The following is a 64,350-nucleotide window of genomic DNA, read 5'->3' as shown; positions in this document are numbered from 1 at the left end:
ATCGCAGTGCAGATGCTGCCCCCCTCCCTCAACCCCGAGTAGAATTATGGCTTTTCATCAGCAGATACATTTCACTGGTGATTAATTGCCACGCTCGCCGACGCACAAAAGCATCTTTGTAAAATTCCCCCCGCCCGAAAAGAAATGCAAATGGGTGTCGTCCTTGGCACCAAACATATGCTGCCACAATGCCAACAGGCCTGCCCCTCCACCCTCAACCCGACAACCCCAGCTGGGGGCTTGTAAGACTCGCTCTTGGCAAAAGAGCCCCGCAAATGATCGCCAATTAATACCAAACCGCATCCAATTCTGACTTTGCACCTGCTAGGACTGCTGAGAGCGTCTTGTGAAGACGCCGGATGACACTTTGCTCTTTCTTCGCCTTTCTTTTCGATACAGTTCGGCCACGTCGGGAGAACTGTCGAGATGACAGCCAGAAAGCTTGACTCCTATGTTTCATGGTACGTTCAGGGAACGGGCCTGTACAAGATTTAGATTGTATCGTTACCATTACCCTTTATTGACCAAGTACCATACAGTCCGCTTGGAATAATTTTGGCCATAAAATAGTCAAAAATCATGTTATTAGTCAATAATTTGGGTATTTATTTCCCCAAAACAACTCAAACCTCCAATATAAGGCAATATCTACAATAGATATGTGTCTGTCGGGTTGTGTCACGAGGTGGAAGGGGTGACCGGACCAGAACGGAGGCAGGAAGGGAGAACTCAATTGCGTACGATCAAAGCTTTTCTTTAACAAAATAAAAGTTGTCCAAAAACTCCGGGACAAAACAGAACAAAAACATATTTACACTCAGAATGGTCAGGTACAGGTTTCCTCCGACTTAAACTAAACAGGACAAGGCATAACAGAACAGAAAAGGTGTAATGAGCCAACACCCGCAATACCCACCACCCAACCTTAAATAGCCACGCAATTAGCTGACCTGCTTCAGCTGGTGCCCAGGGGCGGGGCAGACCGGTCGCCACGGCGACCATGACAGGTTGACAGACCGAAATCTTGACTACAATGTTTAATGGTACCTTCAGGCAATGGGCCTGTACAAGATAGAGATTGTATCATTACTATTACCCTTTATTGACCAAGTATCATACAGTGCGCTTGGATTTTTTTTGTTATTTCGGACATTAAAGAGTAAAATATCATGTTATTAGTCTTTACTTTTGACATTTTTCCCCCAAACAACTCAAACGTCCAATATTCGGCAATATCTACAATATATATGTGTCTGTTGGTATGACAGTCCAAAAGCTTGACTACTACGTTTAATGGTACGTTCAGGGAATGGGCCTGTACAAGATTCAGATTGTATCGTTACCATAACCCATTATTGACCCTCATACAGTTCGCTTGGAATTATTCTGGCCATAAAATAGTCAAAAATCATGTTATTAGTCAATAATTTGGGTATTTATTTCCCCAAAACAACTCAAGCTTTTAATATAAGGCAATATCTACAATAGATATGTGTCTGTCGGAATGACAGCCTAAAATCCTGGCTACTACGTTTAATGGTACCTTCAGGGAATCGGCCTCTACAAGATTTAGATTGTATCAAGTCAAGTCATGTTTATCTGTGACGCCCTTAATCACAAAGAGTCTCAAAGGGCTGCACAGTTCAAAGACTATTGCAAACTACAGACTATTATGACACCATCCTCTGATCTAAAACCTACATGAGGGCAAATAATACACAGATATTGTCAAAATAAAATATAGGTTGTTGATATGCTATGGAATAGTAGTGTGTTTTAAGCTTGGATTTAAACATTTCCACAGAGGTTGCAGATCGAATCTCAGGAGGAAGAGCATTCTACAACACCTGGGCCTGAATGGAGAACACTCTCAAACCTGCGGCTATCTTCTTGGCTCTTGGGATCACTAGTAGACCACCATTTTCAGAGCGAAGGCTCCGGACCGGAACAGAGGGGGAAATTAAATCCGAAAGATATGAGAGAGCAAGTCCATGCATGATTTTGTATGATACCAACAGAACAATAAAAATCACATCTTCAGCTAACAGGGAGCCAATGCAGGTTAGCTAAAATCAGGGTCACGTGATCAAACTTTCCTGTCTTAGTTAAAAGCCTCGCTGCGGTGTTTTGTACTAGCTGAAGGCTCTTGATTTTGGAATTCGGGGGACCGGAAAGTAGTGCATCACAGTAATCGAGACAAGAGGTAACAAACACATGACTGAGACAGCATAGGGCGAATTTTAGCAATATTGCGAAGATGGAAAAAAGCTGTTCTAGTAATATTCTTAACGTGTGTTTGAAAGGACAGTTCGGGGTCAAATATGACACCTAAATTTTCGACTGAGTCACTCTGGGTGATATTACATTTGTCAATTTTCAGAGCTTTCCTCCGGGCACTCCGGTTTCCTCCCACATTCCAAAAACATGCATTTCAGGTGAATTGGCCGGTCCAAATTGTCCCTAGGTGTGAATGAGCGAATGAGTTGTCTGTCCCTGTGTGCCCTGCGATTGGCTGGCAACCAGTTCAGGGTGTCCCCTGCCCACTGCCCAATGATTGCTGGGATGGGCTCCAGCCCCGCCGCGACCCTACTGAGGATAAGCGGTACGGCTAATGAGATGAGATGAGAATTTTCAGAGCAGTTTGAGAGAACAAGTCACGGCATTTAGAAGGACCAATAACTAGCATTTCGGTCTTTTCAGAGTATCATTACCATAACCCTTTATTGACCAAATACCATGCCGTCTGCTTGGAATAATTTCGTTGTTTTGGACATTAAAGAGTCAAAAATCATGTTATCAGTCATTACTTTTGATATTTCTTTCCCCCAAACAACTCTAACACCCAATATACGGCAATATCTACAATATATATGTGTCTGTCGGTATGACAGCCCAAAAGCTTGACTACTACGTTTAATAGTACGTTCAGGGAATGGGCCTGTACAAGATTGAGATTGTATCATTATCGTAACCCTTTATTGACCAAGTATCATACAGTCCGCTTGGAATTATTTTGGCCATCACATAGCCAAAAATCATTTTATTAGTCATTAGGTTGGGTATTTTTCCCCCAAAACAACTCAGACTTCCAATATTCAGTAATATCTACAATAGATATGTGTCTGTCGGGATGACAGCCTGAAATCTTGACCATTATGTTTAATGGTACCTTCAGGCAATGGTCCAGTACAAGATTCAGATTGTATCGTTGCCCTAACCCTTTATTGACCAAGTATCATGGATTTTTTTTCTTATTTTGGCCATTAAAGTGTTATGATTACCGATATGCATCACCTGTGCCCGCTCCTTTGGCACCAACTGCCTCGGACTCTGATTGGCTCTCTGTGACTATTTAAACCCACTCCTATCCGTCCCCTTTTGTCAGACCATCTGCGAACCTCAGTTAACTCCGGGCAAGCTCTTTTCTAACCCTGACTCCCACCTGTTTTTGCTCCTGTCTTTCCCCTGGCTTCGACCTGTTTTTTGATCCTGACCACGTCTGCTCCCCCGTCCCGGCTTCCGACCTCTTTTTTCTCCGACCACGTCTACTCTGCTTTCCTGGCTTACGACTCGCTTCCAACCCCGACCATGTTTTTGCTCTCCTGTCCCGGCTTCTGACCCATTTTTCCGTCCCCGACACCGCCATCGCTCGTCACGGAAGATACACTTCCGCGTTCGGAGCCACCTGCTTCCCGCGTCCAGCAACCACCGGATCGTGGGTGCAACCCTTTCTCTTTCTTCCAATAAAACTGAGAAACGCAACGCAAGTGGGTCCTGTCTCCGTTCTGATCTTGACATAAAGAGTCAGAAATCATGTTATTAGTCATTACTTTTGACATTTTTTCCCCCAAACTAAAACTTTTAATATACGGCAATATCTACGATAGATATGTGTTTGTCGGGATGACAGTCTAAAATCTTGACTACTACGTTTAATGGTACGTTCAGTGAATCGGCCTCTACAATATTCAGATTCTATCGTTACCATAACCCTTTAATGACCAAGTATCATACAGTCCGCTTGGAATTATTTCGTTATTTTGGACATTAAAGAGTCAAAAATCATGTTGTTAGTCGTTACTTTTAGCATTTTATTTCCCAAAACAACTCAAGCTTTCAATATACGGCAATACCTACAATAAATATGTGTAATAACAATGTAATAACAGTTTAAAATGAAAAGCAAAACAAAAACAGACTTGGATTTTTCAGGATTATAATGAAAAAGAGACTGGAACCGAACATGACCAGATTGTTAGACAACGTAAACTGGAAATATAATCTGTTTAAATAAATACAAAACAAGTTTTAAGTCTTACTTGCTCAGTTGTCCAGATATTGTCAATTTATTTTCCCCATGACCAGGTGATTTATGGTAAATGGTGAAGTAATTTCTGGAGACACACTTCATACATGACCCATCAGTACCCCAATTTGTCCCTTTGACAATCAAAGCTTTTAAAGTAATGTTCAAAGGATTCAAACGTTTTTATTGGTTACCGATAACAAAAAAATATTTACAAAATGCCTTTCGCATTATGCTCCGTCCGTGTCGTTTCTTGCCTGTGATCGGTCCGTTGCCACACGTGGGTGCCTGTGAGATTGTGCGAAGTTGCTGCGACCTTGTGAGTGTTTTGGAGAACTAATAAGATTTAATTTGAGATAATTTAAAGTTCAACTAATACATAGCCGCAAAGCCCATCTTCTCTTCCTTCGGGAACTGTTTGACTTTTCTCTTGAGCCCAATGGTCGTGGATTTACGGTAATTTAAATAGTGTTAAACAGGGCGCCGGCGCCCCCATGGTAGTAAGAGGGTTAAGTTAAAATACGTCCATCACTTTTTTCACATTTTAGCAGAGAATTTATGACAACTGAGTAAACATAAAACATGAAGATATAGAACAGGGGTAGGGAACCTATGGCTCGGGAGCCATATATGGCTCTTTTCATGAGTATAGTAAGTATGGCTCCGAAATGAAATGAAACTATTGCACATCTCTCTGTGGCGTTCCAAAGTCAAGTGATTTCATCCCGATTTTGGTCCATACAAAGCCGAAGCAACTTAATGCAGAAGTTTGAAAAGAAACCATTTAAACTGATAAATAAAAACGTTAGCTAACAACTTTGATTGGGTGAGCAATACAGGTGGGCGGATCCCTGCACACAGCGCAAGGCACTTCCTTCTCTCTCTCTCTCGCTCACTGCAGTCTACATTGAAAGTGAATATGACGATAAGCTTATTGTTTGCAGTATTTTGTGACATTTTTACAAAAGAACTTTGCATGCACATTGTTTTGAAACCGTTATTAAGGACACATTTCAGGGAAAAAAAATTGCCTCAACACTCTTAACTGAAGGTGGAAGACAAATTGTAAATGGCATATTTTCATTGATTTGGGACACAGCATTTGGCATTATTATCATTTCATACATTTGATTAAATCATCAAATGACACACAGTGAAATAAAATGCGCTGAAGAATTAGCTTTTGTCTAGAGAGCGTGTTTGGTAGTTTTTTCAATTTTGTCTGAAAATATATGATGTGGCTCTCTCAATTTATTTTTAAAACATTTTTTGCTTTTATGGCTCTTTGGGTCAAAAAGGTTCCTGACCCCTGATATATAACATGGGTCATTGGTTAGATTTTATGTATGACGGTTCTATGACAATAGAATTAAATAGTCAAGTCAAGTCATGTTTCTTTGTATAGCCCTTAATCACAGGAAGTCTCAAACGGCTGCACAGACCACAGAAGATTGCAAACCACAGACTATTATTACACCATGATCTAAAACTTACATGAGGGCAAGGAAAAACTCAAAAACCTCAACATCAGGAAAATGAAGAAACTGTCACGAAACGGGCCAGGAAGCAGGAAGTGTGAACTCAAATGCGTAGACGATCCGTCACTTTAATTTAGGAAAGAAAAGTTGTCCAACACAAACAGACCAAAAACAAAATAAAACAGGCTTCAAGGCAATCAAAATTACAAACAAGGCATTTACTCAGAACAAACAGGCATGAACAGGTTTTCCTCAAAGTTAAGCAATGGTCTGGCAACGGGCAGTCCCAAAAGGAGCGCTTAAGTATCCCACACGCAATCAAGTCAATGTGTCTCAGCCGGTGTCAAGGGGCGGGACCAGCTGGGTGCCATGACGACCGTGCAGGACATGACAGAAACCTTGAGGAGGGAATAGCGATACCGTCCCTGAGCTTTTGCCTCCGTCCTTGTGATCTCATCGGCACAGAAACCGAAGTTAAACAATCGTTACTAACGGCTCATTAGCGCTGTTCCGAAGTTGCCGATTGTCGTATAACCCGTGATGGATACAGAGCCTTAACAAACCTTTCTCGGGCAATTAAGTCATCAAGGACCCCCACGGAGCTCTGCCGGATCTTGACAAACTGTGGCCCATCAGGAGCCTAATCAAAGCTAGGACAGGCTCGCCGCTCGCATGATATTGTTGTTTTGACGGCGACTCTTTCAAACTTGGCAACTTTGCCTGAACATTTCTGAACTGGCACTAGAAGGAAAAGTATAGACAGAAACTCAGACAAAGGGACTTCCTGATGGAGTCACTTCCTGGGGCAGCTAGCAACAAAACAGGAAGGGAACAAGTGAAGATGTTACAATCAATTGATGGACAAAGGTTGGCTCTTTTTGAATATTTGTGTTGAAGAAATTAACAAATAACTGCTGCTCATTGACATAAATTATTGATTGAGTAAAGAATAGAAGATTTTATATAAGATACAGTAAAATTCGGGTACTCCGAATCGGTTTATCCGGATCTTCGCAAAGTCCGGATAAAAAGTTTAGTCCTGATGATTTCTAATGTAATTCTTACGAAAAATCTATGCATATTCTGGATTTTATAATCCGGATCTTCGGCTATTCCGGCTAAAAAACTGAATCTTTCTGATCCATTCCTATGCTTTTTGCCATGTCTATTACAGAGTTGTATTCCAAGTCGACATTCCGTCTTTGACGTCTTCTTCCCGGAAGATGCTGGATGATGCAACTTTTCCGGAATGTGTATGCCATCCCTTTGTCCATAGAGAAACTAAATTCTCTATCTGTTTGTCTTCTTGGGTCGTCTTCCCGGTTCATAATAATTCCCCCACAGAACACTGTTGCTGAGATGAGCGTTCCAGTGGGACAGGTAAGTAAGTTTCGCTGTCCCTTCTTTCCGGTTAGTGAGATAGCAACGTGCTAGTGTTGTTGTGCTTTGTTTTGAAGAGCTATGTCAATAAAGCTACTGTTTGCTCCAACATGTATTACTCCGCGAAACGGTGGTCCCAGCTCTTTTCAGGTCATTGACTAACTCCTGTTGTGTGGTTCCGGGCTGATTCCTCACCTTTCTTAGAATCATTGAGACTCCACAAGGTGATATCTTGCATGGGGCTCCATTCCGATTGAGATTGATCGTCATGTTTAGCTTCTTCCATTTTTTAATGATTGCTCCAACAGTGGACCTTTTATCACTAACCTGTTTGGCAATTGCTTCGTAGCCCTTTCCAGCCTTGAGGAGGTAGACAAGTTTGTCTCTGGTGTTTTTGGGCACCTCTTTGGTCTTCACCATGTTCCAGCAAATGGGGTGTACAGGTGTCTTTATACAGCTAGTGCCTTCAAATCAGTACATCTGATTCAAGATGATACATGGAGTGCTGGTGAGCTTCTAATGGGCGGACTAACAGGTCTTTCAAGGTCAGAGTTCTAGATGATACACTGGTGTTGAAATACTTATTTGGAGCTGTATCACACAAATAAATTGTTAAAAAGTCATGCATTGTGATTTCTGGATTTTTCTTTTTAGTTAATCTCTCTTACAGTGGACATGCACCTGCGACGAAAATGTCAGACCCCTCCATGTCATGATTACTGATGCGGGGCACACGAGTCTGCTCCGTTGACGGCAACAGTCACGGACACTGATTGGCTGCTTCCTCTTTTTTAAACAGGGGCGGCAGTAGCACAGGAGGTAGAGCACTCATCTTGGGATCAAGAGATCGCAGTTTGAATCCTCCGTATTACATGTCGAAGTGTCCTTGGGTAAGACACTGAACCGCTAATGCCCCCAATAAGCAGATTGGCGCCTTGCATGGCTGCACGGCTGCTATTGGTGTGAGTGTGTGTGTGTGTGAATGGGTAAATGTGAAGCACATTGTAAAGTACTTTGGGAAGTCTCAATTGACTTGAAAAGTGCTATATAAATGCAGATCTAAACCCCTGCTGTCCTGTCAACATTTGTCAGATCGTTTGTGAACCTACGCTACACGCTAGGCAAACTTTTGTGACTCCTGACTCTATCCTGCCCCGTTTCCTGCCTGATACCTGTTGCTGACCTCTTTTCTGGACCCGTTTATGTTTTTGCTCCTCTGCTCCGGCCATCGATCTGTTTGTTCTCGCTGTCAACGACTACCTTCGCTCGACACGGAAGTGCCACTTCCACGTTCCTGCTATCTGCCACTTGTGACCGACGATCATCGGATCGTGGATGCAAGTCCTGTTCTCCTTCTTAATAAAAACTGAGTAAAACGAACGCAATTGGGTCCCGTCTCGTTCCTGGTCTGTGACACTGCATAATTTCTAAGTGGGAGAAACACCAAAATAGCAGGGTGGTTAAATGCGTATTTTCTTCACTGTACACATACATATACAAATGATACAGTTACAGATTAAATTAACATGGCAACACATTCAGGCTTGAATCTCATTGGACGAGAATTTTAACAACCACATAATGATACAAAAAAAAAACACTTTGAATGTCAAGTCAATTTTTGGAAGTATTATTCTGCGGGGATGAATAAAGTATCTATGAAATGAAATGAAATGATCTGCATTTCTATAGCGCTTTTCAAGTCAAGACTTCCCAAAGCGCTTTACAATGTGCTTCACATTTCCCAATAGCGGCCGTGCAACCATGTAAGGCGCTAACCTGCTTATTGGGGGAATTAGGGGTTCAGTGTCTTACCCAAGGACACTTCGACATGTAACACGGAGGAGCCGGGAATCGAACCTGCGATCTCTTGATCCCAAGACGAGCTCTCTACCTCCTGAGCCACTGCCGCTCATCTATCTATCTATCTATCTATCTATCTATCTATCTATCTATCTATCTATCTATCTATCTATCTATCTATCTATCTATCTATCTATCTATCTATCTATCTATCTATCTATCTATCTATCTATCTATCTATCTATCTATCTATCTATGTATCTATCTATCATCTATCTATCTATCTATCTATCTATCTATCTATCTATCTATCTATCTATCTATCTATCTATCTATCTATCCGTCCGTCCATCTAGACATCTATCTAGACATCTATCTATCTATCTATCTATCTATCTATCTATCTATCTATCTATCTATCTATCTATCTATCTATCTATCTATCTATCTATCTATCTATCCATCCATCCATCCATCCATCCATCCATCCGTCCGTCCATCTAGACATCTATCTAGACATCTGTCTGTCTGTCTGTCTGTCTGTCTGTCTGTCTATCTAACTATCTAGACATCTATCCATCTATCTATCTATCTATCTATCTATCTATCTATCTATCTATCTATCTATCTATCTATCTATCTATCTATCTATCTATCTATCTATCTATCTATCTATCTATCTATCTATCTATCTATCTATCTATCTATCTATCTATCTATCTATCTATCTATGTATCTATCTAACATCTATCTATCTATCTATCTATCTATCTATCTATCTATCTATCTATCTATCTATCTATCTATCTATCTATCTATCCGTCCGTCCATCTAGACATCTATCTAGACATCTATCTATCTATCTATCTATCTATCTATCTATCTATCTATCTATCTATCTATCTATCTATCTATCTATCCATCCATCCATCCATCCATCCATCCGTCCGTCCATCTAGACATCTATCTAGACATCTGTCTGTCTGTCTGTCTGTCTGTCTGTCTGTCTATCTAACTATCTAGACATCTATCCATCTATCTATCTATCTATCTATCTATCTATCTATCTATCTATCTATCTATCTATCTATCTATCTATCTATCTATCTATCTATCTATCTATCTATCTATCTATCTATCTATCTATCTATCTATCTATCTATCTATCTATCTATCTATCTATCTATCTATCCATCCATCCGTCCGTCCGTCCATCTAGACATCTATCTAGACATCTATCTATCTATCTATCTATCTGTCTGTCTGTCTGTCTGTCTGTCTGTCTGTCTGTCTGTCTGTCTGTCTGTCTGTCTGTCTGTCTGTCTGTCTGTCTGTCTGTCTGTCTGTCTGTCTGTCTATCTATCTATCTATCTATCTATCTATTTTAACATCACACAGGACTTGTTGCACCCTTTGTGTATCAGTTGCACAAACAAACAAAGCGTCTGCACGAGGTAGTGTTAATCATGGAGTTTGGAGGTGCTGTGAGCTGCTTACTCGTCTAATTGACACCTCGACTGTTTCCAAAAGAATGCATTGTGGGTAGAAAAAAAAACGCTTGGAACAACAATTCTGTAGAAGAAAGAAAAGCTCCACTTCTCAGCTCACCTGGAGGCGTCAGTGCTGGTAAGCTGCACATTCGCACCCCCGACACCTTCGTGCAACCCCCCAAAAGCATGTGGGGGAACCTCAGGGCGGCGTCACACCTTGAATAATTCTGCAGTCGCTCATATGTTTAGGGCTTTGCATGTGAAAACTGCACGTTGCTAATCAAATATGTTGCTTATTAATAGGCAGACTTTGGAGAATGCTACTTGGAGAATCCCTGCAGGGTCAGAGGGAGGAAGATGAAGGGATTGTGGAACGCTCCACTAGGGAAAACAGCCTGGGACTTATGCCAAGGTTAAAACTGGAGATTGTATTAAGATGAAGAAAAGAACGGACTCAGAGTCCGAGATTTAGTTTTTTGATAGCCTATGTTCCCTCTAAACTGCACGCGTGCGCAATCGCGCACTGCCCGCACATTCTCAGCGCACAAGAAAATCTAGCCGGCGCAATGTTCCCTCTAGGGTGCGTGTGTGCGCAATTGCGCACTACCCAGAGCCTTTCCGCGCACAAGAAAATCTAGCCAGCTCACAAAATTCAGGGCTCAAATTTGCTAATTAAGAAGCAAATTAAGTTACAGTGCATGAAGGTAAAAATACACGGGTTCCCTTAACGCTTCTAAATGCGGTATTTTGAAGTCAAGGTCGAAGTAGAACGAAGTTGAGTAAAGTCGAGTAAAGTTTTTCGAGAACCGGCTTCTTCGGCTCGGCTCACTAAAAAGAACCAGCTCTTTCGGGTCCTAAACAGCTCTTCAGGTTGTTTTGGCTTCTTTCATCCCTACACAACCAAATATTGTGTAAAATTATGCACAATATGACTTAAAAGGGGCAGCACGGCGGCGCAGTGGTTAGCGCTTGTGTGGCACAGTTCATGTCATGGGAACCTGTCGTGGGTTCAAATCCAGCTCCAGACTTCCTGTGCGGAGTTTGTATGTTCTCCCCGTGCTTGCGTGGGTTTCTTCCGGGCACTCCGGTTTCCTCCCACGTTCCAAAAACATGCATTTCAGGTGAATTGGCCGGTCCAAAATTGTCCCTAGGTGTGAATGAGCGAATGAGTTGTCTGTCCCTGTGTGCCCTGCGATTGGCTGGCAACCAGTTCAGGGTGTCCCCTGCCCACTGCCCGGAGATGGCTGGGATGGGCTCCAGCCCCCCCGCGACCCTAATGAGGATAAGCGGTACGGCTAATGAGATGAGATGACTTAAAAGGAAGAGGAATAAAATAAAAAAGGAAAAAAATACAAAAATGAAAAAGTAGTGAAAAGCTGAGAAAAAAAGAAACAAAGGGAAGAGAAAAAATAAGGAAAAATTCAGAAAAAAAGAAAAGAAAGAAACAAAGGAAAAAAAAATAAAGAGGGAACAAAAAGAAAAAAAGTAACAGCTAGGAAAAAATAAAGCCAATGAGGTTTTTTATAAAGGGATTTAAAAATGGAACAAAAATCAGGGAAAAAGAAGAAAAAGTTTGTGTTGCATTCAAATTATACCAAGTCAATTTTGTTGCCAACGTTGTACTTCCACTAAAAGAATGTGATTAAATACAGTTGTGTATCGTGCAACCGACTAAATAATCCCCCAAAAATGTTAGTATAAGGCGACAAAAAATACCAGGAAAAAAACGAAATGGAAATCTTGTGAAAGAATTGTTGTTTGTAGGCCGTACAACCTTTGCAATAATACGTTAGTCAATTCATTCAAAAGTGAAAACTTTTTTGCATTGCCGGAATCTCAGCAAAATGTAACTTGATGTCAAGTTTTGGACATGTTTGATAATGACTTAGTTGCCACACTTGGGATTGCTGTCGCTCACTGTTGTTTCAAGCGTTGCTCACCGACTTTGTGTGAACGCTCAGACCCGTGGAAAATTACAGGGAACATTGTTGATAGCCCTTTAGAGGTGCGTGCTTCCAAGTTTGGCTCAGGAAGGTATCACGCTCCCCTAATGGCTAGAGACTCATTTATTTGGAAAGCACAAGCATACAACAACACATCTGATTGGCTTAAGCGAGGTCACATGAATACAAGAAAGTAATCTGATTGGTTTAGACAACTGGTGTCAAACAGGCGGCCCGCGGGCCGGATCAGGCCCGCTAAGGGATTGAATCCAGCCCGCGAGACAACACTCAGAGAAGCGCAAGAGAAAAAAAAGCTGCAGGTTGAAGTATGTCAATTTGATGTTGCCAAATGAAAAAAATGAGCACAACTGATCCACAAATGATCATTTTCTTTACAGTGTTCTAGTCAAATCAAGTCAAGTCTATTTTTATTTGTATAGCCCTTAATCACAAAGAGTCTCAAAGGGCTTCACAGGTTATTACACAGACTATATTACACAGACAATTTTTCAGACTATTATTACACCATCCCCTGCTCTGGAACCAACATGAGGGCAAGGAAAAACTCAAAAAACCTCAACATGAGGAAAATGAAGAAACCTTTAGAAGGGACCGCACAATTTAAAGTAAAAATAATAATTGCAATCAGCAAAACATGTTCAAAATCTCTACTTTATTAGATATATTTCATTATTTGTTGCAGTGCAATCTTAAATAGCTTCGTTAAACAAAATAAGTTGTTCAATATACTGTACTTCTTATGAGCAGATTATCTGTATATAAAAAAAAACAAGTAGACTCCTGCTGCCTACTAATATGGATAAATGTCACAGTTACTCAGCTGATCATTGGATAAAAGCAAAGATCATGACCAATGACATGCTTTTGCAAAGAAATTGGGCGAGTTTCTGCGGCACACAGGTCCCACGGCACACTGGATGAAAAGCACTGATATAGATATTGGTTGAGCACATAACGATTAAGCCAGCTATGTCACGGTTGCCATGGCGCCCAATTGGCCCCACCCGTGTGGTGCCAGCTTTTAAGCTCAGTACGCTCTCCCTTACTTTGTCTGTCCGTCAACAAACCTCTGCCCTGCAAGACGTGAGTTCTGTCTTGGTCCTGGTTTTCTTGTTGGTATTTCCAGTCCAGTATTGTTCCAGTTTATTTTTTGTCCTGTTTGATATCGGTTTCCAGTTTCCTTCCCGTCTATTTTTGTCCTGTTGATTATTCTCTACAGTTTTTGTTCCCGTCTTGTTTGTCCTGTTTATTTTAAATATCCTGTTTCATTATCTATCCTTTCTGTCTGTCCCGTCCTGTCCGGTATCGACCCCATCTGTCCGATAGCAACTCGGGCAATTGGAATCGAGCTCGTCGGTCTCTGGCTTCCTGTCTTTCCACGTCAGACCGCTGCCTAACGTGCATGACTCCCCATTTCCCGTAAAATAAAAGGCTTGTGTTTTGGATCCAGTTCTGGTTCAGTTATAATGAAAACCATTACATAATTATGTAACAAATAACAAATAATTAAAGGTATGTATTTTTTCATTGCTTAAATGCTAATTTCAAGGAATTTTGCACCATAAGCATTAGGCGAGCATATTTCTATGTGAGAGTCTTTAATACATGTTTCTGTAAAGTAGGCTTAAACGTATTTGCTCAAGGTGTGTATTTCTAATCAGTTCGATGTTCTTTTTGGCGTCTCCTAGTCTTCCTGTCTTTGTTTAAAGGTGTTGGTAGTTTTCCAGGGGGGTGGTCTTTTGTCTTGGTCTCAACATACCAGTACTTTTCCATGTCTTGTGATTTCAATAAGAGCAAATTGCTTGTCCACTCTTTGCTTATCTCCCCGGCTGCAGCAGGTTAAAAAACTTCACAACTCTCTTGCAGTGTTCTTGTTTGCCCGCGTCCCTGCAACGTTTTTGACACCAAATTGTCATTATTACTCGATTACTTTTTTTTTTTTAACAAAGATTTACCGGTGTTTTGGCCTCGTGCCGATTTCGGCAAATGAGATCTCGTCGCTTCGAGATGACGTCATTGTTGTGGCGGTTGTCGAGTGAAAGAGAAGTATGCCTCCGAAAAAACAGTTGGTATTAGGTGCAAATCATCCAAAAATTGGTAATTTCTTCAGTGGCGGTAATAAGTCGAAACATAATACAGACAGTGGTAACAACGGCAATAATTCCGGTCTTCTTCAGAAGACCGCGAAGGCAAGGATAACACGTGTTTTGAAGCGAACGAGAAAAAAACAACAACAGAATACTAGCATGAAAAGGACTTTTCTGCCAAAATGGACTCAATTATATTCCTGGTTACGCTATGCGGAGGATAATAATGGATTGGACTTTGAGAAGGCATTACAACTATGGCGGGACAGCAAACCACGAAGAATATATGAACTGAAAAATTTGAAGTGATAACTGCTTTGTATTACCAATTAACTGTGATGATTAAAACTGCAAGAATATATAAATATTTCAGCAATATTATTTTGTATAGTGTACAATATTGTGAACTGCAAAATCTGAAGTGATAACTGCTTTGTATTACCAATTAGCAGTGATGATTAAAACGGAATGAAAATATAGATTAATATTATATATTTGTCGCCGATTTACAATTTCAACCGCGATAACACAAAATTTTGGGGACCCATAGATCTCTGTTGGGACCCATAGATTTTTGAGCATGCGAGTCCCTGGGACCCATCACTTTTCACAGGTAAAATGAACACTGCTCTTGCCTGGTGTATTCTCTAGCGTTTGCCAATTTTTATAGCTCTCCACACGTCAGTGGTCTACTATTTAGACCCCACATTTTCTGGATTAGATTCATTTGGATATGTGCAAAATTGTGTCGAAGTGGTAAGAAAAAACATTAAAAAAGGAGATCAATTAGCCCTGGAGATCATTGCTTATTACATAATGAGATTTCTTGCGTAGATTAGCGGTGGCTAACAATGTTAGGAGTCTGTGTATCATTTCTTTTGAGCAGTTATCAACCTGGGAATCAGAAAATCTCAATGGATTGCTCATCACATCAGCGTTATTATTGTTCCGCCCTTTAATCTTCTTCAGGCGGCCATTTAGACGGACCAGGACGGACACGGAACACAGATGTCGAACATACGAAACCATTACATCCTAAAAATACAAAAAAATCCAAAATGATGAATTGAGGGATTTATTATTGTTTTTTGAGAACATTTGAATATCAAGTGCCAGCTAAAAAAACACCACGTAAATACGCCAACAGGAAGTTGTTGAAAAACCTAATCGAATTGTCGTGTATGTGCTTGTGTTTGTGTGCGTTACGTTGTCCATCAGGAGGACAGCTAAGTGAGTTTATCAATTAAAGAGCGATCAATTGGACAGAAAATTGGTTGAAGTCAGGGTCTATAAGCTTACATCCTGTTGTTGGCAGCTGCAGCTGATTATGATGATAATGTTACAGTTATATTACAATATTGGTCCGGCTAGCAACAGACTTAATCGTTTTTGTTTTTGTTTTTCTGATATAATGTTTTTTTTTTATAGCAAAAAAATTTAATAGGTGGCACTGTTATGATTACTGATGTGACTCAGCTGTGCCATTTGGCGCCATCTTCCACGGGTTCTGATTGGCTCCCTGTCACCATTTGAATTCAGTCCTGTCAATCTCTTGTTGTCAGTCCGTCTGAGAAGCTCAGTGTATACTAGGCAAGCCTTTTTGACCCTGACGCCCACCTGTCCTGTTTTTGCTCCCGTCTGTCTCCGGCTATGATATGTTTTGATCCCGACCAGGTCTGCTCTCCCGTCCCGACTTACAACCCGTTTTTGATCCCGACCACGTCTGCTCTCCCGTCCCGACTTACGACCCGTTTCCGACCCGACCACGTTTATGAAATGAAATGAAATGAAATGAAATGAAATGATCTGCATTTATATAGCGCTTTTCAAGTCAAGACTTCCCAAAGCGCTTTACAGTGTGCTTCACATTTCCCAATAGCGGCCGTGCAGCCATGAAAGGCGCTAACCTGCATATTGGGGGTCTTAGGGGTTCAGTGTCTTACCCAAGGACACTTCGACATGTAACACGGAGGAGCCGGGATTCGAACTGGGATCCCTTGATCCCAAGACGAGCGCTCTACCTCCTGAGCCACTGCCGCCCCTGATTATGCTCACCTGTCCCGGCTATCGACCTGTTTTTTCCGTTCCCAACACCGCCATCGCTCACCACGGAGATCCACTTCAACGTTCAGAGCGACCAGCTTCCCGCGTCCAGCAATCACCGGATCGTCCCCCGACCACGTTTATGCTCACCTGTCCCGGCTATCGACCTGTTTTTTCCGTTCCTGACACCGACATCGCTCACCACGGAAGATCCACTTCCCCGTTCAGAGCTACCTGCTTCCCGCGTCCAGCAATCACCGGATCGTCCCCCGACCACGTTCATGCTCACCTGTCCCGGCTATCGACCTGTTTTTTCCATTCCCAACACTGCCATCGCTCACCACGGAAGATCCACTTCAACGTTTAGAGCGACCAGCTTCCCGCGTCCAGCAATCACCGGATCGTCCCCCGACCACGTTCAGGCTCACCTGTCCCGGCTATCGACCTGTTTTTTTCCGTTTCCGACACCGCCATCGCTCGCTACAGAAGATCCACTTCTGCGTTTAGAGCGACCTGTTTCCCGCGTCCAGCAATCTCCGGATCATGGGTGCAACCCTTTCTCTTTCTTCCAATAAAACTTGTGAGAAACGCAACGGAAGTGGGTCCTGTCTCCGTTCTGGTCCTGACAGGCACGGTGGCTGTGTGGGTAGCGCGCAGCCCCACAGAAAAGAGGTTTAGGGTTCAAATCCAGCGACTGTAGCCTCTCTGTGTGGAGTTTGCATGTTCTCCCTGTGATTGCGTGGGTTTCCTCCAGGTTCCTCTCACATACCAAATTGGCCGGTCCAAATTGTCCCTAGTTGTGAAAGACCGAGTGAGTTGTCCATTTCTGTGTGCCCTGTGACTGGCTGGCAACCAGTTGAGGGTGTCCCTTTCCCACTGCCGGAAGACAGCTTGAATGGGCTCCAGCACCCCCGCGACCCTACCGGGGATAAGCGGTTCAGATATGGATGGATGATTGTTTCTATCGCTGGTTTTGACTATCCCGGGTCGTTTTTGTTTACTCATATCTTTCAACAAAAGCCCTTAGATTACTTTGAGGTGTCACGGATTAAAATAACCTAAAATGTTCCTATCAAAGTCACTGATCTATTTTTTTTCTTTCTGAAAAACAAAAAAAAAATTAAAAAACATTTCCTTTACTTTCTTGTTACAGTAACAACACATTTTAATAAAAAGAAAAGACTTAGAAGTAATAATAAGTCGCTTTCTTTCAAAACGAACTAGAGACCCCACTCTTTTTACTTAAGGTAGATGATCAAAAAGGCGAATCAGAGTTTGCATGTAACCCCTAAAAATTCAACATACCCCAGTATGACCTCTACCAATCCTTTCGTACCATCACTCTTTTATTCCTCAATCTTGTCTCTTTATTCCCCGATTCCGTCAGAAACGTGTCAACGATGGAGGCCATCCGGGCCCCTCACGCTCCAGCGGGCCCCGGTCGATAGTCATCATGGGGCCCGCTAAACCCCCCCCGCCGGCCCCCAGGCTTCCCACTACCTGGGCAGCCGGGTCGTAATTGCGGGCTGTGGTGATTCAGCCACGAGCGAGTCTGACTTTAATGAGACGCTATGTCATTAAAAAGCTTCCTGTCTTTTTTGGAAATAAGGTTTTTAGAGAAAAACAAAGTACCCGATTTTACAAGATTGATGTAATATTTCTTGTAAAAAAGTCAGGATTCTAAAAGGTCCGAAAGTCATCCATAGGACGATTAAAGGCCATAGATCAGTCAAACCCGTGTTCTTTGGTACAGGAGTATGATGTTCTATATGGGTGTGTCTGGTCAGTGTGTCATAGAGCCATGTTGATTATTTTTTCAAGATACCGACTGTCATAAGGGGACAAGAACGGGGCCATAAATCAAGGAAAATGTGGCTCGTTGGTCTAGAGGTATGATTCTCGCTTAGGGTGCGAGAGGTCTCGGGTTCAATTCCCGAACGAGCCCTTGTAGGGATTGTTGTTGACAAAACTTTAAGCAAGCTCCTGTTCTTAGGTCACCCATAAGACTATTAAAGGCCATAGATCAGTCAAACCTGTGTTCTTTGGTACAGGAGTATGACGTTCGATATGGTTGTGTCTGGTCAGTGTGTCATAGAGCCATGTTGATTATTTTTTCAAGATACCGACTGTCATAAGGGGACAGGAACAGGGCCATAAATCAAGGAATATGTGGCTCGTTGGTCTAGAGGTATGATTCTCGCTTAGGGTGCGAGAGGTCTCGGGTTCAATTCTCGAACGAGCCCTTGTAGGGATTGTTTTTGACGGATCTTTAAGCAAACTCCTGTCCTAAGGTCACCCATAGGACGATTGAAGGCCATAGATCAGTCAAACCTGTTTTCTTTGGTACAGGAGTATGATGTTCGATATGGGTGTGTCTGGTCAGTGTGTCATAGAGCCATGTTGATTATTTTTTCAAGATACCGACTGTCATAAGGGGACAGGAACAGGGCCATAAATCAAGGAAAATGTGGCTCGTTGGTCTAGAGGTATGATTCTCGCTTAGGGTGCGAGAGGTCTCGGGTTCAATTCCCGAACGAGCCCTTGTAGGGATTGTTGTTGACAAATCTTTAAGCAAGCTCCTGTTCTTAGGTCACCCATAAGACTATTAAAGGCCATAGATCAGTCAAACCTGTGTTCTTTGGTACAGGAGTATGACGTTCGATATGGTTGTGTCTGGTCAGTGTGTCATAGAGCCATGTTGATTATATTTTCAAGATACCGACTGTCATAAGGGGACAGGAACAGGGCCATAAATCAAGGAATATGTGGCTTGTTGGTCTAGAAGTATGATTCTCGCTTAGGGTGCGAGAGGTCTCGGGCTCAATTCCCGAACGAGCCCTTGTATGTGGCTCGTTGGTCTAGAGGTATGATTCTCGCTTAGGGTGCGAGAGGTCTCGGGTTCAATTCCCGAACGAGCCCTTGTAGGGATTGTTGTTGACAAAACTTTAAGCAAGCTCCTGTTCTTAGGTCACCCATAAGACTATTAAAGGCCATAGATCAGTCAAACCTGTGTTCTTTGGTACAGGAGTATGACGTTCGATATGGTTGTGTCTGGTCAGTGTGTCATAGAGCCATGTTGATTATTTTTTCAAGATACCGACTGTCATAAGGGGACAGGAACAGGGCCATAAATCAAGGAATATGTGGCTCGTTGGTCTAGAGGTATGATTCTCGCTTAGGGTGCGAGAGGTCTCGGGTTCAATTCTCGAACGAGCCCTTGTAGGGATTGTTTTTGACGGATCTTTAAGCAAACTCCTGTCCTAAGGTCACCCATAGGACGATTGAAGGCCATAGATCAGTCAAACCTGTTTTCTTTGGTACAGGAGTATGATGTTCGATATGGGTGTGTCTGGTCAGTGTGTCATAGAGCCATGTTGATTATTTTTTCAAGATACCGACTGTCATAAGGGGACAGGAACAGGGCCATAAATCAAGGAAAATGTGGCTCGTTGGTCTAGAGGTATGATTCTCGCTTAGGGTGCGAGAGGTCTCGGGTTCAATTCCCGAACGAGCCCTTGTAGGGATTGTTGTTGACAAATCTTTAAGCAAGCTCCTGTTCTTAGGTCACCCATAAGACTATTAAAGGCCATAGATCAGTCAAACCTGTGTTCTTTGGTACAGGAGTATGACGTTCGATATGGTTGTGTCTGGTCAGTGTGTCATAGAGCCATGTTGATTATATTTTCAAGATACCGACTGTCATAAGGGGACAGGAACAGGGCCATAAATCAAGGAATATGTGGCTTGTTGGTCTAGAAGTATGATTCTCGCTTAGGGTGCGAGAGGTCTCGGGCTCAATTCCCGAACGAGCCCTTGTAGGGATTGTTGTTGACAGATCTTTAAGCATGCTCCTGTCCTAAGGTCACCCATAAGACTATTAAAGGCCATAGATCAGTCAAACCTGTGTTCTTTGGTACAGGAGTATGACGTTCGATATGGGTGTGTCTGGTCAGTGTGTCATAGAGCCATGTTGATTATTTTTTCAAGAAACCGACTGTCATAAGGGGACAAAAAAGGGGCCATAAATCAAGGAATAAGTGGCTCGTTGGTCTAGAGGTATGATTCTCGCTGAGGGTGCGAGAGGTCTCGGGTTCAATTCCCGAACGAGCCCTTGTAGGGATTGTTGTTGACAAATCTTTAAGCATGCTCCTGTTCTTAGGTCACCCATAAGACTATTAAAGGCCATAGATCAGTCAAACCTGTTTTCTTTGGTACAGGAGTATGATGTTCGATATGGGTGTGTCTGGTCAGTGTGTCATAGAGCCATGTTGATTATATTTTCAAGATACCGACTGTCATAAGGGGACAGGAACAGGGCCATAAATCAAGGAATATGTGGCTCGTTGGTCTAGAAGTATGATTCTCGCTTAGGGTGCGAGAGGTCTCGGGCTCAATTCCCGAACGAGCCCTTGTAGGGATTGTTGTTGACAGATCTTTAAGCATGCTCCTGTCCTAAGGTCACCCATAAGACTATTAAAGGCCATAGATCAGTCAAACCTGTGTTCTTTGGTACAGGAGTATGACGTTCGATATGGTTGTGTCTGGTCAGTGTGTCATAGAGCCATGTTGATTATTTTTTCAAGATACCGACTGTCATAAGGGGACAGGAACAGGGCCATATATCAAGGAACATGTGGCTCGTTGGTCTAAAGGTATGATTCTCGCTTAGGGTGCGAGAGGTCTCGGGTTCAATTCCAGAACGAGCCCTTGTAGGGATTGTTTTTGACGGATCTTTAAGCAAACTCCTGTCCTAGGGTCACCCATAGGACGATTGAAGGCCATAGATCAGTCAAAGCCGTGTTCTTTGGTACAGGAGTATGATGTTCGATATGGGTGTGTCTGGTCAGTGTTTCATAGAGCCATGTTGATTATTTTTTCAAGATACCGACTGTCATAAGGGGACAAGAACGGGGCCAAAAATCAAGGAAAATGTGGCTCGTTGGTCTAGAGGTATGATTCTCGCTTAGGGTGCGAGAGGTCTCGGGTTCAATTCCCGAACGAGCCCTTGTAGGGATTGTTGTTGACAAATCTTTAAGCAAGCTCCTGTCCTAAGGTCACCCATAAGACTATTAAAGGCCATAGATCAGTCAAACCTGTGTTCTTTGGTACAGGAGTATGACGTTTGATATAATTGTGTCTGGTCAGTGTGTCATAGAGCCATGTTGATTATATTTTCAAGATACCGACTGTCATAAGGGGACAGGAACGGGGCCATAAATCAAGGAATATGTGGCTCGTTGGTCTAGAAGTATGATTCTCGCTTAGGGTGCGAGAGGTCTCGGGCTCAATTCCCAAACGAGCCCTTGTAGGGATTGTTGTTGACCAATCTTTAAGCAAGCTCTTGTCCTAAGGTCACCCATAAGACTATCAAAGGCCATAGATCAGTCAAACCTGTGTTCTTTGGTACAGGAGTATGACGTTCGATATGGTTGTGTCTGGTCAGTGTGTCATTGAGCTATGTTGATTATATTTTCAAGATAGCGACTGTCATAAGGGGACAAAAAAGGGGCCTTAAATCAAGGAATATGTGGCTCATTGGTCTAGAGCCACACATGTCTGGTCAGTGTGTCATAGAGCCATGTTGATTATTTTTTCAAGATTCTCGCTTAGGGTGCGAGAGGTCTCGGGTTCAATTCCTGAACGAGCCCTTGTAGGGATTGTTGTTGACAAATCTTTAAGCAAGCTCCTGTCCTAAGGTCACCCATAAGACTATTAAAGGCCATAGATCAGTCAAACCTGTGTTCTTTGGTACAGGAGTATGACGTTCGATATGGGTGTGTCTGGTCAGTGTGTCATAGAGCCATGTTGATTATTTTTTTCAAGAAACCGACTGTCATAAGGGGACAAAAAGGGGCCATAAATCGAGAAAAAAGTGGCTCGTTGGTCTAGAGGTATGATTCTCGCTCAGGGTGCGAGAGGTCTCGGGTTCAATTCCCGAACGAGCCCTTGTAGGGATTGGTGTTGACAAATCTTTAAGCAAGCTCCTGTTCTTAGGTCACCCGTAAGACTATTAAAGGCCATAGATCAGTCAAACCTGTGTTCTTTGGTACAGGAGTATGACGTTCGATATGGTTGTGTCTGGTCAGTGTGTCATAGAGCCATGTTGATTATTTTTTCAAGATACCGACTGTCATAAGGGGACAGGAACGGGGCCATAAATCAAGGAATATGTGGCTCGTTGGTCTAGAAGTATGATTCTCGCTTAGGGTGCGAGAGGTCTCGGGCTCAATTCCCGAACGAGCCCTTGTAGGGATTGTTGTTGACAGATCTTTAAGCATGCTCCTGTCCTAAGGTCACCCATAAGACTATTAAAGGCCATAGATCAGTCAAACCTGTGTTCTTTGGTACAGGAGTATGACGTTCGATATGGTTGTGTCCGGTCAGTGTGTCATTGAGCCATGTTGGTTATTTTTTCAAGATACCGACTGTCATAAGGGGACAGGAACGGGGCCATAAATCAAGGAATATGTGGCTCGTTGGTCTAGAGGTATGATTCTCGCTTAGGGTGCGAGAGGTCTCGGGTTCAATTCCCGAACGAGCCCTTGTAGGGATTGTTGTTGACAGATCTTTAAGCAAGCTCCTGTCCTAAGGTCACCCATAAGACTATCAAAGGCCATAGATCAGTCAAACCTGTGTTCTTTGGTACAGGAGTATGATGTTCGATATGGGTGTGTCTGGTCAGTGTGTCATAGAGCCATGTTGATTATTTTTTCAAGATACCGACTGTCATAAGGGGACAAAAAAGGGGCCTTAAATCAAGGAATAATTGGCTCGTTGGTCTAGAGGTACGATTCTCGCTTAGGGTGCGAGAGGTCTCGGGTTCAATTCCCGAACGAGCCCTTGTAGGGATTGTTGTTGACAAATCTTTAAGCAAGCTCCTATCCTAAGGTCACCCATAAGACTATTAAAGGCCATAGATCAGTCAAACCTGTGTTCTTTGGTACAGGAGTATGACGTTCGATATGGTTGTGTCCGGTCAGTGTGTCATTGAGCCATGTTGGTTATTTTTTCAAGATACCGACTGTCATAAGGGGACAGGAACGGGGCCATAAATCGAGGAATATGTGGCTCGTTGGTCTAGAGGTATGATTCTCGCTTAGGGTGCGAGAGGTCTCGGGTTCAATTCCCGAACGAGCCCTTGTAGGGATTGTTGTTGACAGATCTTTAAGCAAGCTCCTGTCCTAAGGTCACCCAAGAGACGATTGAAGGCCAAAGATAAGTCAAACCTGTGTTCTTTGGTACAGGAGTATGACGTTCGATATGGTTGTGTCTGGTCAGTGTGTCATATTGCCATGTTGATTATTTTTTCAAGATACCGACTGTCATAAGGGGACAAAAAAGGGGCCATAAATCGAGAAATAAGTGGCTCGTTGGTCTAGAGGTACGATTCTCGCTTAGGGTGCGAGAGGTCTTGGGTTCGATTCCCGAACGAGCCCTTGTAGGGATTGGTGTTGACAAATCTTTAAGCAAGCTCCTGTTCTTAGGTCACCCGTAAGACTATTAAAGGCCATAGATCAGTCAAACCTGTGTTCTTTGGTACAGGAGTATGACGTTCGATATGGTTGTGTCTGGTCAGTGTGTCATAGAGCCATGTTGATTATTTTTTCAAGATACCGACTGTCATAAGGGGACAGGAACGGGGCCATAAATCAAGGAATATGTGGCTCGTTGGTCTAGAAGTATGATTCTCGCTTAGGGTGCGAGAGGTCTCGGGCTCAATTCCCGAACGAGCCCTTGTAGGGATTGTTGTTGACAGATCTTTAAGCATGCTCCTGTCCTAAGGTCACCCATAAGACTATTAAAGGCCATAGATCAGTCAAAATTATGTTCTTTGGTACAGGAGTATGACGTTCGATATGGGTGTGTCTGGTCAGTGTGTCATAGAGCCATGCTGATTATTTTTTTCAAGAAACCGACTGTCATAAGGGGACAAAAAAGGGGCCATAAATCGAGAAATAAGTGGCTCGTTGGTCTAGAGGTATGATTCTCGTTTAGGGTGCGAGAGGTCTCGGGTTCAATTCCCGAACGAGCCCTTGTAGGGATTGGTGTTGACAAATCTTTAAGCAAGCTCCTGTTCTTAGGTCACCCGTAAGACTATTAAAGGCCATAGATCAGTCAAACCTGTGTTCTTTGGTACAGGAGTATGACGTTCGATATGGTTGGGTCTGGTCAGTGTGTCATAGAGCCATGTTGATTATTTTTTCAAGATACCGACTGTCATAAGGGGACAGGAACAGGGCCATAAGTCAAGGAATATGTGGCTCGTTGGTCTAGAGGTATGATTCTCGCTTAGGGTGCGAGAGGTCTCGGGTTCAATTCCCGAACGAGCCCTTGTAGGGATTGTTTTTGACAAATCTTTAAGCAAGCTCCTGTCCTAAGGTCACCCATAAGACTATCAAAGGCCATAGATCAGTCAAACCTGTGTTCTTTGGTACAGGAGTATGACGTTCGATATGGTTGTGTCTGGTCAGTGTGTCATATTGCCATGTTGATTATTTTTTCAAGATACCGACTGTCATAAGGGGACAAAAAAGGGGCCTTAAATCAAGGAATAATTGGCTCGTTGGTCTAGAGGTACGATTCTCGCTTAGGGTGCGAGAGGTCTCGGGTTCAATTCCCGAACGAGCCCTTGTAGGGATTGTTGTTGACAAATCTTTAAGCAAGCTCCTATCCTAAGGTCACCCATAAGACTATTAAAGGCCATAGATCAGTCAAACCTGTGTTCTTTGGTACAGGAGTATGACGTTCGATATGGTTGTGTCTGGTCAGTGTGTCATATTGCCATGTTGATTATTTTTTCAAGATACCGACTGTCATAAGGGGATAAAAAAGGGGCCATAAATCAAGGAATAAATGACTCGTTGGTCTAGAGGTATGATTCTCGCTTAGGGTGCGAGAGGTCTCGGGTTCAATTCCCGAACGAACCCTTGTAGGGATTGTTGTTGACAGATCTTTTAGCAAGCTCCTGTCCTAAGGTCACCCATAAGACGATTGAAGGCCTTAGATCAGTCAAAGCCGTGTTTTTTGGTACAGGAGTATGACGTTGGATATGGTTGTGTCTGGTCAGTGTGACATAGAGCCATGTTGATTATTTTTTCAAGATACCGACTGTCATAAGGGGACAGGAATGGAGCCGTAAATCAAGGAATAAGTGGCTCGTTGGTCTAGAGGTATGATTCTCGCTAAGGGTGCGAGAGGTCTCGGGTTCAATTCCCGAATGAGCGCTTGTAGGGATTGTTGTTGACAAATCTTTATGCAAGCTCCTGTCCTAAGGTCACCCATAAGACTATTAAAGGCCATAGATCAGTTAAACCTGTGTTCTTTGGTACAGGAGTATGACGTTCGATATGGTTGTGTCTGGTCAGTGTGTCATAGAGCCCTTTTGATTATTTTTTCAAGATTCGACTGTCATAAGGGGACAAAAAAGGGGCCATAAATCGAGAAATAAGTGGCTCGTTGGTCTAGAGGTATGATTCTCGCTTAGGGTGCGAGAGGTCTCGGGTTCAATTCCCGAACGAGCCCTTGTAGGGATTGGTGTTGACAAATCTTTAAGCAAGCTCCTGTTCTTAGGTCACCCGTAAGACTATTAAAGGCCATAGATCAGTCAAACCTGTGTTCTTTGGTACAGGAGTATGACGTTCGATATGGTTGTGTCTGGTCAGTGTGTCATAGAGCCATGTTGATTATTTTTTCAAGATACCGACTGTCATAAGGGGACAGGAACAGGGCCATAAATCAAGGAATATGTGGCTCGTTGGTCTAGAGGTATGATTCTCGCTTAGGGTGCGAGAGGTCTCGGGTTCAATTCCCGAACGAGCCCTTGTAGGGATTGTTTTTGACAAATCTTTAAGCAAGCTCCTGTCCTAAGGTCACCCATAAGACTATCAAAGGCCATAGATCAGTCAAACCTGTGTTCTTTGGTACAGGAGTATGATGTTCGATATGGGTGTGTCTGGTCAGTGTGTCATAGAGCCATGTTGATTATTTTTTCAAGATACCGACTGTCATAAGGGGACAAAAAAGGGGCCTTAAATCAAGGAATAATTGGCTCGTTGGTCTAGAGGTACGATTCTCGCTTAGGGTGCGAGAGGTCTCGGGTTCAATTCCCAAACGAGCCCTTGTAGGGATTGTTGTTGACAAATCTTTAAGCAAGCTCCTATCCTAAGGTCACCCATAAGACTATTAAAGGCCATAGATCAGTCAAACCTGTGTTCTTTGGTACAGGAGTATGACGTTCGATATGGTTGTGTCCGGTCAGTGTGTCATTGAGCCATGTTGGTTATTTTTTCAAGATACCGACTGTCATAAGGGGACAGGAACGGGGCCATAAATCAAGGAATATGTGGCTCGTTGGTCTAGAGGTATGATTCTCGCTTAGGGTGCGAGAGGTCTCGGGTTCAATTCCCGAACGAGCCCTTGTAGGGATTGTTGTTGACAGATCTTTAAGCAAGCTCCTGTCCTAAGGTCACCCAAGAGACGATTGAAGGCCATAGATAAGTCAAACCTGTGTTCTTTGGTACAGGAGTATGACGTTCGATATGGTTGTGTCTGGTCAGTGTGTCATATTGCCATGTTGATTATTTTTTCAAGATACCGACTGTCATAAGGGGACAAAAAAGGGGCCATAAATCAAGGAATAAGTGGCTCGTTGGTCTAGAGGTATGATTCTCGCTTAGGGTGCGAGAGGTCTCGGGTTCAATTCCCGAACGAACCCTTGTAGGGATTGTTGTTGACAGATCTTTTAGCAAGCTCCTGTCCTAAGGTCACCCATAAGACTATTAAAGGCCATAGATCAGTTAAACCTGTGTTCTTTGGTACAGGAGTATGACGTTCGATATGGTTGTGTCTGGTCAGTGTGACATAGAGCCATGTTGATTATTTTTTCAAGATACCGACTGTCATAAGGGGACAGGAATGGGGCCGTAAATCAAGGAATAAGTGGCTCGTTGGTCTAGAGGTATGATTCTCGCTAAGGGTGCGAGAGGTCTCGGGTTCAATTCCCGAATGAGCCCTTGTAGGGATTGTTGTTGACAAATCTTTATGCAAGCTCCTGTCCTAAGGTCACCCATAAGACTATTAAAGGCCATAGATCAGTTAAACCTGTGTTCTTTGGTACAGGAGTATGACGTTCGATATGGTTGTGTCTGGTCAGTGTGTCATAGAGCCCTTTTGATTTTTTTTTCAAGATTCGACTGTCATAAGGGGACAAGAACGGGGACATAAATCAAGGAATATGTGGCTCGTTGGTCTAGAGGTATGATTCTCGCTTAGGGTGCGAGAGGTCTCGGGTTCAATTCCCGAACGAGCCCTTGTAGGGATTGTTGTTGACAGATCTTTAAGCAAGCTCCTGTCCTAAGGTCACCCAAGAGACGATTGAAGGCCATAGATCAGTCAAAGCCGTGTTCTTTGGTACAGGAGTATGATGTTCGATATGGGTGTGTCTGGTCAGTGTGTCATATTGCCATGTTGATTATTTTTTCAAGATACCGACTGTCATAAGGGGACAAAAAAGGGGCCATAAATCAAGGATCAAGTGGCTCGTTGGTCTAGAGGTATGATTCTCGCTTAGGGTGCGAGAGGTCTCGGGTTCAATTCCCGAGCGAGCCCTTGTAGGGATTGTTGTTGACAAATCTTTAAGCAAGCTCCTGTCCTAAGGTCACCCATAAGACTATTAAAGGCCATAGATCAGTCAAACCTGTGTTCTTTGGTACAGGAGTATGACGTTCGATATGGTTGTGTCTGGTCAGTGTGTCATAGAGCCATGTTGATTAAATTTTCAAGATTCGACTGTCATAAGGGGACAAGAACGGGGCCATAAATCAAAGAATATGTGGCTCGTTGGTCTAGAGGTATGATTCTCGCTTAGGGTGCGAGAGGTCTCGGGTTCAATTCCCGAACGAGTCCTTGTAGGGATTGTTGTTGACAGATCTTTAAGCAAGCTCCTGTCCTAAAGTCACCCATAAGATGATTGAAGGCCATAGATCAGTCAAACCTGTGTTCTTTGGTACAGGAGTATGATGTTCGATATGTTTGTGTCTGGTCAGTGTGTCATAGAGCCATGTTTATTATTTTTTCAAGATACCGACTGTCATAAGGGGACAAGAACAGGGCCATAAATCACGGAATATGTGGCTCGTTGGTCTAGAGGTATGATTCTCGCTTAGGGTGCGAGAGGTCTCGGGTTCAATTCTCGAATGAGCCCTTGTACGGATTGTTGTTGACAGATCTTTAAGCAAGCTCCTCTCCTGAGGTCACCCATAGGACGATTGAAGGCCATAGATCAGTCAAACCTGTGTTCTTTGGTACAGGAGTATGATGTTTGATATGGTTGTGTCTGGTCAGTGTGTCATAGAGCCATGTTGATTATCTTTTCAAGATACCGACTGTCATAAGGGGACAAGAACAGGGCTATAAATCAAGGAATATGTGGCTCGTTGGTCTAGAGCAGAGGTCGGGAACCTATGGCTCGGGAGCCATATATGGCTCTTTTGATGACGGCATCTGGCTTCCTGAAAATTTCTGAACGAAACAAATCAATCAATAATTTTACTAATAATGTTACTTTAGCAAAATAAATAATAATAATAAAGTCAGAAAAAAACATGTCAAAAAAAAATACACACATTTTAATTTATATATATTTTCACCTGCAACTTTTCGATCAGGCACGCAGCTAAGAGCCAATCTGTTCTCCGGTGAGCGGGAGGGTCCGCTACCCGGAAAGTCAAATTTTAATGGATAATTTACAACAATCTGCACAAGTCATTTATCCCAGTTCAGTATTATTGCACGCTATGTTGACGGTGACTCGCTGCGTGAGGAAAGTCTTGCCGTTTTGCCACTAAAAGGGACAACGAGAGGAGAGGATTTATTCAAGTCTTTCATGGAGTTTGCAAATGAAAAGAATCTACCAATGGATAAACTTATTTCTGTGTGTACCGATGGTGCTCCGTGAATGGTGGGGAAAAACAGAGGATTTGTAGCGCTGCTTCGTGAGCAGGAGAACAGACCCATCCTCAGCTTCCACTGTATTCTACACCAGGAGGCACTTGCTGTATTGACCATGTTTGGATCTACTTAGGCATGCGAACAGTCGTTCTCACACCTAAAACACATCAAAACCAACCTGCGATCACGTTTAAAAGATGGAAGCCTAAACGCCTGCATGAAGCTGAACCTCACCACCTATCAACCGGACTACAAAGCCATCAGCAAAACCATGCAACACCAAAAGTCGCATTAATAGTAAGTCAGAAGTACTTTTCTTATTAATAAATACCTTTAATTTTATTTTGAACAACATGTTATAACAGAGTCTTATTATAATATATATATTGTTGGTCTTCTTCGATTTAGATAAGAAATTGCTGACCTGAGGGCCTCAGACAGCGGTGAACAAGCAGAGCGGGCAAGTAAACATGGACAGATATGAATAAAACCTCAGCCTGCAGACCAGTTGATTGTTATAATTATAAATAATTGTTGTTGACAGATTTTTAAGCAAGCTCCTGTCCTAAGGTCACCCATAAGACTATTAAAGGCCATAGATCAGTCAAACCTGTGTTCTTTGGTACAGGAGTATGACGTTCGATATGGGTGTGTCTGGTCAGTGTGTCATAGAGCCATGTTGATTATTTTTTCAAGAAACCGACTGTCATAAGGGGACAAAAAAGGGGCCATAAATCGAGAAATAAGTGGCTCGTTGGTCTAGAGGTATGATTCTCGCTTAGGGTGCGACAGGTCTCGGGTTCAATTCCCGAATGAGCCCTTGTAGGGATTGTTGTTGACAAATCTTTAAGCAAACTCCTGTCCTAAGGTCACCCATAAGACTATTAAAGGCCATAGATAAGTCAAACCTGTGTTCTTTGGTACAGGAGTATGACGTTCGATATGGTTGTGTCTGGTCAGTGTGTCATAGAGCCATGTTGATTATTTTTTCAAGATACCGACTGTCATAAGGGGACAGGAACGGGGCCATAAATCAAGGAATATGTGGCTCCTTGGTCTAGAGGTATGATTCTCGCTTAGGGTGTGAGATGTCTCGGGTTCAATTCCCGAACGAGTCCTTGTAGGGATTGTTGTTGACAAATCTTTAAGCAAGCTCCTGTCCTAAGGTCACCCATAAGACTATTAAAGGCCATAGATCAGTCAAACCTGTGTTCGTTGGTACAGGGGTATGACGTTCGATATAATTGTGTCTGGTCAGTGTGTCATAGAGCCATGTTGATTATATTTTCAAGATACCGACTGTCATAAGGGGACAGGAACGGGGCCATAAATCAAAGAATATGTGGCTCGTTGGTCTAGAAGTATGATTCTCGCTTAGGGTGCGAGAGGTCTCGGGCTCAATTCCCGAACGAGCCCTTGTAGGGATTGTTGTTGACAGATCTTTAAGCATGCTCCTGTCCTAAGGTCACCCATAAGACTATCAAAGGCCATAGATCAGTCAAACCTGTGTTCTTTGGTACAGGAGTATGACGTTCGATATGGGTGTGTCTGGTCAGTGTGTCATAGAGCCATGTTGATTATTTTTTCAAGAAACCGACTGTCATAAGGGGACAAAAAAGGGGCCATAAATCGAGAAATAAGTGGCTCGTTGGTCTAGAGGTATGATTCTCGCTTAGGGTGCGAGAGGTCTCGGGTTCAATTCCCGAACGAGCCCTTGTAGGGATTGGTGTTGACAAATCTTTAAGCAAGCTCCTGTTCTTAGGTCACCCGTAAGACTATTAAAGGCCATAGATCAGTCAAACCTGTGTTCTTTGGTACAGGAGTATGACGTTCGATATGGTTGTGTCTGGTCAGTGTGTCATAGAGCCATGTTGATTATTTTTTCAAGATACCGACTGTCATAAGGGGACAGGAACAGGGCCATAAATCAAGGAATATGTGGCTCGTTGGTCTAGAGGTATGATTCTCGCTTAGGGTGCGAGAAGTCTCGGGTTCAATTCCCGAACGAGCCCTTGTAGGGATTGTTTTTGACAAATCTTTAAGCAAGCTCCTGTCCTAAGGTCACCCATAAGACTATCAAAGGCCATAGATCAGTCAAACCTGTGTTCTTTGGTACAGGAGTATGATGTTCGATATGGGTGTGTCTGGTCAGTGTGTCATAGAGCCATGTTGATTATTTTTTCAAGATACCGACTGTCATAAGGGGACAAGAACGGGGCCATAAATCAAGGAAAATGTGGCTCGTTGGTCTAGAGGTATTATTCTCGCTTAGGGTGCGAGAGGTCTCGGGTTCAATTCCCGAACGAGCCCTTGTAGGGATTGTTGTTGACAAATCTTTAAGCAAGCTCCTGTTCTTAGGTCACCCGTAAGACTATTAAAGGCCATAGATCAGTCAAACCTGTGTTCTTTGGTACAGGAGTATGACGTTCGATATGGTTGTGTCTGGTCAGTGTGTCATAGAGCCATGTTGATTATATTTTCAAGATACCGACTGTCATAAGGGGACAGGAACGGGGCCATAAATCAAGGAATATGTGGCTCGTTGGTCTAGAAGTATGATTCTCGCTTAGGGTGCGAGAGGTCTCGGGCTCAATTCCCGAACGAGCCCTTGTAGGGATTGTTGTTGACAGATCTTTAAGCATGCTCCTGTCCTAAGGTCACCCATAAGACTATTAAAGGCCATAGATCAGTCAAACCTGTGTTCTTTGTTACAGGAGTATGACGTTCGATATGGGTGTGTCTGGTCAGTGTGTCATAGAGCCATGTTGATTATTTTTTCAAGAAACCGACTGTCATAAGGGGACAAAAAAGGGGCCATAAATCAAGGAATAAGTGGCTCGTTGGTCTAGAGGTATGATTCTCGCTTAGGGTGCGAGAGGTCTCGGGTTCAATTCCCGAACGAGCCCTTGTAGGGATTGATTTTGAAGGATCTTTAAGCAAACTCCTGTCCTAAGGTCACCCATAGGACGATTGAAGGCCATAGATCAGTCAAAGCCGTGTTCTTTGGTACAGGAGTATGATGTTCGATATGGGTGTGTCTGGTCAGTGTTTCATAGAGCCATGTTGATTATTTTTTCAAGATACCGACTGTCATAAGGGGACAAGAACGGGGCCAAAAATCAAGGAAAATGTGGCTCGTTGGTCTAGAGGTATGATTCTCGCTTAGGGTGCGAGAGGTCTCGGGTTCAATTCCCGAACGAGCCCTTGTAGGGATTGTTGTTGACAAATCTTTAAGCAAGCTCCTGTCCTAAGGTCACCCATTAGACTATTAAAGGCCATAGATCAGTCAAACCTGTGTTCTTTGGTACAGGAGTATGACGTTCGATATAATTGTGTCTGGTCAGTGTGTCATAGAGCCATATTGATTATATTTTCAAGATACCGACTGTCATAAGGGGACAGGAACGGGACCATAAATCAAGGATTATGTGGCTCGTTGGTCTAGAAGTATGATTCTCGCTTAGGGTGCGAGAGGTCTCGGGCTCAATTCCCGAACGAGCCCTTGTAGGGATTGTTGTTGACAGATCTTTAAGCATGCTCCTGTCCTAAGGTCACCCATAAGACTATTAAAGGCCATAGATCAGTCAAACCTGTGTTCTTTGGTACAGGAGTATGACGTTCGATATGGTTGTGTCTGGTCAGTGTGTCATAGAGCCATGTTGATTATTTTTTCAAGAAACCGACTGTCATAAGGGGACAAAAAAGGGGCCATAAATCGAGAAATAAGTGGCTCGTTGGTCTAGAGGTATGATTCTCGCTTAGGGTGCGAGAGGTCTCGGGTTCAATTCCCGAACGAGCCCTTGTAGGGATTGGTGTTGACAAATCTTTAAGCAAGCTCCTGTTCTTAGGTCACCCGTAAGACTATTAAAGGCCATAGATCAGTCAAACCTGTGTTCTTTGGTACAGGAGTATGATGTTCGATATGGGTGTGTCTGGTCAGTGTGTCATAGAGCCAAGTTGATTATTTTTTCAAGATACCGACTGTCATAAGGGGACAAAAAAGGGGCCACAAATAAAGGAAAAAGTGGCTCGTTGGTCTAGAGGTATGATTCTCGCTCAGGGTGCGAGAGGTCTCGGGTTCAATTCCCGAACGAGCCCTTGTAGGGATTGTTGACAAATCTTTAAGCAAGCTCCTGTCCTAAGGTCACCCATAAGACTATTAAAGGCCATAGATCAGTCAAACCTGTGTTCTTTGGTACAGGAGTATGACGTTCGATATGGGTGTGTCTGGTCAGTGTGTCATAGAGCCATGTTGATTATTTTTTCAAGATACCGACTGTCATAAGGGGACAGGAACGGGGCCATAAATCAAGGAATATGTGGCTCGTTGGTCTAGAGGTATGTTTCTCGCTTAGGGTGCGAGAAGTCTCGGGTTCAATTCCCGAACGAGCCCTTGTAGGGATTGTTGTTGACAAATCTTTAAGCAAACTCCTGTCCTAAGGTCACCCATAAGACTATTAAAGGCCATAGATCAGTCAAACCTGTGTTCGTTGGTACAGGGGTATGACGTTCGATATAATTGTGTCTGGTCAGTGTGTCATAGAGCCATGTTGATTATATTTTCAAGATACCGACTGTCATAAGGGGACAGGAACGGGGCCATAAATCAAAGAATATGTGGCTCGTTGGTCTAGAAGTATGATTCTCGCTTAGGGTGCGAGAGGTCTCGGGCTCAATTCCCGAACGAGCCCTTGTAGGGATTGTTGTTGACAGATCTTTAAGCATGCTCCTGTCCTAAGGTCACCCATAAGACTATTAAAGGCCATAGATCAGTCAAACCTGTGTTCTTTGGTACAGGAGTATGACGTTCGATATGGGTGTGTCTGGTCAGTGTGTCATAGAGCCATGTTGATTATTTTTTCAAGAAACCGACTGTCATAAGGGGACAAAAAAGGGGCCATAAATCGAGAAATAAGTGGCTCGTTGGTCTAGAGGTATGATTCTCGCTTAGGGTGCGAGAGGTCTCGGGTTCAATTCCCGAACGAGCCCTTGTAGGGATTGGTGTTGACAAATCTTTAAGCAAGCTCCTGTTCTTAGGTCACCCGTAAGACTATTAAAGGCCATAGATCAGTCAAACCTGTGTTCTTTGGTACAGGAGTATGACGTTCGATATGGTTGTGTCTGGTCAGTGTGTCATAGAGCCATGTTGATTATTTTTTCAAGATACCGACTGTCATAAGGGGACAGGAACAGGGCCATAAATCAAGGAATATGTGGCTCGTTGGTCTAGAGGTATGATTCTCGCTTAGGGTGCGAGAAGTCTCGGGTTCAATTCCCGAACGAGCCCTTGTAGGGATTGTTTTTGACAAATCTTTAAGCAAGCTCCTGTCCTAAGGTCACCCATAAGACTATCAAAGGCCATAGATCAGTCAAACCTGTGTTCTTTGGTACAGGAGTATGATGTTCGATATGGGTGTGTCTGGTCAGTGTGTCATAGAGCCATGTTGATTATTTTTTCAAGATACCGACTGTCATAAGGGGACAGGAACGGGGCCATAAATCAAGGAAAATGTGGCTCGTTGGTCTAGAGGTATGATTCTCGCTTAGGGTGCGAGAGGTCTCGGGTTCAATTCCCGAACGAGCCCTTGTAGGGATTGTTGTTGACAAATCTTTAAGCAAGCTCCTGTTCTTAGGTCACCCGTAAGACTATTAAAGGCCATAGATCAGTCAAACCTGTGTTCTTTGGTACAGGAGTATGACGTTCGATATGGTTGTGTCTGGTCAGTGTGTCATAGAGCCATGTTGATTATATTTTCAAGATACCGACTGTCATAAGGGGACAGGAACGGGGCCATAAATCAAGGAATATGTGGCTCGTTGGTCTAGAAGTATGATTCTCGCTTAGGGTGCGAGAGGTCTCGGGCTCAATTCCCGAACGAGCCCTTGTAGGGATTGTTGTTGACAGATCTTTAAGCATGCTCCTGTCCTAAGGTCACCCATAAGACTATTAAAGGCCATAGATCAGTCAAACCTGTGTTCTTTGTTACAGGAGTATGACGTTCGATATGGGTGTGTCTGGTCAGTGTGTCATAGAGCCATGTTGATTATTTTTTCAAGAAACCGACTGTCATAAGGGGACAAAAAAGGGGCCATAAATCAAGGAATAAGTGGCTCGTTGGTCTAGAGGTATGATTCTCGCTTAGGGTGCGAGAGGTCTCGGGTTCAATTCCCGAACGAGCCCTTGTAGGGATTGATTTTGAAGGATCTTTAAGCAAACTCCTGTCCTAAGGTCACCCATAGGACGATTGAAGGCCATAGATCAGTCAAAGCCGTGTTCTTTGGTACAGGAGTATGATGTTCGATATGGGTGTGTCTGGTCAGTGTTTCATAGAGCCATGTTGATTATTTTTTCAAGATACCGACTGTCATAAGGGGACAAGAACGGGGCCAAAAATCAAGGAAAATGTGGCTCGTTGGTCTAGAGGTATGATTCTCGCTTAGGGTGCGAGAGGTCTCGGGTTCAATTCCCGAACGAGCCCTTGTAGGGATTGTTGTTGACAAATCTTTAAGCAAGCTCCTGTCCTAAGGTCACCCATTAGACTATTAAAGGCCATAGATCAGTCAAACCTGTGTTCTTTGGTACAGGAGTATGACGTTCGATATAATTGTGTCTGGTCAGTGTGTCATAGAGCCATATTGATTATATTTTCAAGATACCGACTGTCATAAGGGGACAGGAACGGGACCATAAATCAAGGATTATGTGGCTCGTTGGTCTAGAAGTATGATTCTCGCTTAGGGTGCGAGAGGTCTCGGGCTCAATTCCCGAACGAGCCCTTGTAGGGATTGTTGTTGACAGATCTTTAAGCATGCTCCTGTCCTAAGGTCACCCATAAGACTATTAAAGGCCATAGATCAGTCAAAATTATGTTCTTTGGTACAGGAGTATGATGTTCGATATGGGTGTGTCTGGTCAGTGTGTCATAGAGCCATGTTGATTATTTTTTCAAGATACCGACTGTCATAAGGGGACAAAAAAGGGGCCTTAAATCAAGGAATAATTGGCTCGTTGGTCTAGAGGTACGATTCTCGCTTAGGGTGCGAGAGGTTTCGGGTTCAATTCCCGAACGAGCCCTTGTAGGGATTGTTGACAAATCTTTAAGCAAGCTCCTGTCCTAAGGTCACCCATAAGACTATTAAAGGCCATAGATCAGTCAAACCTGTGTTCTTTGGTACAGGAGTATGACGTTCGATATGGGTGTGTCTGGTCAGTGTGTCATAGAGCCATGTTGATTATTTTTTCAAGAAACCGACTGTCATAAGGGGACAAAAAAGGGGCCATAAATCGAGAAATAAGTGGCTCGTTGGTCTAGAGGTATGATTCTCGCTTAGGGTGCGAGAGGTCTCGGGTTCAATTCCCGAACGAGCCCTTGTAGGGATTGGTGTTGACAAATCTTTAAGCAAGCTCCTGTTCTTAGGTCACCCGTAAGACTATTAAAGGCCATAGATCAGTCAAACCTGTGTTCTTTGGTACAGGAGTATGACGTTCGATATGGTTGTGTCTGGTCAGTGTGTCATAGAGCCATGTTGATTATTTTTTCAAGAAACCGACTGTCATAAGGGGACAAAAAAGGGGCCATAAATCGAGAAATAAGTGGCTCGTTGGTCTAGAGGTATGATTCTCGCTTAGGGTGCGAGAGGTCTCGGGTTCAATTCCCGAACGAGCCCTTGTAGGGATTGGTGTTGACAAATCTTTAAGCAAGCTCCTGTTCTTAGGTCACCCGTAAGACTATTAAAGGCCATAGATCAGTCAAACCTGTGTTCTTTGGTACAGGAGTATGATGTTCGATATGGGTGTGTCTGGTCAGTGTGTCATAGAGCCAAGTTGATTATTTTTTCAAGATACCGACTGTCATAAGGGGACAAAAAAGGGGCCACAAATAAAGGAATAAGTGGCTCGTTGGTCTAGAGGTATGATTCTCGCTTAGGGTGCGAGAGGTCTCGGGTTCAATTCCCGAACGAGCCCTTGTAGGGATTGTTGACAAATCTTTAAGCAAGCTCCTGTCCTAAGGTCACCCATAAGACTATTAAAGGCCATAGATCAGTCAAACCTGTGTTCTTTGGTACAGGAGTATGACGTTCGATATGGGTGTGTCTGGTCAGTGTGTCATAGAGCCATGTTGATTATTTTTTCAAGAAACCGACTGTCATAAGGGGACAAAAAAGGGGCCATAAATCGAGAAATAAGTGGCTCGTTGGTCTAGAGGTATGATTCTCGCTTAGGGTGCGAGAGGTCTCGGGTTCAATTCCCGAATGAGCCCTTGTAGGGATTGTTGTTGACAAATCTTTAAGCAAACTCCTGTCCTAAGGTCACCCATAAGACTATTAAAGGCCATAGATAAGTCAAACCTGTGTTCTTTGGTACAGGAGTATGACGTTCGATATGGTTGTGTCTGGTCAGTGTGTCATAGAGCCATGTTGATTATTTTTTCAAGATACCGACTGTCATAAGGGGACAGGAACAGGGCCATAAATCAAGGAATATGTGGCTCGTTGGTCTAGAGGTATGATTCTCGCTTAGGGTGCGAGAAGTCTCGGGTTCAATTCCCGAACGAGCCCTTGTAGGGATTGTTGTTGACAAATCTTTAAGCAAACTCCTGTCCTAAGGTCACCCATAAGACTATTAAAGGCCATAGATCAGTCAAACCTGTGTTCGTTGGTACAGGGGTATGACGTTCGATATAATTGTGTCTGGTCAGTGTGTCATAGAGCCATGTTGATTATATTTTCAAGATACCGACTGTCATAAGGGGACAGGAACGGGGCCATAAATCAAAGAATATGTGGCTCGTTGGTCTAGAAGTGTGATTCTCGCTTAGGGTGCGAGAGGTCTCGGGCTCAATTCCCGAACGAGCCCTTGTAGGGATTGTTGTTGACAGATCTTTAAGCATGCTCCTGTCCTAAGGTCACCCATAAGACTATTAAAGGCCATAGATCAGTCAAACCTGTGTTCTTTGGTACAGGAGTATGACGTTCGATATGGGTGTGTCTGGTCAGTGTGTCATAGAGCCATGTTGATTATTTTTTCAAGAAACCGACTGTCATAAGGGGACAAAAAAGGGGCCATAAATCGAGAAATAAGTGGCTCGTTGGTCTAGAGGTATGATTCTCGCTTAGGGTGCGAGAGGTCTCGGGTTCAATTCCCGAACGAGCCCTTGTAGGGATTGGTGTTGACAAATCTTTAAGCAAGCTCCTGTTCTTAGGTCACCCGTAAGACTATTAAAGGCCATAGATCAGTCAAACCTGTGTTCTTTGGTACAGGAGTATGACGTTCGATATGGTTGTGTCTGGTCAGTGTGTCATAGAGCCATGTTGATTATTTTTTCAAGATACCGACTGTCATAAGGGGACAGGAACAGGGCCATAAATCAAGGAATATGTGGCTCGTTGGTCTAGAGGTATGATTCTCGCTTAGGGTGCGAGAAGTCTCGGGTTCAATTCCCGAACGAGCCCTTGTAGGGATTGTTTTTGACAAATCTTTAAGCAAGCTCCTGTCCTAAGGTCACCCATAAGACTATCAAAGGCCATAGATCAGTCAAACCTGTGTTCTTTGGTACAGGAGTATGATGTTCGATATGGGTGTGTCTGGTCAGTGTGTCATAGAGCCATGTTGATTATTTTTTCAAGATACCGACTGTCATAAGGGGACAGGAACGGGGCCATAAATCAAGGAAAATGTGGCTCGTTGGTCTAGAGGTATGATTCTCGCTTAGGGTGCGAGAGGTCTCGGGTTCAATTCCCGAACGAGCCCTTGTAGGGATTGTTGTTGACAAATCTTTAAGCAAGCTCCTGTTCTTAGGTCACCCGTAAGACTATTAAAGGCCATAGATCAGTCAAACCTGTGTTCTTTGGTACAGGAGTATGACGTTCGATATGGTTGTGTCTGGTCAGTGTGTCATAGAGCCATGTTGATTATATTTTCAAGATACCGACTGTCATAAGGGGACAGGAACGGGGCCATAAATCAAGGAATATGTGGCTCGTTGGTCTAGAAGTATGATTCTCGCTTAGGGTGCGAGAGGTCTCGGGCTCAATTCCCGAACGAGCCCTTGTAGGGATTGTTGTTGACAGATCTTTAAGCATGCTCCTGTCCTAAGGTCACCCATAAGACTATTAAAGGCCATAGATCAGTCAAACCTGTGTTCTTTGTTACAGGAGTATGACGTTCGATATGGGTGTGTCTGGTCAGTGTGTCATAGAGCCATGTTGATTATTTTTTCAAGAAACCGACTGTCATAAGGGGACAAAAAAGGGGCCATAAATCAAGGAATAAGTGGCTCGTTGGTCTAGAGGTATGATTCTCGCTTAGGGTGCGAGAGGTCTCGGGTTCAATTCCCGAACGAGCCCTTGTAGGGATTGATTTTGAAGGATCTTTAAGCAAACTCCTGTCCTAAGGTCACCCATAGGACGATTGAAGGCCATAGATCAGTCAAAGCCGTGTTCTTTGGTACAGGAGTATGATGTTCGATATGGGTGTGTCTGGTCAGTGTTTCATAGAGCCATGTTGATTATTTTTTCAAGATACCGACTGTCATAAGGGGACAAGAACGGGGCCAAAAATCAAGGAAAATGTGGCTCGTTGGTCTAGAGGTATGATTCTCGCTTAGGGTGCGAGAGGTCTCGGGTTCAATTCCCGAACGAGCCCTTGTAGGGATTGTTGTTGACAAATCTTTAAGCAAGCTCCTGTCCTAAGGTCACCCATTAGACTATTAAAGGCCATAGATCAGTCAAACCTGTGTTCTTTGGTACAGGAGTATGACGTTCGATATAATTGTGTCTGGTCAGTGTGTCATAGAGCCATATTGATTATATTTTCAAGATACCGACTGTCATAAGGGGACAGGAACGGGACCATAAATCAAGGATTATGTGGCTCGTTGGTCTAGAAGTATGATTCTCGCTTAGGGTGCGAGAGGTCTCGGGCTCAATTCCCGAACGAGCCCTTGTAGGGATTGTTGTTGACAGATCTTTAAGCATGCTCCTGTCCTAAGGTCACCCATAAGACTATTAAAGGCCATAGATCAGTCAAAATTATGTTCTTTGGTACAGGAGTATGATGTTCGATATGGGTGTGTCTGGTCAGTGTGTCATAGAGCCATGTTGATTATTTTTTCAAGATACCGACTGTCATAAGGGGACAAAAAAGGGGCCTTAAATCAAGGAATAATTGGCTCGTTGGTCTAGAGGTACGATTCTCGCTTAGGGTGCGAGAGGTTTCGGGTTCAATTCCCGAACGAGCCCTTGTAGGGATTGTTGACAAATCTTTAAGCAAGCTCCTGTCCTAAGGTCACCCATAAGACTATTAAAGGCCATAGATCAGTCAAACCTGTGTTCTTTGGTACAGGAGTATGACGTTCGATATGGGTGTGTCTGGTCAGTGTGTCATAGAGCCATGTTGATTATTTTTTCAAGAAACCGACTGTCATAAGGGGACAAAAAAGGGGCCATAAATCGAGAAATAAGTGGCTCGTTGGTCTAGAGGTATGATTCTCGCTTAGGGTGCGAGAGGTCTCGGGTTCAATTCCCGAACGAGCCCTTGTAGGGATTGGTGTTGACAAATCTTTAAGCAAGCTCCTGTTCTTAGGTCACCCGTAAGACTATTAAAGGCCATAGATCAGTCAAACCTGTGTTCTTTGGTACAGGAGTATGACGTTCGATATGGTTGTGTCTGGTCAGTGTGTCATAGAGCCATGTTGATTATTTTTTCAAGAAACCGACTGTCATAAGGGGACAAAAAAGGGGCCATAAATCGAGAAATAAGTGGCTCGTTGGTCTAGAGGTATGATTCTCGCTTAGGGTGCGAGAGGTCTCGGGTTCAATTCCCGAACGAGCCCTTGTAGGGATTGGTGTTGACAAATCTTTAAGCAAGCTCCTGTTCTTAGGTCACCCGTAAGACTATTAAAGGCCATAGATCAGTCAAACCTGTGTTCTTTGGTACAGGAGTATGATGTTCGATATGGGTGTGTCTGGTCAGTGTGTCATAGAGCCAAGTTGATTATTTTTTCAAGATACCGACTGTCATAAGGGGACAAAAAAGGGGCCACAAATAAAGGAATAAGTGGCTCGTTGGTCTAGAGGTATGATTCTCGCTTAGGGTGCGAGAGGTTTCGGGTTCAATTCCCGAACGAGCCCTTGTAGGGATTGTTGACAAATCTTTAAGCAAGCTCCTGTCCTAAGGTCACCCATAAGACTATTAAAGGCCATAGATCAGTCAAACCTGTGTTCTTTGGTACAGGAGTATGACGTTCGATATGGGTGTGTCTGGTCAGTGTGTCATAGAGCCATGTTGATTATTTTTTCAAGAAACCGACTGTCATAAGGGGACAAAAAAGGGGCCATAAATCGAGAAATAAGTGGCTCGTTGGTCTAGAGGTATGATTCTCGCTTAGGGTGCGAGAGGTCTCGGGTTCAATTCCCGAATGAGCCCTTGTAGGGATTGTTGTTGACAAATCTTTAAGCAAACTCCTGTCCTAAGGTCACCCATAAGACTATTAAAGGCCATAGATAAGTCAAACCTGTGTTCTTTGGTACAGGAGTATGACGTTCGATATGGTTGTGTCTGGTCAGTGTGTCATAGAGCCATGTTGATTATTTTTTCAAGATACCGACTGTCATAAGGGGACAGGAACAGGGCCATAAATCAAGGAATATGTGGCTCGTTGGTCTAGAGGTATGATTCTCGCTTAGGGTGCGAGAAGTCTCGGGTTCAATTCCCGAACGAGCCCTTGTAGGGATTGTTGTTGACAAATCTTTAAGCAAACTCCTGTCCTAAGGTCACCCATAAGACTATTAAAGGCCATAGATCAGTCAAACCTGTGTTCGTTGGTACAGGGGTATGACGTTCGATATAATTGTGTCTGGTCAGTGTGTCATAGAGCCATGTTGATTATATTTTCAAGATACCGACTGTCATAAGGGGACAGGAACGGGGCCATAAATCAAAGAATATGTGGCTCGTTGGTCTAGAAGTATGATTCTCGCTTAGGGTGCGAGAGGTCTCGGGCTCAATTCCCGAACGAGCCCTTGTAGGGATTGTTGTTGACAGATCTTTAAGCATGCTCCTGTCCTAAGGTCACCCATAAGACTATTAAAGGCCATAGATCAGTCAAACCTGTGTTCTTTGGTACAGGAGTATGACGTTCGATATGGGTGTGTCTGGTCAGTGTGTCATAGAGCCATGTTGATTATTTTTTCAAGAAACCGACTGTCATAAGGGGACAAAAAAGGGGCCATAAATCGAGAAATAAGTGGCTCGTTGGTCTAGAGGTATGATTCTCGCTTAGGGTGCGAGAGGTCTCGGGTTCAATTCCCGAACGAGCCCTTGTAGGGATTGGTGTTGACAAATCTTTAAGCAAGCTCCTGTTCTTAGGTCACCCGTAAGACTATTAAAGGCCATAGATCAGTCAAACCTGTGTTCTTTGGTACAGGAGTATGACGTTCGATATGGTTGTGTCTGGTCAGTGTGTCATAGAGCCATGTTGATTATTTTTTCAAGATACCGACTGTCATAAGGGGACAGGAACAGGGCCATAAATCAAGGAATATGTGGCTCGTTGGTCTAGAGGTATGATTCTCGCTTAGGGTGCGAGAAGTCTCGGGTTCAATTCCCGAACGAGCCCTTGTAGGGATTGTTTTTGACAAATCTTTAAGCAAGCTCCTGTCCTAAGGTCACCCATAAGACTATCAAAGGCCATAGATCAGTCAAACCTGTGTTCTTTGGTACAGGAGTATGATGTTCGATATGGGTGTGTCTGGTCAGTGTGTCATAGAGCCATGTTGATTATTTTTTCAAGATACCGACTGTCATAAGGGGACAAGAACGGGGCCATAAATCAAGGAAAATGTGGCTCGTTGGTCTAGAGGTATGATTCTCGCTTAGGGTGCGAGAGGTCTCGGGTTCAATTCCCGAACGAGCCCTTGTAGGGATTGTTGTTGACAAATCTTTAAGCAAGCTCCTGTTCTTAGGTCACCCGTAAGACTATTAAAGGCCATAGATCAGTCAAACCTGTGTTCTTTGGTACAGGAGTATGACGTTCGATATGGTTGTGTCTGGTCAGTGTGTCATAGAGCCATGTTGATTATATTTTCAAGATACCGACTGTCATAAGGGGACAGGAACGGGGCCATAAATCAAGGAATATGTGGCTCGTTGGTCTAGAAGTATGATTCTCGCTTAGGGTGCGAGAGGTCTCGGGCTCAATTCCCGAACGAGCCCTTGTAGGGATTGATGTTGACAGATCTTTAAGCATGCTCCTGTCCTAAGGTCACCCATAAGACTATTAAAGGCCATAGATCAGTCAAACCTGTGTTCTTTGTTACAGGAGTATGACGTTCGATATGGGTGTGTCTGGTCAGTGTGTCATAGAGCCATGTTGATTATTTTTTCAAGAAACCGACTGTCATAAGGGGACAAAAAAGGGGCCATAAATCAAGGAATAAGTGGCTCGTTGGTCTAGAGGTATGATTCTCGCTTAGGGTGCGAGAGGTCTCGGGTTCAATTCCCGAACGAGCCCTTGTAGGGATTGATTTTGAAGGATCTTTAAGCAAACTCCTGTCCTAAGGTCACCCATAGGACGATTGAAGGCCATAGATCAGTCAAAGCCGTGTTCTTTGGTACAGGAGTATGATGTTCGATATGGGTGTGTCTGGTCAGTGTTTCATAGAGCCATGTTGATTATTTTTTCAAGATACCGACTGTCATAAGGGGACAAGAACGGGGCCAAAAATCAAGGAAAATGTGGCTCGTTGGTCTAGAGGTATGATTCTCGCTTAGGGTGCGAGAGGTCTCGGGTTCAATTCCCGAACGAGCCCTTGTAGGGATTGTTGTTGACAAATCTTTAAGCAAGCTCCTGTCCTAAGGTCACCCATTAGACTATTAAAGGCCATAGATCAGTCAAACCTGTGTTCTTTGGTACAGGAGTATGACGTTCGATATAATTGTGTCTGGTCAGTGTGTCATAGAGCCATATTGATTATATTTTCAAGATACCGACTGTCATAAGGGGACAGGAACGGGACCATAAATCAAGGATTATGTGGCTCGTTGGTCTAGAAGTATGATTCTCGCTTAGGGTGCGAGAGGTCTCGGGCTCAATTCCCGAACGAGCCCTTGTAGGGATTGTTGTTGACAGATCTTTAAGCATGCTCCTGTCCTAAGGTCACCCATAAGACTATTAAAGGCCATAGATCAGTCAAAATTATGTTCTTTGGTACAGGAGTATGATGTTCGATATGGGTGTGTCTGGTCAGTGTGTCATAGAGCCATGTTGATTATTTTTTCAAGATACCGACTGTCATAAGGGGACAAAAAAGGGGCCTTAAATCAAGGAATAATTGGCTCGTTGGTCTAGAGGTACGATTCTCGCTTAGGGTGCGAGAGGTTTCGGGTTCAATTCCCGAACGAGCCCTTGTAGGGATTGTTGACAAATCTTTAAGCAAGCTCCTGTCCTAAGGTCACCCATAAGACTATTAAAGGCCATAGATCAGTCAAACCTGTGTTCTTTGGTACAGGAGTATGACGTTCGATATGGGTGTGTCTGGTCAGTGTGTCATAGAGCCATGTTGATTATTTTTTCAAGAAACCGACTGTCATAAGGGGACAAAAAAGGGGCCATAAATCGAGAAATAAGTGGCTCGTTGGTCTAGAGGTATGATTCTCGCTTAGGGTGCGAGAGGTCTCGGGTTCAATTCCCGAACGAGCCCTTGTAGGGATTGGTGTTGACAAATCTTTAAGCAAGCTCCTGTTCTTAGGTCACCCGTAAGACTATTAAAGGCCATAGATCAGTCAAACCTGTGTTCTTTGGTACAGGAGTATGACGTTCGATATGGTTGTGTCTGGTCAGTGTGTCATAGAGCCATGTTGATTATTTTTTCAAGAAACCGACTGTCATAAGGGGACAAAAAAGGGGCCATAAATCGAGAAATAAGTGGCTCGTTGGTCTAGAGGTATGATTCTCGCTTAGGGTGCGAGAGGTCTCGGGTTCAATTCCCGAACGAGCCCTTGTAGGGATTGGTGTTGACAAATCTTTAAGCAAGCTCCTGTTCTTAGGTCACCCGTAAGACTATTAAAGGCCATAGATCAGTCAAACCTGTGTTCTTTGGTACAGGAGTATGATGTTCGATATGGGTGTGTCTGGTCAGTGTGTCATAGAGCCAAGTTGATTATTTTTTCAAGATACCGACTGTCATAAGGGGACAAAAAAGGGGCCACAAATAAAGGAATAAGTGGCTCGTTGGTCTAGAGGTATGATTCTCGCTTAGGGTGCGAGAGGTCTCGGGTTCAATTCCCGAACGAGCCCTTGTAGGGATTGTTGACAAATCTTTAAGCAAGCTCCTGTCCTAAGGTCACCCATAAGACTATTAAAGGCCATAGATCAGTCAAACCTGTGTTCTTTGGTACAGGAGTATGACGTTCGATATGGGTGTGTCTGGTCAGTGTGTCATAGAGCCATGTTGATTATTTTTTCAAGAAACCGACTGTCATAAGGGGACAAAAAAGGGGCCATAAATCGAGAAATAAGTGGCTCGTTGGTCTAGAGGTATGATTCTCGCTTAGGGTGCGAGAGGTCTCGGGTTCAATTCCCGAATGAGCCCTTGTAGGGATTGTTGTTGACAAATCTTTAAGCAAACTCCTGTCCTAAGGTCACCCATAAGACTATTAAAGGCCATAGATAAGTCAAACCTGTGTTCTTTGGTACAGGAGTATGACGTTCGATATGGTTGTGTCTGGTCAGTGTGTCATAGAGCCATGTTGATTATTTTTTCAAGATACCGACTGTCATAAGGGGACAGGAACAGGGCCATAAATCAAGGAATATGTGGATCGTTGGTCTAGAGGTATGATTCTCGCTTAGGGTGCGAGAAGTCTCGGGTTCAATTCCCGAACGAGCCCTTGTAGGGATTGTTGTTGACAAATCTTTAAGCAAACTCCTGTCCTAAGGTCACCCATAAGACTATTAAAGGCCATAGATCAGTCAAACCTGTGTTCGTTGGTACAGGGGTATGACGTTCGATATAATTGTGTCTGGTCAGTGTGTCATAGAGCCATGTTGATTATATTTTCAAGATACCGACTGTCATAAGGGGACAGGAACGGGGCCATAAATCAAAGAATATGTGGCTCGTTGGTCTAGAAGTGTGATTCTCGCTTAGGGTGCGAGAGGTCTCGGGCTCAATTCCCGAACGAGCCCTTGTAGGGATTGTTGTTGACAGATCTTTAAGCATGCTCCTGTCCTAAGGTCACCCATAAGACTATTAAAGGCCATAGATCAGTCAAACCTGTGTTCTTTGGTACAGGAGTATGACGTTCGATATGGGTGTGTCTGGTCAGTGTGTCATAGAGCCATGTTGATTATTTTTTCAAGAAACCGACTGTCATAAGGGGACAAAAAAGGGGCCATAAATCGAGAAATAAGTGGCTCGTTGGTCTAGAGGTATGATTCTCGCTTAGGGTGCGAGAGGTCTCGGGTTCAATTCCCGAACGAGCCCTTGTAGGGATTGGTGTTGACAAATCTTTAAGCAAGCTCCTGTTCTTAGGTCACCCGTAAGACTATTAAAGGCCATAGATCAGTCAAACCTGTGTTCTTTGGTACAGGAGTATGACGTTCGATATGGTTGTGTCTGGTCAGTGTGTCATAGAGCCATGTTGATTATTTTTTCAAGATACCGACTGTCATAAGGGGACAGGAACAGGGCCATAAATCAAGGAATATGTGGCTCGTTGGTCTAGAGGTATGATTCTCGCTTAGGGTGCGAGAAGTCTCGGGTTCAATTCCCGAACGAGCCCTTGTAGGGATTGTTTTTGACAAATCTTTAAGCAAGCTCCTGTCCTAAGGTCACCCATAAGACTATCAAAGGCCATAGATCAGTCAAACCTGTGTTCTTTGGTACAGGAGTATGATGTTCGATATGGGTGTGTCTGGTCAGTGTGTCATAGAGCCATGTTGATTATTTTTTCAAGATACCGACTGTCATAAGGGGACAAGAACGGGGCCATAAATCAAGGAAAATGTGGCTCGTTGGTCTAGAGGTATGATTCTCGCTTAGGGTGCGAGAGGTCTCGGGTTCAATTCCCGAACGAGCCCTTGTAGGGATTGTTGTTGACAAATCTTTAAGCAAGCTCCTGTTCTTAGGTCACCCGTAAGACTATTAAAGGCCATAGATCAGTCAAACCTGTGTTCTTTGGTACAGGAGTATGACGTTCGATATGGTTGTGTCTGGTCAGTGTGTCATAGAGCCATGTTGATTATATTTTCAAGATACCGACTGTCATAAGGGGACAGGAACGGGGCCATAAATCAAGGAATATGTGGCTCGTTGGTCTAGAAGTATGATTCTCGCTTAGGGTGCGAGAGGTCTCGGGCTCAATTCCCGAACGAGCCCTTGTAGGGATTGTTGTTGACAGATCTTTAAGCATGCTCCTGTCCTAAGGTCACCCATAAGACTATTAAAGGCCATAGATCAGTCAAACCTGTGTTCTTTGTTACAGGAGTATGACGTTCGATATGGGTGTGTCTGGTCAGTGTGTCATAGAGCCATGTTGATTATTTTTTCAAGAAACCGACTGTCATAAGGGGACAAAAAAGGGGCCATAAATCAAGGAATAAGTGGCTCGTTGGTCTAGAGGTATGATTCTCGCTTAGGGTGCCAGAGGTCTCGGGTTCAATTCCCGAACGAGCCCTTGTAGGGATTGTTTTTGAAGGATCTTTAAGCAAACTCCTGTCCTAAGGTCACCCATAGGACGATTGAAGGCCATAGATCAGTCAAAGCCGTGTTCTTTGGTACAGGAGTATGATGTTCGATATGGGTGTGTCTGGTCAGTGTTTCATAGAGCCATGTTGATTATTTTTTCAAGATACCGACTGTCATAAGGGGACAAGAACGGGGCCAAAAATCAAGGAAAATGTGGCTCGTTGGTCTAGAGGTATGATTCTCGCTTAGGGTGCGAGAGGTCTCGGGTTCAATTCCCGAACGAGCCCTTGTAGGGATTGTTGTTGACAAATCTTTAAGCAAGCTCCTGTCCTAAGGTCACCCATTAGACTATTAAAGGCCATAGATCAGTCAAACCTGTGTTCTTTGGTACAGGAGTATGACGTTCGATATAATTGTGTCTGGTCAGTGTGTCATAGAGCCATATTGATTATATTTTCAAGATACCGACTGTCATAAGGGGACAGGAACGGGACCATAAATCAAGGATTATGTGGCTCGTTGGTCTAGAAGTATGATTCTCGCTTAGGGTGCGAGAGGTCTCGGGCTCAATTCCCGAATGAGCCCTTGTAGGGATTGTTGTTGACAGATCTTTAGGCATGCTCCTGTCCTAAGGTCACCCATAAGACTATTAAAGGCCATAGATCAGTCAAAATTATGTTCTTTGGTACAGGAGTATGATGTTCGATATGGGTGTGTCTGGTCAGTGTGTCATAGAGCCATGTTGATTATTTTTTCAAGATACCGACTGTCATAAGGGGACAAAAAAGGGCCCTAAATCAAGAAATATGTGGCTCGTTGGTCTAGACTCTAGATCTAGAGGTATGATTCTCGCTTAGGGTGCGAGAGGTCTTGGGTTCAATTCCCGAATGAGCCTATGTATGTATTGTTGTTGACAAATCTTAAAGCAAGCTCCTCTCCTAAGGTCACCCGAAGGGCGATTAAAGGCCATAGATCAGTCAAACCCGCGTTCTTTGGTACAGGAGTATGATGTTCGATATGGGTGTGTCTGGTCAGTGTGTCATAGAGCCATGTTGATTATTTTTTTAAGAAACCGACTGTAATAAGGGCTGCCGATGGACATGTAAGGGGAAAAAAAGGGGACATACATCAAGGAATATGTGGCTCGTTGGTCTCGAGCAGGGGTCAGCAATAAATGATTGGTGAAAAATTAATGCCATTAATTGCGAAAAATTAATGGAATGGTTGCTTAAATTCATAAATCCATTTATTGCAAAATTTAAATAATTAGCAATTATTGCAACCCATAAATTGCGAAAATATTCGGGTTTTTTGTTAGTCGATTGCGTCAACAAACGTGCAACTTTTCACGCCGCGCGAGCATTTCGTATGCGGTCAAGGTCACATACACGCACAATCGGGACAGTGCATGCATACGCGTAAGCTACCGTGCTTCCCCCATTATAAGACCCACCCTGAATATAAGGCCCAGCTTTTTATGAGAAATGAAATTCAACCCTACTGCAAATAAGAGGCTCATATTACCTATGAAAACCGTAGATATCAACGTTATTCAACAACGGCAATGCTTTTCTAAGAATTTTTTTGCGAAAATGTATTACTTTTGCACATATTTTTATTTCAAAACCTCAATTTTTGACGATGATTTTGAAGTAAGGCCGGCCTTATATTCGGGGAAACACGGTAGCTGTACGTACATAGTGTGGTTGCAAAGCAGCTTTTTATTGGTCGGGACAAAATCGGGCTTGTTGATTGGCTCACGTTTTGCCTCAAGCACGTACGTCGTGGATGCCCATACGCACACGTTGTACACCACTACTACTACGCTGTATTGATTGTAATCTTCGCACGGTTATGGGACCGAAGGAAAAAATGGTTAGATTAGATTAGAGGGACCAGTTTGTTCGACCATATTGACACGGCTAGTATACCATTAAATTACCAATTAATGGCTAGAAATCCAATAAATACCCATTAATTGGCCTTGCCGCAAAAAAATTAATTTTAATTTTTTCGCACTTAAATATTAATTTTTTTTCCAAAAATCAATTACTGATGACCCCTGGTCTCGAGGTATGATTCTCGCTTTGGGTGCGAGAGGTCTCGGGTTCAATTCCCTAACGAGCCCTTGTATGGATTGTTGTTGACAAATCTTAAAGCAAGCTCCTCTCCTAAGGTCACCCAAAGGGCGATTAAAGGCCATAGATCAGTCAAACCCGTTTTATTTGGTACAGGAGTATGACGTTCGATATGGTTGTGTCTGGTCAGTGTGTCATAGAGCCATGTTGATTATTTTTTCAAGATACCGAATGTCATAAGCGACAAAAAAGCGTCCATAAATCAAGGAAAATGTGGCTTTTTGGTCTAGAGGTATGATTCTCGTTTAGGGTGCGAGAGGTCTCGGGTTCAATTCCCGAACGAGCCCTTGTGTGGATTGTTGTTGACAAATCTTTAAGCAAGCTCCTGTACTAAGGTCACCCAAAGGACGATTAAAGTCCATAGATCAGTCAAACCCGTGTTCTTTGGTACAGGAGTATGATGTTCAATATGGGTGTGTCTGGTCAGTGTGTCATAGAGCCATGTTGATTATTTTTTTAAGAAACCGACTGTAATAAAGGCTGCCGATGGACATGTAAGGGGACAAAAAAAGGGCCATAAACCAAGGAATATGTGGCTCGTTTGTCTAGAGGTACTATTCTCGCTTAGGGTGCGAGAGGTCTCGGGTTCAATTCCCGAACGAGCCCTCGTATGGATTGTTGTTGACAAATCTTTAAGCAAGCTCCTGTCTTAAGGTGTCCTAAGGTGACCCGAAGTACGATCAGATCAGTCAAACCTGTGTTGTCTGGTACAGGAGTATTATGTTTGATATGGTTGTGTCTGGTCAGCGTGTCATCGAGCCATGTTGATTATTTTTTTAAGATACCGACTGTCATAAGGGGACTAAAAAGGGGCCATAAATCAAGGAATATGTGGCTCGTTGGTCTAGAGGTTCGATTCCCGCATCGGGTGTGCGAGGTCTCGGGTTCAATTCCCGAACGAGCCCTCGAATGGATTCTTGTTGACAAATCTTTAAGCAAGCTCCTGTCCTGAGGTCACCCATAGGAAGATTAAAGGCCATAGATCAGTCAAACCCATGTTTTTTGGCACAGGAATATGATGCTCAATTTGGGTGTGTCTGGTCATTGTGTCATAGAGCCATGTTGATTATTTCTTTAAGAATCCAACTGTCGTGAGGGCTGCTGATGGACATGTAAGGGGACAAAAAAGGGGCCATAAATCAAGGAATATGTGGCTCGTTGGTCTAGAGGCAAGCTTATTGTTGTCAAATCCTTAAGCAACATTCTGTCATAAGGTCAGCCATCGAAGGAACAAAGGAAAAATAGAACAAATGAGGGGCCATTAATGTCGCAAAATGTGGCTGGTTGGTCTACAGGTATGATTCTCTCCCGGGTTCGAGAGGTTCCTGATACTATTTTTTCCTGAATCCAGAATTTTCTGTTTCGAAAAAATATAATAAACAGGCCTTCATCGGGCAATCCTTTTTTATTCTTTTTAAAATGATTTTGTACGAGAGAAAAACAAAAACACAAACTGTACACGTATTAATTCAATAAACTAGTTAAAACCTTTTGATTTTTGGCAAAAAAATTAAAATAATAATAAATAATGAGGGGGTTGTGGTGTTTTTTTTCCCATCAATCCATTACACAGTGTCCCCTCAAAGGTTTTTCTCCAAAATCTTGTTTTATTTTTGAGTGTCTTAAATCACTGTTTATTTTTCAATCAATATCAGTCTGAAAAGAAAGAACAATCCCAATGCGAAAACTTTATTCTTTTCCACAGAAAATCTTTATCGCCGCAGGGGATTTTGAATCACGAAAACCTTCGGGCGTCGTCGGCGAAGGCTAATATATTAGCTGTCGCTGCGACGCATCTTTTAGCGCGGTAACAGTCGCTCGCTAGCATCAACATATTATTAGCATCCTGATTAATCAACCGCCTAATTAGATGTATTTCCTATAGGCTGATTGCGCCACTTGCACGTCATGGTGCCAAGAAGTCGTATAGATTGATTACATTATTGACACTCAGGAAATGATGGGCTCATTCTATATTTAATATATGATTTTGATTTTGTGAACAGCGGGGAGGGGAGAAATGATGGTAATCACTCACTTTGACTTTATTCTTGAGTACATGAAAGAAGATAGAAGTAGATGCTTACTGGGTTGTCCCAAATAGTTTAGTGAGACGTTTAATTCAATTCAATTCAAAGTGTTTATTGTCATATGCCCAATAAACAACCACGTTTTTATGCACCAAGAAATTCTTACTTTGCTGTCCACACAGTTGCCGGAATAATAAATAAAAAAAACTATATACATGATTGACTCAAGATGAGTTAGGCAATAAGATAAAAAATAAGCATAAAACACAGTTGAAAGTGACTGCAGTGCAAGAATAGTCCAAGTATGTGTCAAGGTAAAACTCAAAATTCTATTAAGATGAAGAAAAGAACACACTCTGAGTCGAATATTTAGGTTTTTTTTCATTGGAGGCATGGGCCACTGTCAATTAATGGTAGTGAGGTGGAACTGGTCCATTCGTTCAAGTTTCTGGGTACTTACTTGTCAGCTGACCTCACATGGACTGTCAATGCTACTGATATTCTAAAGTCAGCCAGACAAAGACTCTACTTCCTTCGTCAACTCAAATTATTAGGAGTCCGTCAATCCATTCTAGTCAATTTTTATCGTGCTATCATTGAATCCGTTGTAAATAGGTCAATCACAGTTTGGTTTGGTTGCGTCAATCAGAAAGAATTGTCAAAGATGGAATCAGTAGTGTGGACGGCAGAGGAAATAATAGGTACTGGCCTACCATCCCTGCAAAGTATCTACATTGATCGAACTAGAAAACGGACACTAGAAATTATAGACGATCCCAGTCACCCTGCTCGCAGGTACTTTGATTACCTGCCGTCAGGTCGCCGTCTTCGCTCCATTGCGAGCAAGACTTCACGTCTTAAAGAGAGTTTTTACCCTTCCGCTATCCGTATGTTCAACGGGAATTGATTTAGGTTATTATGTATAGTATTAGTATGCCAACGGCGTTCCTCCGACCAAGTCTTGTTATTTACATATTCTTTCTTTTTAAACTATTCTATATAATTACCTTGTATTATACACTACAATATCTTTTTTACTCTATTCTTTTTATTCTTTTAAATCTATTATTTTATCATTATTGAGTGTTTGCGTGTCAAATGATTTCTTGTATATACCATGTTTATGGTTTATACAGGCTGAATAAATAAATACAATACAATACTTCCAAGATCAGCTCGGGAAGGCATCACACTCCCCTTTGATGGCTAGTGACTTATTTATTTGATAACACAGACATAACACAACACCTCTGATTGGCTTAACCAAGATCACATGAATACATGAAACAAATCTGATTTGTTTAGACAGAGAACACATAATTTTTTTGTCTAGGGCGGCATTAGCTCAGGAGGTAGAGCGCTCGTCTTGGGATCAAGAGGTCGCATATTCGATTCCCGGCTCCTCCGTGTTATATGTCGAAGTGTCCTTGGGCAAGACACTGAATCCCTAATGCCCCCATTAAGCAGGTAGGCGCCTTGCATGGCTAACTCCCTATTGGTGTGTGAGTGTGTGTGAATGGGTAAGTGTGAAGCACAATGTAAAACACTTTGGGAGGTCTTCATTGACTTGAAAAGCGCTATTTAAATGCAGAACATTCACATTTAACAAATGAGCAATAAGGAAAGTGAAACTTTGTAACACAAACTGAGGAGTCAAGTTAATGTCAAAGGGAGGCAAACTCTTTCCCGCACTCCCCAGCACCAAAGCGAAGGCGATCTTCGTTAATGGTTGGCAGACCCCGAGAGGATACAAATGCAAGCTCTTCCCCGGACTTCCCAGCAACAAAGCGAAGGCCACCTTGATTAGTAGTTAGCAGGCCCCAAGAAGATACATTTGTTGCAAGAATACAAACAGCACCTGGATATAATCTTTGGCACTTTTGAGGATAAAATCATCCAAAGACACATACAAACTTTAATCAAACTATTATTTCCCTTACAGTATGGTCCAGTTTAAAGTGTCTGTAGTGTAATAAAGTGTCTGGAGTGTGCTGAACGTGTCTGTAGTGTATTGTTCGATCAGCAGCCGTTTAAAGGTCCGATGGCAGAGGGGTAAAAAGACTTCTTTACACGGGTTGTCCGGCATTTCGCACTCCTGTACCTCTGTCCTGAAGGCAGAAGTGTAAACAGTCTGTGTTGTGGATGGGTGGGGTCCTTAGTGATGGGAGCAGCACTCTGTGGACTCTGCGGGGGTATATGCTCTGAAGAGAGGGCAGTAGAGTCCTGGTGATCCTCTGAGCATTCTTAACCACTCTCTGGAGGCGTTTGCGGGCCTTGCCTGTGATGCTGCCGTACCAAACAGTGATGCAGCTGGTCAGAATGCTCTCCACGATGCGGCAGTAGAAGTTGCTGAGGATCTTGCTTGACATACCAAACTTCTACAGCCTCAGGAAGTACAGTTGCTGGTGAGCTTTCCTGACCAGCTACATGTGGTTGAGGGTCCATGTGAGGTCCCCAGTGATGTGCACCCCGAGGTATTTAAAGATGCTCACCCGCTCTACTTCAAGCTCCTGGATATATAGTGGCTGATGAGGTCCTCTCCTCTTCCTCATGTCCACTATCACCTCCTTGGTCTTGTCTGTATTGAGGGTGAGTTAGTTGTCCTCGCACCATGTCACCAGACTTTCAACTTATCTCCTGTAGGCCGCTTCTTTCCCCGCAGTGATGCGTCTTATCACTGCAGTGTCATCGGCGAACTTCAGGATGATATTTTCCTTGTCAGGGGCGACACACTCTTGCGTGAAAATGGTGTAGAAGTATGGGCTGAGGACACATCCCTGCAGAGTTCTTATGTTGGTGGTGATGCTGGCTGATGTCCATGCGCACACCTCTGTTACAGCCTCCGGGAACTGTGCAATCGCACGGATCGCTTCTTGGCCTTTTGGCTAGGACCTTGGCTTAGCCTCTTGGCTAGGAGCAAGTGTCTCGGCCTGTTGGCTTTGAAGTGTATTATGATTTGACTGATAATGGATAATGAAAAATGGACAATAAACTTGTAAAAAATCCCCCCCCTATTTCCAATTCTGACAGACTGAGGTCTTCCAGTTATAGAGTCCGGGAGCCAGCCGTTTTATTTAAAAAGCAAAACAGCCCTTTGAGACTTTTTGTGATTAAGGGCTGTATAAATAAACTTGACTTTACTGAACGGGCAAAGAGTAATTGCTTTGAATTATTTGTAGATTTTTAATAGATGTTTTGATAAAATTGTGCAGCCTTAATAATTCAATCGTAACTTCCAACACTTGCACACAGAGGAGTTGTACCAGTGGGTACTAGTTGCCCCCAAGGAAAAAGTTGTATCCCAAGGGTGTGTTAAGAAAAAAATAGTCCACCAATGATTGTATAATGATGTAGAATGATTAATTATGATTGTATTAACTAATGTTTCTCAACTGGTGGGCCGGGACCCAAAAGTGGGTCGCAGGCCTTTGGCTTAGGAAAATAAGATGAAAAAAAAGTCATTGTATTCCTTAATAGTAGACGGCGATAATGCCCTGCTCTATCTTGTCCACCACTTCTGTCATTTGGCATATTTGAGAGGGATCACATCTCATTTTGTTGGGAGATTGTTGGTTTCATTTCCTTTTTCTCCGCATACTAAAGTGTCCCAAGAACGATAGTGATAAGGTTAAGGAAAAGTGGAAAGTGACCGTAATGACAGCGTCGAAGAAGGAAACGATAGCAAAATAAGGAAAGAGTCTGCCCTTGAACAATTTTACACTTTTACCTTTTAGCTGTATATTAATCTTTATTTACGACATAAATAAATAATTATCAATATTTAGGTACAAGTTTTACTGATCATTTAAATTTATTTTAGTATGTGGATAATTTAAAGCAGTTTTAGGTTTATATACAATGTCGACTTATATGCAAGGATATGAGGTATATGAAGTGGTTTTGGCTTTACTGGTCATTTTTTTTACTATTATTTTTTTAAAGGTGAGTATATTACATTACCTCTGCCTAAAACTGTACAATTCTTTCATTGGATACATTTAAGAATTTTTTTTGTCATTAAGTTTAATTATGGGTCCTGAAGACAGACTAGTTTAGAACCAGTGGTATAATCTACGTGCTAAGTGTATTTGTCATTAGCTATATATGTGTATAATGTGAAGAAAATGCACTGACATATTTAAAAATTCTAAATAGGCATACTGTATTATTTAGCAACTTTTAGTGGTTAAAAGCATAAATCATTAAAAAAACGACGGATTTAAATAATAAGCAAATTTGATAAACCTTCATATGAAAGTGTAATAGTCATCCATATCAGTAGGTGGCAGTAAATGGGCGAGACATTTGCATTTATTCTATGTGACATAAACTTCCTTTAGAGCAGGGGTCGGGAACCTTTTTGACTCAAAGAGCCATAAAAGCAAAATATATTAATTTTATTTTGGGAAAGAGCCACACCATATATTATGAGACAAATTTACTAAATTGCTAAACCCGCGCCCCAGACAAAAGCTTAGTCTTCAGCACATTTATTTTTGATGATTTGATTAAAATTATGAAAAGAGAATAATGCCAGAGCCCCTGTCCCAAATTCAACAAACATACCACTTTAAACTTGTCTCTTTCTTGCAATTACTCAAGATCGGTTAAACTCCTTTTGACCCTTTTTTTCATACATATTGGTTTCAAAACCAGATGCAAGCATTTATTTTGTAAAAACGTCACAACATTCTGAGAATAGGGAGCCTTATGTGCTTACCTTTGGCGAGAGATGGGAGGGAATGCTTGTACTTTTTGCATAGCTCCACCCATCCCTCCCACTCACCCAATCAAATGACTAAGTTCTCTTCCGGTGTTTTGGCGTATTTACAGTTCTGTGGATTCATCATAAAGTATCTGAACACTGAACACAGATTATATAGTGAACTTTTAAATAAAGGATTCTTTAGCGTTGTACAGCCAAAACGAGTTTTTTTCCCCCCCCCTTTTTTGTGTGACACCTTGACTGTAAATTGTAGTGAAAAACGTGCCCTATATATACTGCGAAGTGTTTCATTTGCATTTAGATTTGGTTTGGCTTTATGTGTACCTGAATAGGATAGAAAAACTCTATTTTGAACAAGATGGAGAAATTTTGCATGCAATCAAATTGGTCTCTGAGCCATAGGTACTCATAGAAAGAGCCATATATGGCTCGCGAGCCATAGGTTCCCGACCCCTGCCTTAGAGGGAGCTGACATAATCATGCTGAGACGATGATATCATCTTTAAGCAACCTCCTGTCATAAGGTCCGCCATCAGTTGAATAAAGGCCATAGATCATTCAAAACTGTGCTCTTTGCTCCAGGGGGATCATGCTCCATTTGGGTGTTTGAGACGAAAAAATGCGGTTTAGTCACTTTTAGTTTCCGTAGTTTGTATTCTTCCTTGTGCTTTGTAGCACCACACAGTGACATCTAGCGGTCAAATATTACTCTCTGTCCCTAAGGTAACATTTGAATATTACGATATCACACTAGCCTTCCTCAATCAGTAGGCCCTTACCTTGTTTTTTTGTAAACAAATAATGAAAGGAAATTAGGGCAGCACGGCAGCGCAGTGGTTAGCGCATGTGCGGCACAGTTCATGTCTTGGGAACCTCCTGCGTGGGTTCAAATCCAGCTACCGGCCTTACTGTGCGGAGTACAGATGATCTCCCCGTGCTTGCGTGGGTTTCCTCCGGGCACTCCGGTTTCCTCCCACATTCCAAAAACATGCATTTCAGGTGAATTGCCCGGTCCAAATTGTCCCTAGGTGTGAATGAGCGAGTGAGTTGTCTGTCCCTGTGTGCCCTGCGATTGGCTGGCAACCAGTTCAGGGTGTCCCCTGCCCACTGCCCAATGATTGCTGGGATGGGCTCCAGCAACCCCGCGACCCTACTAAGGATAACCGGTGTGGCTAATGAGATGAGATAATGAGAAAGGAAATAATGCTAACACTAAAGCTAATGTATGTGTGCCTCTTTATCTCTAACACTGCGTGCCTTCCGGTTGAGCTCATTGCTGCCACATATTTTTATGATGTGGTAGTACACGGAATGTGCACAACTCCAAAATTTAGACTTCCCAAAACCTGCCCTTTAAAAAAATGTCTGTATCCCACTACAACATTTATTTTGCGGGGATGTTGCATCATCACTTTGCGGTACTCACGCTGGCTAAAGAAACAAACGCACCCTGATGCTCACACCGCCATCTTCTGTTTTGGCTGCTAGCCATTTACAACGAGCCAAAACTGTTAAAAACCACTTCCGATCTGCACACCAAAAACCATCTGTTTGAATTCACTTCGGAGGTTGTACTACTGTATTTACTCGTGTATAAGGCAAATTTTTGTTTTACCCCCAAAATAACCCAAAGTTTGGGTGAGCGTTATACACAAAGTCTTACTGTGTTTTTGCAATCGTTAATCATTCAAAAATTACTATCCTAAAACATTGAATATTAGGCAAAATCAACTAATAATTAATTAATACCGATAACATGAAAAGGCATTGAGATTATTTCATAATTACTTGTCACATTTATTTGTTTAGCCCTTATTCACAAGATGTCTAATGTAGGGATTTTTCTAACTTTAATTTTGAAAATCATTAGAAGTGAAATCAAATTATTCTTTACTGCAATCGGTAAACCAATTTTCCTATACGTGTTGCTGGTGCTCCACCATAAATCTTATTTTTCCCTCTGAAGGATGTTATAATTTACTACACTGATAAAAGTTATGTTACGTTATTACTTGAGCTCTTTGAGTTCTGATATGAATCCCAAGAAAATGGAGTTAATGAACCAGGCCAATGGATAATAACACACACAATTTATTAACACAGAGAATAATTGATAGAAAAAAATGAAGGGGGGGCAGCGGAGATTATGGCATTTTTTAACCGCTGAAAGATACTAGCAAAAAAAAAAGTTTCCTGCTATAACGCTCATTGATTTGGGGAGATTCCTTGTACAGAAAAAATACTCATTCCCAAGAACCAGCAAACCAGGTGATAGATTTGAAACCGTCTTCTTACTTGTTGTTGTGGAAAGATTTGGTCTCATGCTCCGGATAGTCGCAACATATTGCCCACATGCTGGACTCAAGGCCGCAGTGCGGGACCTACTATTCAGGGCAGTCAACAAGAGCCAGGTAGAAAGAGAGCGAACTATCGATCAGTTCCCCTTAAAAAAAACCTTAACAAGGGACCACATTAAGGTAGTCCCCTTTCCAGGATGACACACAAAAATGGATGCCTTTTCATGTGTACTGTTCATCTCAAGTCGTCCAGTAGGATTCGATTACGATTCCTTTTTCTTCAATCTGAGATAAAGTGAAACAAAATTTGATAAATCTTTTCAATATAAAATAAGGGGTGCACATTTTACACGGAAAAATACGGTAACTATCGACTATTGGGCTGGTTTACTTGGTGCTCCTGCATGTGGCCTACAGGGGGCGCTGGACTTAACTAACATGTTTTAATTACAGTAGGACACCCTTGTTGATATCTTAAGTTTGACCTATTTTAGGTCAACGACCGCAACACCTCCCCCTTCTGTTTGAGTGCACCTGAATCCACTTTTTTGTCGATTTAAAAAAGGCTTTTATTTTTTGTGTGGTCCCAAGAATTTTGTTTATTTCTATATTTTAGTCTGTTTTGGGCTAGAATATATCGTTATATTTATTATTTTACTTTATGTCATAAAAAGTTTGATTTTGCACTTTTATACAAAAGTCAATGCTTTAAGTGTCTTGTGTCTTGGAGAATATTCATTTTCATTTATTTTGTATTTATAATTTGACATATCTAAAATAATGATTTTTCACAATTATTATCCCAAAAAATTTCAGTATAAGTATAAAATCAATGTTGTCTTATCATTTTATGTATTGTTTTATTCAGACATGGGGACTTGAGACTTAGTGACTTGGACTCGAGTCGACTCGAGTCGCTGTTTTTATGACTTGTGACTTGACTTGGACTTGGCAATCTAAGACTCGGGACTTGACTTGTGACTTGACTTGCCCAAGAAAAAAAATACTTGGGACTTACTTGGGACTTGAAGGTGAAGACTTGAGACTTACTTGAGACTTGCACATGTGTGACTTGGTCCCATGTCTGGTTTTATTTTACTTCCCCCAAGAAAAAGACAAACAGTTAACTCCTAAAAATAAATGCATTTTAATTTAATTCAAAGATAACAAAATGTTTTAATTTAATTACATTTCCCATGATAAAAATAAATATTTAATCCAAGTATTTGTGAAATTTTGTTTCAAAATATCTTGAAATATGTGTTGTCAAGTATTTTACAGAGAAAACAAGAATGATTTTTTTCCTTGTTTTATGATCATTAACATTCTCATTATTGTTATTATAATGGTAGCAACCAAACACATTTTCAGTCATTAAATGTTTTTATTATGTATTTCAACCAAACTAATTTGTTAATCTCACATTATAATCTGTATATACTTGAAAAATTATTGCATCACGTATCCTATTTGGCGCAGATATAAAATGAAGCTCAATGTGGAAAAAAACGAATTTGGTGCCTATTTCCAGAGCTCCTTTTAAGGCTATTTAAAGGGCCTGAGGTGTTATAAATGTTAGACGCTCTAAATTTACCCGGCTAATATCTATCTTCATCTGCACCCGCAGCTCTCTCGATATTAAATCACTTTTTCCTTTCTTTGAATGCTTAATTTCAATTTTTACAGGCCCTCAAATCCCTGCCTAATGTTAATATATTTTAAAACACCCGTCTTAAGTGTTTGTCAAAGTTCCTAAGACTCTACTTGCTAACGCCATCTTCTGGCTGAAATCATCATTGCAGCCTCTGTCAAGCTACTCGGGTGTCGCGTGCACGTATGTGTCACTTTTAGATGCGCTCGAATAAACTCTTCGTTTATTTATATCTTTTTGGGTGTTTGGACTGTATTTGAAACAGTCTTTTCTTACTTCCACCATTTTCATCCTAAAATGAATGAAAACAACCAGCTCGCACACGAAATCACTCTCCAAACCCTCCCTCCGCGGCTGGAACAATGATGAAAAAAGTAAGGCGAAAGCAGATAGGCACAGTGAAACAATATGTATAAAGGCTCTTTGAACTCAGTTGGGTATTGTTAACACGTACTTAATAGAGAAAATATCCAATTTTAAACTTTTTAAGGACACCTCAAATTACGCACCCCACATTTAAAAGGAAATCTTTTTGGAGTTGGTTGTAGAGTTAGCGTTAGCGACATGCGCTAATGGGCTGGGGCCCAGGTCCGAGGTCTTCGGACCCTGTGACAGATGGTCGGGCGCTTCGGGGTCTGTCGCCAGGATGGTCAGCTGCACGCTGGGTCAACGACTTTGGGGAAGGTGAATAGACGGGTTGCGTGCCAGGCCGGAAAAGTAGCTGTAATTGAAAACTGCGTTTTGACATTTTGATTGTTTATTTTATGCATATAGTCGAAAAAGTGTGTTTAAAACAGACACTTGTGGTTTGACATTGATTTTAAGGTGGATTGCGTCGCTTGAGGTTTACCTAAAAAGCTGAAAGTAGAATATTTTCTCTACTAAGTATGTGTTAACAATGCCCAACTGAGTTCAAAGAGCCTTTATACATATTATTTAATCTGCTTTCGTCTTACTTTTTTCGTCATTGTTCCAACCGCGGAGGGGTGGTTTGGAGAGTGATTTCGTGTGCGAGCTCGTTGTTTCATTCATTTTAGGATGAAAATGGTGGAAGTAAGAAAAGGACTGTTTCAAAGAGCCTTTGTAAATATTTTTTTTCCATCTGCTTTCATCCAAGCAACACTGTTCCGGTACGCACAACACAATAGGTAGAAGGAATAGGGCGATGAGGGCTAAGTTAGAGGGAGACCCTATGCCCGTCATCGCAGTTTTTTGTTAGTGTAGCTCGTACAGGTACGTCAAATCACCCCACACCTGTCCCGAATTAACCTGAACCTTCATAAGGATGTTTTGGACAGCACCCAGTGTCTGGTAATTTTCATTTTCTATCTTGGTTTTGTTTGGTTAACTTTTTCCAAATGAAATGAAATGAAATAAAATGATCTGCATTTATATAGCGCTTTTCAAGTCAAGACTTCCCAAAGCGCTTTACAGTGTGCATCACATTTCCCAATAGCGGCCGTGCAGCCATGTAAGGCGCTAACCTGCTTATTGGGGGCATTAGGGGTTCAGTGTCTTACCCAAGGACACTTCAACATGTAACACGGAGGAGCCGGGATTCGAACTGCGATCTCTTGATCCCAAGACGACCTCTCTATCTCCTGAGCCACTGCCGCTCAAATCAATCCTACTTTCCGAGCTTTTGTTTTTGTTTCTGATTCTTATAGTTTAACTGTGTTCTTTGACCATTTGTTTGTTACTTTGTTGATTTTTTTATTATTCAATTATATTATTTGTGACCACCATGCCATGCTTCTGTGTTTGGATCCACCGCAAGACCATAACAAGTCAAGTCGCGCCAACTCAAGTTTATTTGTAAAGCCTCAAAGGGCTGCAAAGACTATTGCAAACTACAGACCATTATGACACCATTCCCTGATCTAAGACTTACATGTGTAGCTTGAAAATGGTAAAAGTAAGAAAAGGCCTGTTTCAAAAGAAGCCCAAACGCGAATCCTGAACCCCAAATATATATTGGATGCATTTAAGAAAGAAATACCGTATTTTCCGCAATATAAGGCGCACCTAAAAGGCTTTATTTTTTTCAAAAGCTGACCATGCTCCTTATAATACAGTGCGCCTCATATATGGATCAATATTAAGTCGCAAAGTCTTGCAACTAAGGCAAGCAGCCGCCGACTAGATTTTCCCCCGAAGGCGAAGTCGTCCGCGGTGTATGCTGGGATTTATATACCGCCGTTGCATTTCCTAACCAATGTGTCAATGATCATTTGAATCAGTCACTATTGGCTAAAGTTATTTGGAGGTAAAGAGGGCGGATCCTTTTTATCATATACAGGCTCACATTGGCTAAAGGGGCGAAACAAAGCCTGCAATTGGCCGAAAAAGATGAATGTGAATCCCACGTTGGGTTGCACTGCGGCATAGAGAAAATATTTTTTACTATTCTGTATTTGTAAATATTTTACTCTCCTGGATTTACTACACTCACAGTTGTAAGAAGACCATGGTTACGTGAAGGCTGCAAGAGAACTTAGGTGAGCGATGCGGATTTATATTTTCCTGGTATCTTGTTTTAGAACGATCTTGATGTTTCTGTGACGAGTCTATTTTTAAACTAAATTCAATTCAAAGTGTTTATTGTCATATGCACAGTAAAGAACCCTGTTTCCCTGCACAATAAAAATCTTACTTTCACACAGTTGCCAGCAAAAAATAAAATAGAAACTAAGAAATGTTTGTTTGGTGACATCGTACGGCCACCGCATCCGCACGTGTCTACGACACTTATTTGCTTCTTTGCAAGCTTTCGGAATGTTAAGGGGGTAATACGTTTGACTGAACTATCTGACTGTTTTGTCGCCGTTCCCATTGTAGCACCTTATAATCCGGTGCGCCTTGTGTATGGAAAATATCGGACCAAAAACCCTTTTTTGGGGGTGCGCCCTATAACCCGGTGCGCCTTATAGTGCGGAAAAAACGGTAATAGCAAAATATGAAGGAGGTGTGCGAGTGTCTGATCTTGCTAGGGAATACAGCATGGCTAAATCTACGATCAGTACGATACTTAAGAATAAGGAGGCTGTGAAATCTAGTGCTAAAAAGAAGGCAGAAGCAAGTGTCATTAGATCGGGTATTTTAAGAGAAAAGAACATCCTTCCAAACAATAATTTTCCTTCTTCCTCCATCCCTCTCCCCACCGTCCACCTGCGCCTTCTGCTGACCACCACAAAGGTAAGAAATCCTATTCATAATTCTTTTCTTTATCCTTTTTTATTTTTATTTTTACACGTTCATGTTAGCGTAATCTTTTGTATGGAAGATTACGCTAAAGCGAACGTACGATTAGCCTTCAAGG

The 64,350-nt window shown here is 42.7% G+C and overlaps 1 long non-coding RNA gene and 64 other non-coding genes across 65 annotated transcripts; all 65 read left to right on the top strand.

The window, feature by feature from the left end:
• Positions 1 to 18,424: 18,424 nt before the first annotated feature.
• trnap-agg (transfer RNA proline (anticodon AGG)) lies at positions 18,425 to 18,496 on the top strand. Its single transcript has one exon. It is a non-coding gene; the product is annotated as a tRNA-Pro (tRNA).
• A 226-nt stretch (positions 18,497 to 18,722) lies between these two features.
• Positions 18,723 to 18,794, top strand: trnap-agg (transfer RNA proline (anticodon AGG)). Its single transcript has one exon. It is a non-coding gene; the product is annotated as a tRNA-Pro (tRNA).
• A 226-nt stretch (positions 18,795 to 19,020) lies between these two features.
• Positions 19,021 to 19,092, top strand: trnap-agg (transfer RNA proline (anticodon AGG)). The gene has a single exon. It is a non-coding gene; the product is annotated as a tRNA-Pro (tRNA).
• Positions 19,093 to 19,398: 306 nt separating this feature from the next.
• Positions 19,399 to 19,470, top strand: trnap-agg (transfer RNA proline (anticodon AGG)). Its single transcript has one exon. It is a non-coding gene; the product is annotated as a tRNA-Pro (tRNA).
• Positions 19,471 to 19,696: 226 nt separating this feature from the next.
• trnap-agg (transfer RNA proline (anticodon AGG)) lies at positions 19,697 to 19,768 on the top strand. The gene has a single exon. It is a non-coding gene; the product is annotated as a tRNA-Pro (tRNA).
• A 226-nt stretch (positions 19,769 to 19,994) lies between these two features.
• Positions 19,995 to 20,066, top strand: trnap-agg (transfer RNA proline (anticodon AGG)). The gene has a single exon. It is a non-coding gene; the product is annotated as a tRNA-Pro (tRNA).
• A 524-nt stretch (positions 20,067 to 20,590) lies between these two features.
• On the top strand, positions 20,591 to 20,662 carry trnap-agg (transfer RNA proline (anticodon AGG)). Its single transcript has one exon. It is a non-coding gene; the product is annotated as a tRNA-Pro (tRNA).
• Positions 20,663 to 21,484: 822 nt separating this feature from the next.
• On the top strand, positions 21,485 to 21,556 carry trnap-agg (transfer RNA proline (anticodon AGG)). The gene has a single exon. It is a non-coding gene; the product is annotated as a tRNA-Pro (tRNA).
• An 869-nt stretch (positions 21,557 to 22,425) lies between these two features.
• On the top strand, positions 22,426 to 22,497 carry trnap-agg (transfer RNA proline (anticodon AGG)). Its single transcript has one exon. It is a non-coding gene; the product is annotated as a tRNA-Pro (tRNA).
• Positions 22,498 to 23,021: 524 nt separating this feature from the next.
• On the top strand, positions 23,022 to 23,093 carry trnap-agg (transfer RNA proline (anticodon AGG)). Its single transcript has one exon. It is a non-coding gene; the product is annotated as a tRNA-Pro (tRNA).
• A 226-nt stretch (positions 23,094 to 23,319) lies between these two features.
• Positions 23,320 to 23,391, top strand: trnap-agg (transfer RNA proline (anticodon AGG)). Its single transcript has one exon. It is a non-coding gene; the product is annotated as a tRNA-Pro (tRNA).
• A 226-nt stretch (positions 23,392 to 23,617) lies between these two features.
• Positions 23,618 to 23,689, top strand: trnap-agg (transfer RNA proline (anticodon AGG)). Its single transcript has one exon. It is a non-coding gene; the product is annotated as a tRNA-Pro (tRNA).
• Positions 23,690 to 24,512: 823 nt separating this feature from the next.
• trnap-agg (transfer RNA proline (anticodon AGG)) lies at positions 24,513 to 24,584 on the top strand. The gene has a single exon. It is a non-coding gene; the product is annotated as a tRNA-Pro (tRNA).
• A 226-nt stretch (positions 24,585 to 24,810) lies between these two features.
• trnap-agg (transfer RNA proline (anticodon AGG)) lies at positions 24,811 to 24,882 on the top strand. The gene has a single exon. It is a non-coding gene; the product is annotated as a tRNA-Pro (tRNA).
• A 226-nt stretch (positions 24,883 to 25,108) lies between these two features.
• trnap-agg (transfer RNA proline (anticodon AGG)) lies at positions 25,109 to 25,180 on the top strand. Its single transcript has one exon. It is a non-coding gene; the product is annotated as a tRNA-Pro (tRNA).
• Positions 25,181 to 26,001: 821 nt separating this feature from the next.
• On the top strand, positions 26,002 to 26,073 carry trnap-agg (transfer RNA proline (anticodon AGG)). The gene has a single exon. It is a non-coding gene; the product is annotated as a tRNA-Pro (tRNA).
• Positions 26,074 to 26,299: 226 nt separating this feature from the next.
• Positions 26,300 to 26,371, top strand: trnap-agg (transfer RNA proline (anticodon AGG)). The gene has a single exon. It is a non-coding gene; the product is annotated as a tRNA-Pro (tRNA).
• Positions 26,372 to 26,895: 524 nt separating this feature from the next.
• On the top strand, positions 26,896 to 26,967 carry trnap-agg (transfer RNA proline (anticodon AGG)). Its single transcript has one exon. It is a non-coding gene; the product is annotated as a tRNA-Pro (tRNA).
• A 226-nt stretch (positions 26,968 to 27,193) lies between these two features.
• Positions 27,194 to 27,265, top strand: trnap-agg (transfer RNA proline (anticodon AGG)). The gene has a single exon. It is a non-coding gene; the product is annotated as a tRNA-Pro (tRNA).
• A 523-nt stretch (positions 27,266 to 27,788) lies between these two features.
• On the top strand, positions 27,789 to 27,860 carry trnap-agg (transfer RNA proline (anticodon AGG)). Its single transcript has one exon. It is a non-coding gene; the product is annotated as a tRNA-Pro (tRNA).
• A 226-nt stretch (positions 27,861 to 28,086) lies between these two features.
• On the top strand, positions 28,087 to 28,158 carry trnap-agg (transfer RNA proline (anticodon AGG)). Its single transcript has one exon. It is a non-coding gene; the product is annotated as a tRNA-Pro (tRNA).
• A 225-nt stretch (positions 28,159 to 28,383) lies between these two features.
• On the top strand, positions 28,384 to 28,455 carry trnap-agg (transfer RNA proline (anticodon AGG)). Its single transcript has one exon. It is a non-coding gene; the product is annotated as a tRNA-Pro (tRNA).
• A 226-nt stretch (positions 28,456 to 28,681) lies between these two features.
• Positions 28,682 to 28,753, top strand: trnap-agg (transfer RNA proline (anticodon AGG)). The gene has a single exon. It is a non-coding gene; the product is annotated as a tRNA-Pro (tRNA).
• A 247-nt stretch (positions 28,754 to 29,000) lies between these two features.
• Positions 29,001 to 30,006, top strand: LOC148372944 (uncharacterized). Its single transcript, XR_015849664.1, has 2 exons — positions 29,001 to 29,796; positions 29,908 to 30,006. It is a non-coding gene; the product is annotated as an uncharacterized LOC148372944 (long non-coding RNA).
• A 1,135-nt stretch (positions 30,007 to 31,141) lies between these two features.
• Positions 31,142 to 31,213, top strand: trnap-agg (transfer RNA proline (anticodon AGG)). The gene has a single exon. It is a non-coding gene; the product is annotated as a tRNA-Pro (tRNA).
• A 226-nt stretch (positions 31,214 to 31,439) lies between these two features.
• trnap-agg (transfer RNA proline (anticodon AGG)) lies at positions 31,440 to 31,511 on the top strand. The gene has a single exon. It is a non-coding gene; the product is annotated as a tRNA-Pro (tRNA).
• Positions 31,512 to 31,737: 226 nt separating this feature from the next.
• Positions 31,738 to 31,809, top strand: trnap-agg (transfer RNA proline (anticodon AGG)). Its single transcript has one exon. It is a non-coding gene; the product is annotated as a tRNA-Pro (tRNA).
• Positions 31,810 to 32,333: 524 nt separating this feature from the next.
• Positions 32,334 to 32,405, top strand: trnap-agg (transfer RNA proline (anticodon AGG)). Its single transcript has one exon. It is a non-coding gene; the product is annotated as a tRNA-Pro (tRNA).
• Positions 32,406 to 32,631: 226 nt separating this feature from the next.
• trnap-agg (transfer RNA proline (anticodon AGG)) lies at positions 32,632 to 32,703 on the top strand. The gene has a single exon. It is a non-coding gene; the product is annotated as a tRNA-Pro (tRNA).
• A 524-nt stretch (positions 32,704 to 33,227) lies between these two features.
• Positions 33,228 to 33,299, top strand: trnap-agg (transfer RNA proline (anticodon AGG)). Its single transcript has one exon. It is a non-coding gene; the product is annotated as a tRNA-Pro (tRNA).
• A 226-nt stretch (positions 33,300 to 33,525) lies between these two features.
• trnap-agg (transfer RNA proline (anticodon AGG)) lies at positions 33,526 to 33,597 on the top strand. Its single transcript has one exon. It is a non-coding gene; the product is annotated as a tRNA-Pro (tRNA).
• An 819-nt stretch (positions 33,598 to 34,416) lies between these two features.
• Positions 34,417 to 34,488, top strand: trnap-agg (transfer RNA proline (anticodon AGG)). The gene has a single exon. It is a non-coding gene; the product is annotated as a tRNA-Pro (tRNA).
• Positions 34,489 to 34,714: 226 nt separating this feature from the next.
• trnap-agg (transfer RNA proline (anticodon AGG)) lies at positions 34,715 to 34,786 on the top strand. The gene has a single exon. It is a non-coding gene; the product is annotated as a tRNA-Pro (tRNA).
• Positions 34,787 to 35,012: 226 nt separating this feature from the next.
• trnap-agg (transfer RNA proline (anticodon AGG)) lies at positions 35,013 to 35,084 on the top strand. The gene has a single exon. It is a non-coding gene; the product is annotated as a tRNA-Pro (tRNA).
• A 524-nt stretch (positions 35,085 to 35,608) lies between these two features.
• Positions 35,609 to 35,680, top strand: trnap-agg (transfer RNA proline (anticodon AGG)). The gene has a single exon. It is a non-coding gene; the product is annotated as a tRNA-Pro (tRNA).
• Positions 35,681 to 35,906: 226 nt separating this feature from the next.
• On the top strand, positions 35,907 to 35,978 carry trnap-agg (transfer RNA proline (anticodon AGG)). Its single transcript has one exon. It is a non-coding gene; the product is annotated as a tRNA-Pro (tRNA).
• An 819-nt stretch (positions 35,979 to 36,797) lies between these two features.
• On the top strand, positions 36,798 to 36,869 carry trnap-agg (transfer RNA proline (anticodon AGG)). The gene has a single exon. It is a non-coding gene; the product is annotated as a tRNA-Pro (tRNA).
• Positions 36,870 to 37,095: 226 nt separating this feature from the next.
• Positions 37,096 to 37,167, top strand: trnap-agg (transfer RNA proline (anticodon AGG)). Its single transcript has one exon. It is a non-coding gene; the product is annotated as a tRNA-Pro (tRNA).
• Positions 37,168 to 37,393: 226 nt separating this feature from the next.
• On the top strand, positions 37,394 to 37,465 carry trnap-agg (transfer RNA proline (anticodon AGG)). Its single transcript has one exon. It is a non-coding gene; the product is annotated as a tRNA-Pro (tRNA).
• A 223-nt stretch (positions 37,466 to 37,688) lies between these two features.
• trnap-agg (transfer RNA proline (anticodon AGG)) lies at positions 37,689 to 37,760 on the top strand. The gene has a single exon. It is a non-coding gene; the product is annotated as a tRNA-Pro (tRNA).
• A 226-nt stretch (positions 37,761 to 37,986) lies between these two features.
• Positions 37,987 to 38,058, top strand: trnap-agg (transfer RNA proline (anticodon AGG)). The gene has a single exon. It is a non-coding gene; the product is annotated as a tRNA-Pro (tRNA).
• A 524-nt stretch (positions 38,059 to 38,582) lies between these two features.
• On the top strand, positions 38,583 to 38,654 carry trnap-agg (transfer RNA proline (anticodon AGG)). The gene has a single exon. It is a non-coding gene; the product is annotated as a tRNA-Pro (tRNA).
• A 226-nt stretch (positions 38,655 to 38,880) lies between these two features.
• trnap-agg (transfer RNA proline (anticodon AGG)) lies at positions 38,881 to 38,952 on the top strand. The gene has a single exon. It is a non-coding gene; the product is annotated as a tRNA-Pro (tRNA).
• A 226-nt stretch (positions 38,953 to 39,178) lies between these two features.
• On the top strand, positions 39,179 to 39,250 carry trnap-agg (transfer RNA proline (anticodon AGG)). Its single transcript has one exon. It is a non-coding gene; the product is annotated as a tRNA-Pro (tRNA).
• Positions 39,251 to 39,774: 524 nt separating this feature from the next.
• Positions 39,775 to 39,846, top strand: trnap-agg (transfer RNA proline (anticodon AGG)). Its single transcript has one exon. It is a non-coding gene; the product is annotated as a tRNA-Pro (tRNA).
• A 226-nt stretch (positions 39,847 to 40,072) lies between these two features.
• trnap-agg (transfer RNA proline (anticodon AGG)) lies at positions 40,073 to 40,144 on the top strand. Its single transcript has one exon. It is a non-coding gene; the product is annotated as a tRNA-Pro (tRNA).
• An 819-nt stretch (positions 40,145 to 40,963) lies between these two features.
• On the top strand, positions 40,964 to 41,035 carry trnap-agg (transfer RNA proline (anticodon AGG)). Its single transcript has one exon. It is a non-coding gene; the product is annotated as a tRNA-Pro (tRNA).
• Positions 41,036 to 41,261: 226 nt separating this feature from the next.
• Positions 41,262 to 41,333, top strand: trnap-agg (transfer RNA proline (anticodon AGG)). Its single transcript has one exon. It is a non-coding gene; the product is annotated as a tRNA-Pro (tRNA).
• Positions 41,334 to 41,559: 226 nt separating this feature from the next.
• trnap-agg (transfer RNA proline (anticodon AGG)) lies at positions 41,560 to 41,631 on the top strand. The gene has a single exon. It is a non-coding gene; the product is annotated as a tRNA-Pro (tRNA).
• Positions 41,632 to 41,854: 223 nt separating this feature from the next.
• On the top strand, positions 41,855 to 41,926 carry trnap-agg (transfer RNA proline (anticodon AGG)). The gene has a single exon. It is a non-coding gene; the product is annotated as a tRNA-Pro (tRNA).
• A 226-nt stretch (positions 41,927 to 42,152) lies between these two features.
• Positions 42,153 to 42,224, top strand: trnap-agg (transfer RNA proline (anticodon AGG)). The gene has a single exon. It is a non-coding gene; the product is annotated as a tRNA-Pro (tRNA).
• Positions 42,225 to 42,748: 524 nt separating this feature from the next.
• Positions 42,749 to 42,820, top strand: trnap-agg (transfer RNA proline (anticodon AGG)). The gene has a single exon. It is a non-coding gene; the product is annotated as a tRNA-Pro (tRNA).
• Positions 42,821 to 43,046: 226 nt separating this feature from the next.
• Positions 43,047 to 43,118, top strand: trnap-agg (transfer RNA proline (anticodon AGG)). Its single transcript has one exon. It is a non-coding gene; the product is annotated as a tRNA-Pro (tRNA).
• Positions 43,119 to 43,344: 226 nt separating this feature from the next.
• On the top strand, positions 43,345 to 43,416 carry trnap-agg (transfer RNA proline (anticodon AGG)). Its single transcript has one exon. It is a non-coding gene; the product is annotated as a tRNA-Pro (tRNA).
• Positions 43,417 to 43,940: 524 nt separating this feature from the next.
• trnap-agg (transfer RNA proline (anticodon AGG)) lies at positions 43,941 to 44,012 on the top strand. Its single transcript has one exon. It is a non-coding gene; the product is annotated as a tRNA-Pro (tRNA).
• Positions 44,013 to 44,238: 226 nt separating this feature from the next.
• On the top strand, positions 44,239 to 44,310 carry trnap-agg (transfer RNA proline (anticodon AGG)). Its single transcript has one exon. It is a non-coding gene; the product is annotated as a tRNA-Pro (tRNA).
• An 819-nt stretch (positions 44,311 to 45,129) lies between these two features.
• Positions 45,130 to 45,201, top strand: trnap-agg (transfer RNA proline (anticodon AGG)). The gene has a single exon. It is a non-coding gene; the product is annotated as a tRNA-Pro (tRNA).
• Positions 45,202 to 45,427: 226 nt separating this feature from the next.
• Positions 45,428 to 45,499, top strand: trnap-agg (transfer RNA proline (anticodon AGG)). Its single transcript has one exon. It is a non-coding gene; the product is annotated as a tRNA-Pro (tRNA).
• Positions 45,500 to 45,725: 226 nt separating this feature from the next.
• On the top strand, positions 45,726 to 45,797 carry trnap-agg (transfer RNA proline (anticodon AGG)). The gene has a single exon. It is a non-coding gene; the product is annotated as a tRNA-Pro (tRNA).
• A 223-nt stretch (positions 45,798 to 46,020) lies between these two features.
• Positions 46,021 to 46,092, top strand: trnap-agg (transfer RNA proline (anticodon AGG)). The gene has a single exon. It is a non-coding gene; the product is annotated as a tRNA-Pro (tRNA).
• An 822-nt stretch (positions 46,093 to 46,914) lies between these two features.
• trnap-agg (transfer RNA proline (anticodon AGG)) lies at positions 46,915 to 46,986 on the top strand. Its single transcript has one exon. It is a non-coding gene; the product is annotated as a tRNA-Pro (tRNA).
• A 226-nt stretch (positions 46,987 to 47,212) lies between these two features.
• trnap-agg (transfer RNA proline (anticodon AGG)) lies at positions 47,213 to 47,284 on the top strand. The gene has a single exon. It is a non-coding gene; the product is annotated as a tRNA-Pro (tRNA).
• A 226-nt stretch (positions 47,285 to 47,510) lies between these two features.
• trnap-agg (transfer RNA proline (anticodon AGG)) lies at positions 47,511 to 47,582 on the top strand. The gene has a single exon. It is a non-coding gene; the product is annotated as a tRNA-Pro (tRNA).
• Positions 47,583 to 48,106: 524 nt separating this feature from the next.
• trnap-agg (transfer RNA proline (anticodon AGG)) lies at positions 48,107 to 48,178 on the top strand. Its single transcript has one exon. It is a non-coding gene; the product is annotated as a tRNA-Pro (tRNA).
• Positions 48,179 to 48,404: 226 nt separating this feature from the next.
• Positions 48,405 to 48,476, top strand: trnap-agg (transfer RNA proline (anticodon AGG)). The gene has a single exon. It is a non-coding gene; the product is annotated as a tRNA-Pro (tRNA).
• The last annotated feature ends 15,874 nt before the right edge of the window (positions 48,477 to 64,350 follow it).

This window comes from Urocampus carinirostris, chromosome 2 (genome assembly GCF_059441175.1).
Source record: "Urocampus carinirostris isolate Australia breed hairy pipefish chromosome 2, RoL_Ucar_1.0, whole genome shotgun sequence".
Classification (NCBI taxonomy): domain Eukaryota; kingdom Metazoa; phylum Chordata; class Actinopteri; order Syngnathiformes; family Syngnathidae; genus Urocampus; species Urocampus carinirostris.
Note: the sequence above shows the minus strand (reverse complement) of the source record. Positions and strands in the feature narration are given on the sequence as shown.